The following is a 72,089-nucleotide window of genomic DNA, read 5'->3' as shown; positions in this document are numbered from 1 at the left end:
TTATGTTGTTGTTTCCATAGTATGCTGCTCATGTTAAGCATTTTTCTTTTGCGAAAAAACCGAATAGAATCAAAACCGACATCGAAGCTTCCTATTTTCGAGATTTCCTTTGGTGTTGCTCTCTTGAACTCTCCTTCGTCATGGAAACCAAATAAGCATAGAATTGTGCGGTACTAGTTTTTTAGCCAACGAAAAAGATAGAGCATGTGGACAAGGATCGTCATGGTTAGCCAGAAAGCGGCAAAAGCGACAAACGACAATGTCCGAAAATCCAAGGCCTCTCCACTGGCAAGAGCATATCAATGCGGTTTCAGAACAAAGCTATAGCATAGCATTGACGGAAACAGCCGCGTTAGAAATCCTGGATGCTGCTACTGATAAGAAGGGATAACTGTAACTCATTATGTGATACTTGGCTCTCAAGCTCCGAAGCTTGTTCAGGAGGGGAACAAATGTGGTTCCGCGGTAGACACCTCGAAAAATCTCCTAGTTTATTCACAATGATAATCAGTAACAGTGGTTGCCCGAGTACCCACGGTTGTGTGCTGCAGAATAAACATTGGGGCCGAAAAAAATGAGGTGCGGACCACGATGATATAAATGTATGCTGCCATTTCTTAGAACAAGAATGACGACGATGATGACAACCGTTATAAAAGATGATGGTGAAGGGTGATAGCAAAGAAGCCATGGTCTTATTGCTTTTTTAGGGTCGAAGTCCCTTAGGGGCTCGGGCTGTCGTCGTCTCATGTCGTCGTCGTCTCATGTCGCCGTAGTATCATGTAGTCACGGTACTAAAACACTGGGGCAGTCGTTTTCCAACGCCTCGCGCTAGAACGGTTCCTGCTTCAAAGACACGAGACTTACAACAAAGCTGTATACTTTTACCCACCAACGGTTGCATCTCCGTGGGCAAGAACGCCAAGGCGCCAAGAATACACTTATACACTGCATGCTTCGTACCGCCACAGGTTTCACGTTAGTGGAGATAGCTGGGAATTTTTACTTTTCTGAAGTGAATGGCAGCCGAAATTGCATTAAAAAACACGTGTTAATCGCTTGCAGTCATGCTTTTAATCCCTGATCTTCTCATGACTCGTTTGTTTTCGAGCAGCACAGGAGCTGCCTCGTTAGAGGAGCTCTGTGCGCAAAAATGCAGCTTTACAATGCTTGCAAAATGTTCATCTGTTGGTTTGAAATTCAGCTGCCTCTTACATATTCCAGACCAGAGCACCCTCATGACCCATACATTCCTGTGATTGAATGCGCATGCACCCCGCGACAAGGTTGTAAGGTGCAGTCCCAGTTTTGTAGGATACGGCTTTTGAAAAGAATGCAAAGGCCTCACGTCTTAGTTTTACCATGTGGTCCAATCACAGGTTCTCAAACGGTTAAGAAGGAAAAAAAATAATCTAAACTGCTAGGAAGAAAGCAAAGCGGCTTTGAACTTCCTTTCTTGCTGAGGGCTCAATGTAAATACTCATGCATACACAATAATATACATGTCTTGACTATATATGTAGCTTTGGCTTTCTCAGGAATGCTGATATTTAAAAAAAATCCTGGGCCATCTCTCCTAACGTGAAACCTGGGGAGGGGCTAAGCATGCAGTGTATACGTGTATTCTTGGCGCCTTGGCGTTTTTGCCCACGGAGATGAAAGCGTTGAGGGGGGAGGGTAGAGGTAGACAGCTTTATAGTAAAGTAAAAGTCTCGTGTCTTTGAAGCACGAAGGTCTCTAGCGCGAGGCGTAAGCGTGTGTCCCGGTGTTTTTTTAAGTACGCGTTACGAGGCGCTCCAGCGCGAGGCGTAAGCGAGTGCCCCGGTGTTTTTTTTTTTTTTTTTTCTTTTTTGTAGTACGCGTTGTGTTGTAGCGTAAGGCGTAAACGAGTTTCCCGGTGTTTTTGGTACCGTGACTACATGACGCGACGATTACTACGACGACGACGACAGGAGACGCCAACAGCTCCAGCCCCAAAGGAGCTTCTCCCCTAAAAAACAGCGCAGTTGACTCGCGGACTGACGTATATGGTAGGCACACCCGACAACAGACGCCTCAGCGCTCTTGAGTGTTTACCACACGCCTGTCCGCGCATGTCAGCTGCGCTGTTTTGTTTTGTTTTGTTTTTGTCTGTTGGTAACATCAAAGCAACACGTCCAAATGTCCTCTTCAGTCTCAAGCGGGCGACGCGACCCCCAACCACGGCCTCAAATTTCGAGGTGATGGTCCGAATTGCATTTGGGTTGCAGGCATTTTTCCGAATGATGCGAACGAATGCCGCGCATCCTGCAAGCGGGGAAAGCGAGCAACGCGGAGGGGAGGCGCTGCTGAGCTGGTGCGTGCTCTCGGGACGATCGAGTGAGTGCGCGGCGGCGTCCCAAGCGGGACCGAAGAGGCTTCTTCTTCCCGACGGCTTACAGCGCCATCCATCTTCCGGACTACCTTTCAAGGGAGCGATTCTCGCCTCCGATGGGGAGCAGCTTAAGAGCAATTCCGTAATGCATTAGCGATTAGCCCGAGAGGCGGCTGATCGATACTGAGACGCTCCCCACCCCCTTCCCCGGGGCGGTGAGCAGCGGCTCGACGTATAGGGCTGGTTGAGAAGAGCAAATAAAGTATCGCGAGAAGAAGTTCTTTCCGCCTGCTTCGCGCACTTTATATCGGTATACACATTCGAAAAAAAAAAAAACTCGGATGGCTATACCTTCCGCGGTGATAACACGGAGGGTTGATTATTGCGTTTTTACCTCACTAAGTTTTATGCAAACTGAGGCGGTAAAGATCAGATTAAATACCCCGTACATTATACCACAGATTTTACGCACCGTACTTTTTGTTCTTTTATTATACTGCTTGCGAATTGGTGTAGGTGTGTATTTCACTCACTCAAAAACTACCTGTGGCACCATTGGGGCACTTGAAATGGAAGTTCTTGAGTACTCAGCTTGGAGGGCTTGCTAAGTTATGGTCTCAAACTTTCAGGAATACTGCACTTCATTTAGGGTTGAAACATCAGTTGGCACTACAAATAGCGTTGGTGTCTTACATTGTCGTGCTTACAGCCTGCACACGCATGCAGAGTTGCAGTTAGGACGTCCTCATAATTATGTCCCCCCCATCAAGAAAAAAATGGCAGCATCTCCACTCCGTGAATGATGGCGAGGGTGCGGAGTACGGGCACTCGAAATGACATCCAAGCTGCGCCCCGAGGGAAATCCGGTTCGCGCCCCGACCGTCATTCGATTTGAGCCGTTAGTTGGTCCTTGAGTATTCCTTAAATGAAACTGCAACTCGCGGCTTAAATCGAATTTCGCTTGATTTTCGCTTGATGGTGGTGTGCGCACGGATGGACGCGGACGGACATCGGGAGGTGATAAGGCACTCCGCGCCTTTACAGGCGAGAAAGTAAGCCGTACGTCTGACTCCCGGGTACTAACTCAAGGTCGTACCTCAGTGGGTAAGACGACTGACACTAACTCTGTCTGGTCTACCAGACACAGACTCGAATCCTGCCGGTGCCTGTGTGATATTTTGTGATTGTAAATGCTATACGCGCGGACGCGGACGGACATTGTGCAATCCTAAGGTGCTCCGCTCCTTAAAATGACACTACGTAGGCACAATCACTAACGTTGGACATTCAATACATTTCTGTTGTGCCCTCGCAAATTACGCGCCGCAGCGACAGTAATAAATAGTCGAACAAACTTAGTAGCGGACACGTGCCATATATAATGGAGTATCAGCAGCTTTCAATGCTAGATCCCGTAAAAAGCTTTATTGAAGGCTTCTATAGGCATTGTGGTCGTAGCAGCATGAAAAAATTAACGTTTTGTAAACAAAAAATCTTGCCCAATGTAGACACCATTTTCGACGCCGCCAACGGCGAGAATTTCCCGATCAAAGAAAAAGGTGGCTGCGCATTTGCCATTTCTTTGCCTGCACGCCCCACGGGAAAAGATACGCCGCCAAGATACGTTCAAGCTGGCAACCCTGCAGACAACCGCCCCAGGGTTGTTTTCGGTCTCAACGTATACGTTCCACGAACAGCGTGGCCAGTCATCAGAGACTCGACAAGTCCAGTGCGTTGTGTTAGCACCGGAACCCTCGCTACCCAATTCTGCGATCCTTAAAAGTCAAGTTTTAAAATCTGAACGACAAAACTTCCAGTATGGAGAAGAGAGCGTGTGCGTTAACAAAGAGAGAGAAAAAAAAAAAGAGCACGGAAGATGTGGGCAGGCCTTGTCGAATGCATGAGGTGTCCATTCAGTCGCAGCTTGCTTCCGCCTGCATGCAACGGGCGCGATGGCTATCGCGCGCGCCTTCCCTTGCGCGCGTGACAAATGTCCGACCACTGTCCGTTAGCTGACCATGGCCAAGGGTCAGTCGCGTCGCTCGCCGCAGATCATGGAGAAAGCCCAGAGGCCGCAGATGTGGGCCATGGCTGCACGCGCGCTTGACAAAAAAGAAAGCCTTAGTCCAAAGCGAACCGGCACTGTTCCAGTCGCATTGTCTGGCACCAACAAAGCCAGATGTACGTGCACCAGCAGCGTTTGATTCAGTGGATTGTCCAGTATTTCTTACGATCGACATGCACAGTGAGATTTAATCGAACTTGAAGCAATGTTGCACTCGCTGGATTGATGTTACCTTTAAGGGTGTGTTATTGGCAGCGTGGACAACGTTCGTTGCGGATTATCCGTTATACTGTAACAAAGGTCAGGCGTCCAGTATTCCATACAGAATCGGACATTTCCAAGCTTCATTTTCTTTTCTTGCTATCCGACAAGCCTGTGAGAGACAAGTTAACAAAGTAAAGAGAGAAGTATTTAAAAAGAGAAAAGAAAAGGAGCCAGACTACACGTTAAGGCCCAACCATATGGACGCATAAAATCGACGTACGCGCGCGACGACGTAAACCGGGGTAAGCGCGCGGAAAGTCTGCGTACTCCGCCGACGCCGAATACATTGCCATACGCACCGGTTACGCTCAAGTGAGAGCCAGCCAGACATCGACGCAAACTTTCGGGCGCACAGTGTTGACGCCGACCTCCGGCGATGATGTTATCTGGCGGTCAGGTCGCATAACAAAAAAGATAATTGATAAATACGCTAACTTAACTAGTAATTATACGATAAAACTAAGTAATTTATAAAATACGGAGAGCCGACAAGGCTTTTGGTGTCGGTCTTCGGAGTAAATTTTCTGGTGTCTCTTTTTTGCATCGCTTTCTTGAAACCGGCTTGAGATCACGGGAATCAATCCACTAGACACTGCCATTCGTCCCCAACGGTCTGTAAGAAGTCAAAGCATGTATAGAAGAATACATTTCCTGAAGTACGAGCACCGGGCATGATTCGTGCATGTTCGCACAAATGCTGGTACATGTTCGTTTATTTCGTTCCTGTGTACGTATGCCAAGGAAATCCTGGTCACGTTTAGTTTAGGGCAGGCGCACATAACCGAGGTTAGCAATGTTTTTTTGAAGTATAAATGCACATTAGGTTAGTATTTACGCACACAAATGAAATTCGTGCACGGCAGCTAGGTTTCAAGAAGTGGCAAAAAGAAACGATATACTTAAAAAAACTAAAGAAGAAGCTGCAATACAATGCATGGACGCACGGGAGTTCCGCTGAGAGAATCACTAAGCTCTGGACCATGCTGCCAGTAGTTCATTCGCGAAAAAAAAAATAATGGAAAGAAAATATGCTACCACGTGCCTCTCTCACAAGCCGCACTGCTAGCATCCAATCCTGGTGCTCACTTTGGCTCCGGCAAAGTCGTCGATAACTGTAGCTCACCGCTCGGCAGTTTCGGTCATATAGCTTTATAGCTCCAGCCGAGTCCACCACGTTGGCTGTTTTCTACTTCCCTGCGCGCCCTCAGTCGCTCAGCTCCCGGATGCGTCAGCGTAAGTCGAGGCTCGTGTAAATATACTGGTACTAGTCATATCGTACAGACTCGCTTTGTCAAACGAGACAAACGATCACCCAAGGCAGGTATCTTCACGAGATGGAGTAAATACCTCCTGAACAGCCCTCGGAGGTATTTTCAATATATTTTTTTTTTATGAACGCTTGTTCTATAAGCGAAGCTGACTTAGATAACGGCAAGATTATTCTCCTGCAAAAAAAAAGTTACATTGTATAGAACGCGACCCTGAAAAAGTGAGGGAAATAAAAGGCTGACGGCGATGGAGACTTCTTGAGCGCTGCCGGCACAATGCCGGTCCAACACCACCGCGGCCGGGAGGAAAGCCCCGCAGGCTCACTTAGTCCACCAGGCGGGCGCTAATGGACCCGACGAGTCTAATGGTTCGAAATTCCGGCATTCCTCTATTCATAAAGTCTCGGCTGTGTCACGGCCAAGTGTCATCAGGCGTCCGGATGGCATTCGCGGCGCACACGCGTGTACACACAACACAAGCCACCCGCCGTCCCTGCAGACTCGCGGGGAAAACAACAAGAATCAAAAGAACCGGCGACATCGCGGCGGCGGTATAGAAGCGTTCCTCCGAAAACATTTGGCCGCTTGCTGGAAATATCCGCTGGTTTCGGCCCTGAAGAATAAGCACAGGACGAGCGCTGTACCCAAGAATACCCATAGCACGAGCGCTGTGGTTATTCTTCTCTCGTCTGTCGCGCTGTGATTAGTTACGACCACCTACCAACTCGCCGAACTTGCAACTGTCTCTTTATACTTCTGGTTACAACCTGCCAAAATTAAGTCATTGCAGCAAACATCCCATAGCAAACACCCGACAGCAAACCTCTTGTAGTTACCTCGACGTTTATTTTTACGTGATCGACGTCATCATCGTCATAATTGTTATCATCATCGTTGCCGACAAGAACAACAATGACGACAAAAGGAAAATTGATGGTACCGAGGATACGCGCGTACCCAGCTGGACGAACACAAGCAGATAGAACTAACTTGAGCAGAGAGGACTGTACACCATTTATCACGCCAGCGTTATGGTAACCCTAAAGGCGTAAAGAATGTTCCGAAGTTCAGCACACTGAAACAGAACTTCGGGGTTAAATTCCAAGCTTGAAACAACCACACCGGAACACTGACGGTCTGTTCAAAGTGCTAGGTATAAAACACAAAATGACCAGTGTGCAAGAGCAAGCCCTACTCTGCGCTGCAGATGTGCGGTGTCCATTTATAAAACAGACAAATCATGATTAACTTCGAAATTGTGAGCATGAGTGAAGGACCTGCACTAAGAACTAGGACTCCACCAAGTTTAGTTGCAATGATAGATCCGTGAAAAGCATGCCCAGATTTAAGTTCCCTTTAATTCCGGTTTTGCGAAACACTGAAGCCCAGATGTAACAAAGCGATTGAATGACATAAAACGACAAAAGAAGTCGCCTTGCGGCTAGATGGACTTCCAATTTGGCTGTATGAAAATTAAGGGGGGGGGGGGGGGTAGATTACAGATAAGCGAAAGAGGTTTCCGGCGGGAGGTGGCGCTGGTTTCTTGGTGTAGGTCCAAGGCCATAGAGGTACAGGGCCATAGAGGTGACGAAGAGGCGGCTGGAATTGTGGTGGAGGAAAAGCATGGAAAAGATGGGTACGCACGGGGGAGTAATCAAACGGATGAGAATTTTGAACACCGGGGGGTGGAAAAAACGGGGAAGGAGCGATGGGAGTCTAAAACAGGGGTGAGGGGGGGGGGGGGGTGAGATGTGGCGAGGCAAATCTACAAGGTTATAAGAGTAGGGCGAGTAAGTGGGATAAAATAGGCAAATTGGTTGCTGACAACCGACGTCCTGATTAAAAGGGAGAGAAACTCATAATCATCATCATCATCATCACCATCATCATCGTCACCATCATCAGGTAAATGCCAAAACCGTCGCTTTCGGTTTCGCAGAAGGAAGATTGCGGGAAGTACGAGCGCTTTACATGCTCGCAGTGTTCGCTGACTTTGTGTGTGAACGAAAGCACATCATAACTGTGATCTTATATGCAACCCACGTGGCAAATAAGGTAACATGATGTTCTTTCGCTAACGTTAACTTGAAGCAATGTTACATTGTAAAGACGACACACGTAAACACACAAAACGCACGCTTAGGAAGATGTTGATAGACTAAACGGTTAAGTAGAAACGGGCCGACCAAGAAGCGTTCTTACGGTCATGGGACAGAACTGTGTTTGCGAATAACCCCCTCTCCCCCTTTTTCCCTACCAGTGACTACTGATAACGAACCTTCCGCGACAAGTGGCATAAACGTATACCCATTCTCTAAACCTGACTCAGGAGTCACTGGTGCATTCAGTTCGGATGCGCAACCGGAAAACCGTTTGGGACGGTTGGCAAGGCCCTCACTTTAGCTCTCACAGATTTTTGAAAAACAGGTTAGCCCTTGTTTTCGGGTTCTTTTTCGCTGGCTTTCCGCCTGGCAAGCGACTCCATTCCCCCTGCTTTTCCCGGACAGGCTCCAGCGGGGCTTGAAAGTAAAATACAGCTGCGGAAACCACACGGGAGTCGTAACAAAGAGAGTGACGACATCTTGAAATGGTGTAGGAAAAAAGAAAAGTGGGAACTTCTTTCAAAGAGAGCCAGGGGTGGTGAGTGGCTTCACGCGACGCTGAATACACGTGGTCGCGTGAAAGATGTACCCGTGGAAACACTAAAATTTGAAAGAACACCTCGGTTTCCACATTGTATACGCGGGACGTGTACGCCACCTGTGCTAGAAGCAGCGTCTGCGTGTTCCAAAGTGGGAATAGCGACTTGGGAACCACCTCCTTTGGCGTACTCTGTTTTTAGTACTGATGAACCTTGAATGGACTTTATTATGAAGTCGGTGACAATGCTTTTCCTCACGAAATACCCGCTCCTGTTCTTCTTTCTCCTCGGACACGCATTATAAGTCGGTGCAGTGACAGTGAAACATAGCTGCTCTGAAATTTGAAAGTGCAAGCATCGCCTGGATAACACCGTTTTTGAGTACGCCGTCATGAAGTAAGTATAAAGTAAGCAGAAAAAAAAAAACTCCGTGGAATAGCTGGTGTGCGCTTCGAAAGAGTTGCTCCTACGCATTCACTGAAAGAATGCATATATAGAAAAGTATGCGCTGGTTTCACATGGTAGTTTTTTCGCACTACCCAAACACGTTTATTATTTTAGTAAGGTATGTTACGCCTTGTTGAAGCGAATTGCTTGTATCCCGCGGCTATACAAGAGCCGGAATTACACTTGGTTGTTGCCGCAGAGGTCCACAAAGTGCAAGGAAAAAAGCCTCGTCCGCTTTCCGATTAATCGCACGTACGATATCGCAGGTATCAAAACGGATATATATGTAGTGTAAGCACTTGGTCTTGTTTTGTTGCAATAGTGGCGGTTTGTGCAGCTCTTTTCCCAACATGAATGTGTATACCAACTCTCTGTTATTCAATATATCTGAATTCTGGTTAGGGAAAAGGAAATGCAAATTTGTGCCGCCGAATCAACACTATGACTTTATAAAGTGTGCTTTGATAGATGGGGCGCATATGACTAAGCACGCCCTTATTTATTTGGCGCAGTAAATGAGAAGCATCGCCCGACAGGCAAACCTGCGACTTTCAACGTTGACACAACAATTATTGTTTCTTTTTTTTTTTTTTTTTTTTTGCAAGGACATATTTTCTCACAAACTCCACACTCCATACCTAATCCCAATCCCTGTTATGACCAGTGGGTGGCACGGCTGACCAAGTGTGACCCTTCTCACCAGCGACAATCGGTGACCTGCAGGGCCCATACAGCAACCGAGGACATAGGTTTTTCTGACAGGGAGACCGCCCGCGGGGCGGGTGTCACTGCCACCAGGCTCAATTGGCTTTGTTCAATGACACATTGGCTTCTCATTGGCATTTGGCGTTGGCCTATTGCTTTTTCTGATTGGCTTTTCTTATGCACACATTGGCTTTCTCACTTCGTTTCCCCAATGAACGGTTATTCAATCAATCAATCAATCAATCAATCAATCAATCAATCAATCAATCAATCAATCAATCAATCAATCAATCAATCAATCAATCAATCAATCAATCAATCAATCAATCAATCAATCAATCAATCAATCAATCAATCAATAGCCATGACAGCTTATCAATTCCGCCGAACGGCAACTGGCGCATCTGCCACTCAACTCACGTAGCATTTGCCAGCAGTTGTGCCCCCGGACGTTTCCAGGCGAACAGACTTGTCGGAGGAAAAGAAATTTGACAGAAAATGCTTGCAATCCACTCAACAGTATGCCGGTCAGTTGCCTCCAGCCTATTCGCGCCAACGTTTATAATCGAGTTCGAAGATTAGCCTCAAGGATCTTATTGCTTTAGCGTGGTCGAATAGCAACATGGCCTAATGACTTCTGACAGAGACTGCACGTGAACCCTATCTAGTTTGCTACAGCTCCCTCGACTAAAAGTAGCAGTGCCTACATGTGCACGAATTGATACGGCGGGTAAAATACGACAGTCAGTCTTGATTCTTGTTTTGGGGGAGTTGGTACAACCCGCTAGAAAGACAGATTTTGTCAACGGTCCAGACGGAGGGGTATTAGAACGCGTAATTAAACAAAACAAGCGCGTGCATGTAAATGCTCATGCATCGTATTAAGACTTCCTCTCAATCGGCGCACAGAAGAGCCAACGCTCGAAACCACAACGAAGCAGCTACCCTGAAAGTACTACTCTACCTGCCAGGAAAGACGCGATGTGGTGCCACGTTTGAGGGAACGAGGATGCGTCGCCTCTGACAAGTACAGCGCCGCACTGAACGATGTTCTGAACCAGTGCGGTGCGGTTGTGACATCAAAATTCATACAAATATGTTTAAAGCATTAACCATGCACTAAATATTAACCACGAGACTAACGCTAACACTACAAAACACTTCTGCCACGTAGTGGCCGATGAATCAGAGCAGGGCCTAACCGAGGGGGAAAAGTAGCACCCACCTGGACTCGTAAAGGATTTAAACAGTGCGAAAGGTGCGTTCGCTCGCTCATCCCCGGGCAGGAAGCAGGCTCAGCGTGTGCGACGTTCCGGAGGCAGTGCGCGTAGTTAAACGCCCCCGTCGGCAGCCGTCGTAGCTCCGAGATGGAGACGCCAAAGTTGCGCGGGAGCGGCCAGCAGCGGCAACCGGCCGATAAGGCAGAACGCATCGTATTCGTCACGCGTCCACGCCACGTTTCCGGGGGGCCTCGCGCGCCCAGCAGAACCCGACTCCGTGAGATACCCCCAGATGCCGGGACGCATGACGCGTAGGCGGTCGCGGTCCGTGAAGACAACCCGCTCCCCCTGTCCTCTGGAATCGCGCAAAGCCGGCCGGGGCGCAAACACAGCACCTTTTCTCATGCATACACTACGCTGCCGCCCTCCCCGCGACAACACTTCCAGCACGGCTAGAACTGGGGCACGTCTCCTTCTGCCTTTTCGATCCTCTTACACTTTTCATATCTCGAAGAATGGGAGGTTGACGAAACCCCCACTACGAATGGATGCGAACACTGTCTATACCTCGCCCGCACTGCTTGCTTCCCAAGGCAGTGCGCCCCCACGGACTCCGCAAAGCCGGGCGAAAAATATGACGTGCCCGAATATGCGGCATTGTCGACTCTCGTATACACTTGCGGGTGTGGGTGGAAGGATGGAGTGAATGGTGAGCGCCCGCGCTCGGACATTTTTCACTCTTTGCTGCCTTTCGGAAAGCCCGAGCACATCGCGCTCCGGCTGGCGCGGCGGCTTGGGAGGCCTCGGCCGAGAGATTTATCTCTCCTCCTCCAGGTGGATGAAACACAATGGTTAGTCGAGGGAGGAAACCGCGCCTGTTTTGGGAGGAAAGTGTCTTTGACCCTACGCTTCGATCTGAGCGGCAGCAGCCACACGCTGCGTCCGGCGGGGATTTTCTAAAAATGTTCGCGACGAAACTTATCTGTAACTACGTACGAGCTCGGACTGAAACTAAAAGCAAACGTTTAAGAAAGGTCCTATTCAGTAATAAGAGCATCTTGCCAACCTTCCTTTCGGTCACGCTCTATTTGACATCGTTGTATTACGACTATTCTAATTTTCCTTTTTTTGTGTGTGTGTGTCAGCAATGTAAATTACCCGCTCGTGGGGAAGGGTTGGTTGTTTTTGGAGGCGTCCACACGCAACCACTGTTCTGCAGTGAAGGGTATAAATTCATTAAAATTTCATTAAATTCATTAACCTCATTAAAGGTGGACAACTAAAGAAGACTGCTACACAAGTGAATTCATCATACGAATCTCGCAAATGAGTGAAAAAGACTAAAAATCTTCCAGAAAAATTAACCGCATTAAATGGCGACAGGAGATGCATTTGTCCAGAAACGAACGTCAGAAAACAACAGCGGGCCTTCTGATCAATTTTCTCAGTGGACCACTTGGATTTCACGAAAAATGTTTAGTGGGAAGCACATGAGGACGACTACGCCACCTTGTTCTCTAGACGTGATGCGCTGGCCCCTGCACTGCCGGGAAAAATTGACATGCTGCTAATTCACGAGCGGACTGAATAATTCAGGACGCATATCGAGCAATCAAGTGCAATCCTTTACCCCATAGTTGGAAGGCCGAAAAGGGCGTTAATCTTCGTTTAGGAAGACTTACACGCGCAATTACAAGGGGTCATAAGCGGACACCAGCTCGCAGACCATCGGTACCACACGACAGGCGTCCATTCTTCAACATTGCCAGGCGCGCTCGTTCACCGGCCAGCGCTCCCGCAAGGGCGCAAACAGCCACGCGTCACCCATAACTCGCTAGACTGCCCAAACACCAAACGACGCGCAGGACAACAGCGCGCTTGCCTGTTTACCAATCACAACGCTCAGTCGCGTCACGGCGTTGCGCCTTCACGGACGGATGCAGGCAGCGCGTGCGAAGAGGGGTCGCCAACGCTGCAAAGGCAGCAGACGCTCATTTCCTGGCCGATGGCCGAAAACTTGGAGCTGAGCTTCCCCCCGCTGATGTCCATTGCAGTGTACCACCAGCGGCGGTGTCCCCGTGATCCACCCCCTCGGGCGACTCGATCACAAAGGTACAATTTATTGCCGCCGGGAAACAAACAACGGCTCGACGGGGACCGAAGGGGGGTTAGAGGTCCGGGAGAAGAGGGAAGGCGGCGGTGGCAATGAGCGCAGGCAAGGAACCACCGGCGCCCGAGCGACGCACAAAGACGGAGCCGGTCCTGCGCGCGATGCTGAAGCCACTGCCCAGTGGCCTTTATCATGCGCGCGCTCTCATCAGCCGACGCGAAGGCCGGGATCCCTCTGGTCAGCCGGGAGGTGACTCAGCAAGGTGTCCATTAATCACAACGGCCAAGGCACCGAGAGGCGTCCGAAACAAGGCGACCGCCCTGGTCGACCTTAAATACAAATAAACGTCCCTATTATAGAACGCGTCAATGAGGAAAGGGCTTGCAGTGCCCTCCTTTCCCCTGGCCTCGTGCTTGACGCGTGTCGTCCAGTTGCGGGTCACCACTTGATGGCCCCGCATGAGACGCGGCGAGGGTGTCTAACGATTGTGCACATCACTTGGGGAGGAAGCCGTGGGCACTAAAAAGTGTGTGTGCCCTCCAACAACCTCATATTTAGTATTAGGGGAGAAATAAATTAATAAAACGGCTTTTCTAGATATTGCCCCAAATTACATTCCAAAAATAACAAGACCATGATTCAACTAAATGGTATGAAATTTAAGCGAATGGCCTTTTTTTTTCTCAAAATATTAATTCACGTTATTTTTACGAATAGCTGTCTCCAAGCTCGACCGCCTCCACCTAAATATCTGTGCAGATGCACTTAGATGGACATGAAACGACTGATTGATTGAATCACTGATTGAAGTGCTAGGTTATTTCTCCCTTACGGCTTAAGCCTGTCTTGGAGGGCCTCCTACCAGTGCTCCAAGATATTTCACGCTTTGTCTAAGCGGACGGCCTTACACTGCGGTTGCCCGCCGGCTCCACTGGGCATCATCGTCACCATCATCATCATCATCAGCAGCAGCAGCAGCCTGATTGTGTCCACTGCAGGACAAAGGCCTCTCCCAAAAGTCTCCAGCGACGTCTATCGAGTGCTATAGCTTAGTCCACCCTTTGCCCCCAAATTTCCGCAGTTAATCCCTCCACTTGTCCGTGGCCGACCGCTATTGCATTGATGGTCTATTGGCAGCCACTCCGTTAAACTTAGGTTCGCGTGTTGTACTTCATGAGCAAGACGGGGATGAACAACATACACTTAAAATGGCGATTGTCTCCGCCGAACTAAATCCTCAATCAGCGGTACTGAACTGCGCCCCCTAAATGTCACACTTACTGCACTCACCAAGATATCGACCAGTGAGAACGCACAAAGAATACTAGATTCAGAGCTTTACATAAAAAAATAACTCTTTTTTTCTGAGCATTTCATGACACTCGCGCATTTCATGACGTTATCCACCTCAATTCCAATCCTCGCTTTGGATTTCACAAACCATCGAGGTATCTCCCAAACCGTTCTCGCTAGCAGGACAGCGTAAGGCACGGCATACCTGCCTTCGGACCACCAGACATACGCAAACTCAGCACCGCCATGCACCAAGCATACGAATACAACGCATGCTATGGCCTCTCCATCAGCACGACAACCAAAATACTTCGGCGGTTAGGTGTATACGCACCTGGAAACAAAAACAAGAGGCGCACCACACACCTCCCATCCAGCGACTCAAATTCACGCCAACGGGAATAGCAACACTACTCTCATTGCGCTACGGCGTCCCTTCATCGATAGACCAGAAGATTAAGATACCGCTGGACACACGACAATACATCCGCGTAGCTCCCGTATACCCTGAAATATGTATCCTATATTCAATAAACAACTTGGTACTGTACTGGATGACCTCGTACCATTTACAAGAACCTCCACCACTTCCCATGTATACTCAGTACAGAGATGCATCGTCCTGCACCCATCAGAAAGCACACGCAGCCAGCGTCGCCAACACACTAAGTTCCCATAACTGACACCATTAACCAGCCCCACCACTTTCGTTGACACGGCTGGAGAATACCTGACTGTCATAACCAGGTACGCAGCCAGTGGGGGAGGGGAGAAGTTAGAACTTTCTAATAATTTCTTCCAGGGAGTACGTAAGTGAGTACTAGTGTTGGGCCTTTTCGCAAAAGATTTCCATTCTCATATCCCATAATCCCCCCCGCCTTCCCCTCACAAAATCTACCTTATGCGGCCGCGATGATAAGTCAACATACTCTCAAATAAACGTCCCGAAGTTTGAATGACCGCATCTTGAAACCAGCATTGAACCCTCTTCGACTTCGAAAGCAAAAATATTACCGGTATACTTCACAACCTCTGCTTACAAACCTACGAGTCCTTCGAAGTGAAGTACGCGGCACACGCCTCTACCCGCGCTCTACACCACTCAGCACGTATACACTGGGATTTCAGCACACTACAAAACGACCCCCATTACTTCCACCGCGCTGTCACAACAAACGGGCGACGAAGCTGCCATTCTGCGGCGTCTACAAACAGATTCCTATCTCCATAACACCCTGCCAATCTTAACTTAATCACCTGACATGGAAGTGCCAATGAATCCCTTCTGTTTCTTTCATTACTAACCTTACTGATGAGCAGTGCATGGGTGGAGCGGCTGGCTAGCTCCGATCCCTTGGACCCGCGACGACCGAGGGAGCGGGCCCGAACAGTCAGCCAGCTCCAAGAATTCTCGGACTAAGATGCCTCTCACGTGGTGGGGCCCTGTACATCATTCGGCTCACAAATTCAATAAAATGCTTGACGCTTTCTCTCACAGCGATTCTGCGACAGTTGCCATAGTTCGCGCTTGGACGTCGGTGTAAGCGAAAATGGGGATCAGATTTTCTTGCAGCGAAGCTGTGTACGGCTAGAATCCAGCCTGCAGATCATCTGCGGCAAGGGACCGAGTGTATATGTACCAACAAATTTCAGCAAATAGAAATAATGTATACGAAAATAAAGAAAGGTTTTAGGGCCTCCATATTTTGATATAAAACGCTAAGCGGAGTGTCTTCCCATCAATGCATTTGTGTTTAGCGGTGAAGCCTACTTTAAAATCATCTGTCCAAGCTTTGTTTTTGTAAGCTAGCTTTCCCGTCATTGCGTGTCGCAAAGTGAGGCATGGTCATCCATAGCAAACATTATACTCCCCTCCATACCGCCGCCTCTTTCCCAAGTCCTGTATACTCCTCGCCAAGCGCAACGTCTTTCTCGCATTGCGCAATGCCGCACGCTCTTCGGCGGCCACGTGTACGGTGCATCAGCGCCCGCTGCATGATTGCCGTAGCCGCGCTATAATAAAACGTCATTGTCTTTACCTACCAATCGCCTGAGCCATTAATTTGTGACGTAGAGATTGCGCCCCAGTCCTTATGACTAAACACAGCAAATCCCTAATGTAACATGACCCAACATGACAGATCCCGCCAGAGCGCCATCTTCCGTGGACTTCGCTCGTCATGGGGTGTAAAGGTTCCAATTTTTTGTAACAATATCAACTACATTACGCTGTTTACGTGCAAAACACAGCAGTATTTTTTTAACCAAAACTTCAGAAAGTTTATCAATACAAAGCCTGTTAACACCCTTCCGCGAGTGTTGCCGCGCATGTGGGTTTGAAGCCCGAACATCTTTTAGTGAGGGGACTCGCCTTCAAACTCTTGTGCGCACAGAAATGTATGCACATCGACAGTACAAAAGGTACAAAACAACTTCATGTTCTAATTCTCGTTCACCTACCCCACCTCTTCACTAGATTGTCGTTTCACTTCGTAATCTGCTCGTTTGTATGCCTCCTAGCTGGTTACTCGTCACTTTGCTGCATGGTAGTCAGCAACAGTAAGCTCTTCTTGAGGAAGCAAGTAACATTCAGAAATGTTAATTCATACGTTAAAATATTAGGCATTATGGGCTGCTGTTTTATAACTGTACTGCTCAGTGATCAAATGCAATCGGAGAGTGTGGTTTTTGTTGCATAGTCTGCAAACATTAGGTAAGCTTCAAGAGGACGGTCACCACTATGCAGGTGCACCGCCGCGCCACCAAACCTCAGTTGCATTGCTGGCAATATTTCCATCCCTGAGACAGATGCACATGAAAACGTGCTAAAGCTACATGAGCCAGATCTTTCTCGCTCATATAGCTTACCAAATTTCGTCCACGTAGGCAAAAGCGAACCCTCTCTCCAGAAGCAGTAGGAAGAAAAGAGGAGCTACAACTTAGGAATCGCCGAGGAGCACGTAGCCAGGGCACAATCTACACCCTGTCCCCGCAGGGCACCGTCACACCCCATTATAAGGTCTGCACCTACAGACAGCCTCTTATTCCTCTGTCTGAAAAGTTGTCTTGTAAGGTTTGACTTCAAACAGATTCTTCCTATTTCTTTTTCGACCACATGATGATCGCCGATGACTTCAACGCGCACCACCACAACTGGGCCCACCGCAACGTGTGCCTACTTGTGGTATACGAAGCTCATGGGGACGAGAAAAACAGTGCGACGATTACATGCGCATCAATTTCCACCATCCACTCTCTGCAGGCGGAGGAAGTGGCCATCTTCCTAGCGATTGCACCAACGTCTGCAGAAATAATAAGCACAGACAGCCAACAAGCATGTAGAACCTTCTCCAGCGGTTGCATATCTAAACCTTCCAGAACAATTCTTCTCCAGCATCCTCCTAGACACCCCTTATGGATTATTTGAAATCCAGCCCACTCCGCCGTGTCTGGCAACGAAGCTGCCCACCAGCGTGACCGAGAGTTGACCCACCGGGCAAACCAGGAGATCGGCGAGCAGTGGCAGGTCTGCCCCCTCTTGTCGTTCCACGAAATCACTCAGCATTACGTCTGGAACGAACACTATATCCTCCTGCACACAAAAGTCTCACTAAAGAACAAGAGCGCCACCTCCGAGGCATCCAAACAAACACATTTTCCCACCCCACTAGAGCCCAAATTCTGACCCCGACCCTGTACTCCTCACAATGCCGCTTCTGCGAGGCTGCGGGCACCCTCTACCATATCATGTGGGGCTGTGATAAGAGCCCCCAGCTATCCCCCCCCCCTGCCCTTCCCATCCCCTGAGCAATGGGAGAGAGCACTGTCCACCTCGGACCGTGCGACCAGCTTTGGACCATGACGACCAGCTTTGGCTGGTACAGCGAGCCCAAGAAGCCGGACGGACTCAAGGGGTCCTGGAATGAAGACTTCCCCAGGGCTGACTACTTTAGAGACACGTTTATTCCTCCTCCTCCTTCTTTCACGCATAACTTCGGGTACCCAACCAGATATCGGATACACGCCGGACAGCAAGGCACAGCACTTGGCCTTAGCTGGACACATGAAGGTACTGTGAGGAAGTGGTGGTGTGGCGCGTATCCCATGGGCTTTAACCACTACCTCATCCAGGTCAGCATGGACACTCGAGAGAACGGATGGAAACACGTGGTGTGTGCTGTCGACTCGTGTTCCCTCCGAGAGGCGGCAGCCAATTGCGAGCGAAGCTATACTCATCATGGAGAAGCAGCGCTCTAAGGTCGAACCTATCACTCGATAGACCGTAGTGGCTGAGGACGCGCCAATGTAGGATTGTACCTTGTCAACCTTTGGGAGACCTCCTGGTGCATGGCGCAGCATCGCTAACGGCAAGACATGAAGAACTTAGCGCGAAATGGCACGACCCGGGAGAGACGTTATGCCAAAAACATGGGGAGGTCTCTTTGGACTGACACTGATCATCTGTTGATAAAAAACGGCAGCCACCGTATGCGGCGCACATAATGCGCCATGGTGGGTGAAATAAACATGAAACACATCACCATGATCCTCAGACTGGCCACATCCTTCGCTATCGGGGATACAGATAGAAGGTGGCCAACACCTTCTTCCTTCAACTGCCGACGTCACAGAAACCCAATGTATACGAGCCAGAGCCAGTGAACCACAAGCTAGAGAAGAATGCTTTATTCACGATACAAGAGCTGTCTGTATATGCGAAAGCCAGCAAACGTCCACCGTGACCAGGAACGGATAGTAAAGGCGTCAAAGGCTGTGGAACGTTGAATAGGGTCCAGCCCAGCTCCTGGTAGAGCTAAACATTGGCTGAAAATTGGGAGACCTACTCCAGACTGCCGCCATTCTGTCATGCGCCCAATCCGAAACCATGGAGCAGACCTTATAAGCTTCAAAACCTTCGACTCATCTCACTGACATTCGCACGGTGCAAGCTATGTGTAAGCTAAGTGTAAGCATGGTGTAAGCTAAGCACGCTGGCGGGCTAGCGCAGTTGACCTACATAGTGAGCACCACCTGAATCCTTGGGGCCCACGAAGACAGTGTTCGGACACAGGCTGCGTATCCACGTAGTTTGCGAATTCTGCGTTGCAAATGCAGCTGCGCTTTCACTGCCTGTGATCCTTGTGGCCGTGGACTTACCGGCTTTTGACACGAGCGACAAAGCCCGTATCATGGAAGCACTTCGTGACTGTGCAGAGGGCCCACATATCAGTTTCTTGAATGAATTTCTAACAGACCAGACATTGAACATTCGAGATCAGCCCCAACAACCGCACACCACAGACCTTTACTAATGCAGTCGGGGAGCTGCAGGGGGTGATACCGTCGCTGAAGATATATTCAACCTGATCACCATCCAGCGGGGCTCACAAGCATGAGCACCTCTTCAAAGTCGCAGTATATCGCTCAAGAGCGTGGTGCGGACGAGGGCGACCGTTGTCTGCGCTGTCGGTGCCCTGAGGCACCCCTTTTGCGTCCGTATCCTGGAGATACGTTGCACAAAAAAGGCGGAGCAGGCGAGTGAGTTCTACAGCTTGACGTGGCTGTAGTAGTTACATGCCGTCCGATGAATGGGCAACGAGTTCGGTGGTGCGTACGATGAACCAGTGCTGGCTTACATCGAAGACAAAGTTTGCGAAGTCATCTGCTTCGACCTCACCTCAAAACCACTAGAAACGATGCACCGCGACTGCCTGCACGCTATCACAGGGAGGCCGAGGCACGCCACAGCGCAACGAGATTTCCAGGCTTGCCTCGCTACGCGAAATCGTAACCGAGCGGGGCAAAAGGCACAGAGGGAGACGAACCACCAAATATGTCGGGGCACGGATTCCGAGTGTCATTGATGGAACGGCGAGCGACGACTCGTTGGTTTTATCACCGCCGAGTCAAATCGCACCTTGGGAGGACGAGATCGTCTGTACACCCAATTCCATTCAGTCGGCCTGCACAAGGGACTGCTAAAAAGATGAGCCCTTCGTAGCTACGGCGCGATCAGCCCTGTAAGAGGTCTGGCAGAATCTTCGTACGCGCCACCATTGACGCGACCACTACTGCGTCACAGTCTCTTTTACGGACGGGCCATCGCGGATGAGGGGGACGTTCCAGTACGATACCACGCCGTGCACACAGCGCGCTACGAATTAGATGCGGCACTGCTCCCAAAGAACCACATTGAACACTACTACCAGGAGTAGCAGCCCCGTCTATCCCCGTGGTACTTGCAAACTTTCACGGGGACATGACAGTCTCTTTTGGAAGCAGCTGCCCCTGGGGATGATGGTGCCCACACCCAAGAGGGTCTTGATGCTTGGTCGGGCTTCCTCTCTGCCAGGAGCCCGTGGCACACACACAGAATGTGTTATATTATGGGCCTCATCGGTGATTCGCATGAGAAGTAGGTCACGGCGGTGGGCTCAAGTCTCGTTCTCTGGATTCCACATGGGCCTCTTGAGCAGTGGGGAACGTGTGCGTGCCACTTAGCGAGCACGCCTTCTGCGAAAGCAGCCGGGCTCTGATGACGTGTACCGGGACTGGGGGCCTATCTGGGAAGCCCTCTTGACGAAGGTTCATCACATACCACATACCACCACATACCACAAACTTTCACCACATACTTCGACAGTAGAAAGGCTGTTGTAAGACTAGAGACACCAAAGCTGTCTGCTCCACGTGCCATTTTATTAAGGCGATTGCGAATAGACTTATCAGAAAGAAACTCATCATCGCGCGGGTGGGCAGCAATCGATGAAGCAAACATCTGTTCCGACTCATCGCACCCCGTTCTCCTAACACGACATGGCCTTTATACCGCGGACGCAAGACCACTGCCATGCAAGACAGCAGCACAAAACTCCACGCTGCCGCACGACCCAAGACCTTTGCCAAGAGGGCTTCCCGGAGGGCCCCCAGTCCCGGTACACGTGATCACAGCTGGGCTGCTTTCACAGAAGTTGTACTCCATAAGTGGCAGGCAAGCGTTCCCCATTGCTCAAGAGGCGCATGTGCAACCCAGAGAACAAAACCTGAGCCCACCACCATGACCTACTCCCCATGCGAATCACCGACGAGGCCCATGATATACCACATTCTCTGTGCGTGCCACGGGCTCCTGGCAGAGAGGAAGCCCGACCAAGCATCAAGACCCTCTATAGGGTGTGGGCATTGTAACCCCCGGGGGCAGCTGCTTCCAAAAGAGACTGTCATGTCCCTGTGGAAGCTTTAAAGTACCACGGGGATAGACAATAGAATGTTGACGCCCGTGCCTTCTTTACCGCTTTTTCCAGCAATGGCAAGACCATAAGTCTACCTACTGCTAAATATAAAATAATAACAATTTATTTTCCCTTTCAGTTTCCTTCTCCGTACTAAGATTGTAATGTGTGCGGACCCGTAATTTTTTCATTCATTTTCCTCTTACCTCGACGACTTCAACGAGCACCCAATCCACATGCAGGTTAGCCGAGGCTCATTCGAGCAGCGACAACCAATACCCTGAGCTCGCCACGTGGAGGCGTTGATGTAGATTGTTCTATGCGCTGCAATAAAAGAGAAATGTGGGATCCCGGGGAAACTACCGCACCACTTTACGCCCCCTCACGTCCCATCGGGGGGAGCAATTCAAAACTGAGTTACTCCGTTGTGTCAATTCCGGCCAATAGCACGCGAGTTGCTTTCTTGTTTCTATTTCCGCTTTTAAAGTGAAAGCAGGGCCATAGCCATCAATATTTTTCGGAGGGGGTTACGGGTTATCCAAAGGAAGGAGTTTTGCTGAAAGGAACACTAAGTTACACTTCAGCAATGCCTGGAAGAAATATGGATGGGGTTCAACCCCCCTCCTCCCACATCTCGCTACGTCTCTGGGCGAATGCAGGAATGGTCCCGTGATTGAAAAGCCGGCCGCGCCGTCTTCAGCAACAACATAGCTCCTAAACTTCTATCGGCTTTAACACATTATGGGGCTCCATAGCGCGTTACTCAAAAATAAATCCCGAGAAAGAATCGTACGCCTGAAATTGACGCTACGCCTGGGGATGCGCATGGAAAAGCAGAGAGCGTGGAGGAAGTAGCTGCCACTGTTCGGAGTTCCAACGATCGCACTTCATGTATTTGATGCATTTGTAAAACTTCATGTATTTCACGGCCACCAAAAAAAAAACACATACAGAGAAATGAAAAAAAAAAAAAAATGGTGCATTCTTCCGTCTAACGATGGCGATGGTTGAACCAGAAGCTTTTAATGCGTAGCATTCTCTCCCGTCCCGAGTCCCCCACAGCCAGGAACGTGCAACGCCTCGCATTTCCACAAAAATGCAGAAATTGAGGAGGTTCCATTTCTAATTGTTACAATAGCGAAAAAGGAGATAATTGGTCGAACAGAATTTCGAAAATTAAAAAAAGAAACCTATAAAAAATTAAGAGAAATGGCGAACCCTGTAACGCCCTGCATTTCCACAATAATGCAGATTTCGCGTTCCTCCTGCAATCGTTATAATAGCGTAAATTTACACAATTGATTGAAGAGAATTTTGAAAAACAGAGAATAAGAAAAATATACGAAAAATAAAAAAAATTATGGAACATGGCGAACCGTGTAAGTGCCTGCATATCCACATAATGCAGATTTCCTAGAAGCTACACCTGTAGTCGTTATGAAAGCGTAAATGGAGATAATCGGTCGAACGAAAATTTGAAAACTATAAAATAAGAAAACTATAAAAATACAGAAAATGGCCAACCGTGTAACGCCCTGCATTTTCACAATAATGCAGATTTAGCGTAAGTTCCACTTGCAATAGTTATAATAGCATAAATGGAGATAATTCGTGGAACAAACTTTTGAAAATACACAGAACAAGAAAAATATTACAGAAAATAAAAAAATACGGAAAATGGCGAACCATGTAAGGGCCTGCCTCTCCACTACAATGAATATTTCGTAGAAGTTACACCTGTAATCGTTACAATAGCATAAGTGGAGATAATTGGCCGAACAAGAATTTGAAAAACTAGGAAATAAGAAAAATATTCAGAAACAGAAAATGGCGAGGAGTGCAACGCCCTGCATTTCCACAATAATGCAGATTTCATGTAAGTTCTACCTGTAATCGTTACACTAGCCTGCAGGGAGATAATTGGTTGAACAGAAATTTGAAAAGACAGAAAATAAGAAGAATATTACGGAAACTAAAAAAAAATTAGGGAAAATGGAGAACCGTGTAACGGCCTGCATCTCCGCAATAATGCAGATTTCGAAGAAGTTGCACCTGTAGTCGTTATAAGCGGGTAAATGGAGAAAATTTGTCGTACGAAAATTTGAGAAACTAAAATATAAGAAAAATATAAAAAATAACGAAAAATTGAGAACCGTGTATACGCCTCGAGATTCGCGATCGCTGCGCCGCCTGCCGCCGCTTCTCCGCGGCGTTTGCGGGATTAGCGCTGCGTAACTGATAGGTGGTCATGCAGTGTTTTGGTTCTCTTTCGCTTCTCTTTGCCTTTCCGCGCACTAAACAACTTGTTATGGTGACGTCTGTAAGCAAACTGCACGTTTGGGGCACTTAAAAAAAACAGCTGCGTCTTGGTACAGCGCTCGAACGCCAACGAGAGCTACCCGGGGAGGCGGTTCTGCGCGCTTCTTGGCCGCTCTTGCGGGCATCGGCGACGGCAGCAGCATATCACCACTGTCACCTTCGAACACGTCAGCACAAGCGAATTCTATTTATTGTCGCCTCGTTTAGACCTGATATTGGCACTGTAAGAGGTTGGTGCGTTTTGCAGAGCAGGCAACAAATGCGGCTTTGCTTCGAATATGTACGTCGTAGAAAAATATGTTTCGGGCACGTGATAACCCAATAGCTGACAATAACTTGTGCCTTTTATGGGAATATAAGCCACGCGAAAACGTTAAGTACACTCAAAGGCTGTGCGTTGTCAAATATGTGCCCAATCAAGCTTTATAGCAAGCACCAATGTATAAGTTAATGAAACCACGGGAAAATGAATCGTCTGCAAGTCAGGAATAAATAGAATAGTCGTACGGGAATGAAAAAAACAAAGTGCAGCTTCTGAAATGCTAAAGACGTACATTTAAGCAAGGTATACTATTCAGACCAACAAGATGCGAAATGCACTGATATTTCGCAAGACATTAGGGGGGGGGGGGGAGGCTAGGGAGGAGGGGGCCGCTCAACTATCGTTGTTTACAAATGCGGAGCGAAATCAAGGAACAAATGTTTTAGTAATCACACACACACACACACACACACACACAAGCTGCGTGTTCACTTTTTGTTTGTTTTTCTCCTTGAAAAACGGCTGATCACTCTGCGGACGCATTTTTTGAATACAGGGTAGGCAGTTCACAGCTAAGCTATACGAGGTGTCGCTGGAAGAGTTGATTGATTTTTTGTAGGTTTTAACGCGCCGACGCAACGGAGGCGATGAGGCGCGCCGTAGTGCAGGGCTCCGGATTAATTTTGACCACCTGGAGATCCTTAACGGGCGCCGAAATCTTGTGCACACGGGCTCGTTGAAGAGTGTGGTATCTGATAAGGCTCTCTGATTTCGGTTTATGCTAGATTCTGCAGTCTCCCCGTGTCATATAACGATGTTTCGAAGAAGAGTTTAGTCGTGGAAGCGGATTACTCTATAAGCCCGTCTCCGCGCTTCTCGTGGAGGATAAGTGTTATCTTTGCGAGCGCTCACCTCGGGACAAGAGGACCTAGCATTAAAATTTGTCGTCGTGTGCTGACTCCCGAGTATAATTTTGCATTATCCATCGTACTTCTTTCGTAAAATGTTTGTGAAATTTCTGCCGCATTGGCTTGTTCAGAGTAGTGATCAACATAAGCGCAACTTGCGTGCTGTCAGGTATAAATGCTCCGCTAGATAATACAAGCGCACAAAGTCGATTTACATCACAATGTGTATGGCCGCAACAAGGCCATCGGCGGAAACACGGCTTACGGAGACACTGCCACTAAATTTCAGGGCAGCGGAATCGCAACCAGCTGCATGCATATGCCGGCTTCGGGACGCCGGCCTGTGACACACAACAGGCGCTCATACCGATCGAATTTACCACACTAAGATCGCGTCATAAACGTTTTTACTCTCGTAAACACACCACGCTTGCAAACAGAGTGCCTGCTCCACATTATTCCGTATTTCGAACGCGTAAAAACGGTAAATCGCAGTCTTTAACGAGCCGCAAAAGCAACGGCGACAGGGGGGAGCGGGCCGGAGACTCCCGCGGCTGCTTTCGAAACGGGCCGGTAGGGGGATTTCAGTGGCGCCCCTACAGGCCGCGCTCGAGGCGTATAGCCTATGTTTCCACAATAATGCAGATTTCCTATAAATTCCACCTGTAATCGTTTCAAGAGGATAAATGGAGAAAGTTGCCGTGCGAAAATTTGAAAAACTACAAAATAATAAAAATATAAAAAATAACGAAAAATGGCGAACCGTGTATAGCCTATATTTCCACAATAATGCAGATTTCCTATAAATTCCACCTGTAATCGTTACAAGAGGATAAATGGAGAAAATTGCCGTACGAAAATTTGAAAAACTAAAAAATAAGAAAAATATAAAAAATAACGAAAAATGGCGAACCGTGTATAGCCAACATTTCCACAATAATGCAGATTTCCCATAAATTCCACCTGTAATCCTTACAATAGGATAAATGGAGATAATTTGTTAAACAGAATTTTGAAACGACACGAAACAAGAACAACAATACGGAAAATTAAAAATTATGAAAAATGGCGAACCGTGTAATGGCCTGCTTCTCTACAATAGTGCAGATTACGTAGAAGTTACACCTGTAGTCGTTATAAAAGCATAAGTGGAGATAATTGTTCGAACGAAAATTTGAAAACTAAAAAATCAGAAAACTAAGAAATGCAAACGAATGGGGAACCGTGTAACGGCCTGCATTTACACAATGCAGACTTCGCGTAAGTTCCACCTGTAATTGTTACAATAACGTACACGCAGATAATTAGTTGAAAAGAACTTTGATAAAACAGAAAATAACAAAATATTACGGAAAATAAAAAAATCACGGAAAACGGCGAACCGTGTAAGGGCCTGCACCTCCACAATAATGCAGATTTCATAGTAGTTACACCCGTAGTCGTTATGAAAGCGTAAATAGAGATAATTGGTAGAACAAGAATTTGAAAAAGTAAAAAATTAAAAAAAAAATTCATAAATACGGAAAATAGGGAACCCTGTAACGCCCTGCATTTCCACAATAATGCAGATTTCGCGTAAATTCCACCTGTAATCGTTATAGTAGCGTAAATTGAGGTAATAGGTGGAACATAATTGTGAAAAACTAAAAAACAAGAAAATATAAAAATGCGGAGAATAACGAACCGTGAACGCCCTTCATTTTCAAAAAAATGCAGATTTGGCGCGAGTAACACCTGTAATTGTTATAATAGCGAAAATTAAGATAACTGGTCGGACAGGATTTTAAAAAACCAATGAAATTGGCTGTAAAGAACTTATTCTCAAGATAAACGGCATAAGAATGATATGCATTCATTGTAGACAATTCTCCGAATCTTTGTTGATTTCTTGTGAGGGATTTCATGGTTGTCTGAATTTGGACTGACTCGCAGACGGTGTGTACTGCTGATAGCTGTAGCGTTTATTTTGACCCTTAGCAATATGATTTTGCAAAAAGAAGGCTTCGCGTTCATCCATTGCCGTCGTTCCGTCGTCAGACGAGGGGGTCCATGAATTTTGCGCTTAATTTTGGAAGTCCATGCAACCCTCTCCACATCCAAACTGCTTCGACTGTGCCGTAATGGCGCAATTGTATAGACGTCGGGTGTCGTTACGAGAGGGTCTCAGGTTCGATTCCGTCAGAGGGAAGCGTTTTTGTAGCGTAAGCTACACTGGCCGAGGTTGAGCAGTTTCGCGTATGCCGTGAAGGGCAGTTCTATAGTTCTGCGCCAGCGCGGGGGACATTGGATTGGATTGGATTGGCTTCGATTGGGTTGGATTAAAGTGGATTGTGTTGGATTGTGTTGCGTCATAGCCGCGGCAGACGCACTGGCGCCGGCGCGTGCCCAGGTGTGCGCCTCAATTGCGCAGTAGCCAAGTCTGACGCTGCACCGGAGCCGCTTGATAGCCGTTTCTCGTGGCTTGTGAAGAGCCGTGCTGAGCATGCGCGAGGAGCAGTGACTGAACTGGACTGGATTAGACTGAATTGGACTGGACTGGACTGGACTGGACTGGATTGGACTGGATTTCTGAACCTTAGCTCACGCTACGTATATCCTGGCATAGCAGAGCTAAGCCACTACTAATTTTTTTCGTTCACTTGAGCCACGATCATCATCATCATCATCATCAAGAAAGAGAAAGTTGGTTTTCCTGCAGTGCGTTTCCGGTGCGACATCAACCATCAGTGGGACAGAAACGTTCGCTTTGAAGCTGAATTCGAACAGTTAGTGCTGGTTCATAATGAGCAACTGGCAGAGAAAAAAGTCGGTTATAGAAAAGCGGGAGGGACCGGAAGCGCGCGGATACCGCACGTTCTCTATCCTCTCTTTTTCTACGTTTATCGCATTTGCTATGTTTTCTCATTATAACACCCTTGTTCAAATCGGTTTAATTTCAGCACGCGCCGCGACGAACGACCAGCAGGGCAGCAATCATTAAGAGCCGAGGCCACTTCGCGCTGCGAAGAACGGCCTGCAGCGTTCAATTAGACAGTGGCGTTCAGCTGGAGATTATTGATATCGCATTCACAATTAATGAGAAGTGCTTATGTGCATTCGGCTTTTTAACCGAAGCTTATTACTCCACGTAAATTGTCAGTAAACGCCAAACGCCTCGTAGCGTCCCTCTGACCTTCAAGGTCAACCAAGTTCAAGCAAGCGCCTCCTGTGATTTCACAGAGCCGATGGAAGCGCCACCGACTACGATTCTGCCACTGACCACGCTTCGGCCGCTGCGGATCACAAAGCAAACCCTTTCAAGCGGCAAAATTACACAGCCTTTCGACAACGCGAGCCAGAGGCAAGGCGTCTTAAAAGCCCGTTCTACATGGTGCGAATTTCGCCTGCGAATTCGCAAATGCGGTGCCGCTGGTGCAGCAAAGCAATCTATTTTCCTATTTTCATTGCTGTGACAAACTGCAAAAAGTCCAGCGGCGTAGCCAGGAGAAGTAGACAGCGGCGTAGACAGCGCTTGCCACCCGGTCTGTCGCGTCGGCTTCTTGCTTCCCGTGCTTTGCTTCCTATCCTCGTTCTTTCCAGCAGGACGAACTTTAAACGGCATCAGCTTAACTTGTAAGATACTCGTTTGACGTGTACGACCCCTAACTAACATGAGACGCAAACAACCCATAGTGTATGTCGGGTTTCTCTCTCTCTCTCTCTCTCTCTACGCACCGCTTCACTGCTTGACGGTGAGGCAAAGCTCGACCCGTAGCAGGAGGCTTCCAATATCAGCGGCCCATTTTAAACCATCACAGGAAATGATACCACAAATTTTATGGGGGTGCACGGAATCAATTTTGGATCCTGCATATTTAACATTCGACTCGTGAAACTCCAACTTAAAATTTAGAAAATTTTTAGCTCATTATACACTGCAGGTGACTTTCTGTGTAAGATATCATAAAGTGCAAACAGATTCACATTGCGCTTTAAAACAACGTATTATGTTGAAGTGATCAAACACTTCCGAACTTGTGTTTAGAAATGCTTCTAGGAATTCTTCGGATTTCAGCCCGTCAGAGAGAGAGAGAGAAATAACTTTATTGGGAGTGGCTGGTGATCCTAGGCGTCGGCCAAGAGCCCTTGGGCTCTAGCAGCGTCTTTGGCCAGCTGGACGGCCCAGACTTGATCCGCTGGGTCGTGGCTGAGCAACACGGTCTCCCATTGCTCCTCCCGAGTGATTCTGCGCGCGGGTATAGCCGCCTGCGGGCAGGCCCATAGCATATGTGCTAGATCTTCCCTTTCTTTACATCTATGGCATTTGTCCGAATGTTGCCCTGGATAGCATGCAGTAGCTATACATAACCGCGTTTGGATATGAGTTCGTTTGAAGTAGCCGCCATACGACGGATTGCCTCTTGTTGAGTGACGGGTGAGCGGGGGGGGGGGGGGGGCGGAACGGGCCCGTTCCAGACGATAGTGATTTTCTATGTTCCTGTAGGACACGAGCCCATCCCTACCCGGCCATCGGAGCGAATGGGCGAATGGGGTGTTAGGGTCGATGTCAGCTCGGTCGGTGAATCCTCGAGCACCATCGTGCGCGCACTCGTTCCCGGCCAGGCCGGGGTGGGCAGGTGCCCATATCAGGTAGATTTTGCCGGTCCGCACATCACGACGGAAGCCAGATGTAAGAATTGCAGACGCTTCTGGGGAGATCCGCCCTCTCGAAAAATTTATAATGGCAGATTTAGAATCACTGATGACATATTTGATATTTGCGGAGGCCGTCATTAGCCGGAAGCTATGGAATTTCCCTGCTGATCGACTACCACGAACGCCATGGCGTCGCGGCCTTCGTAATCGGCTGCGTCCACGTATGCCACGTTCTCTGATTTTTCGTACTGTTTGTGGAGGTCTTTGGCTCGCGCGTGTTTTCGCTCCATATTGTGCACGGGATCCATGTTTTTTGGAATGGGTGATATGGATATGCCTTCTCTTATGGCTGGTTGTAGTGGGACCTTGGTTGGGGCAGTACTCGAGTAGGTGATGCCAACTGAGTCGAGGATGTGCCGTCCAGTCGCGCTGTACGTAAGTCGTTCTCGTTGCGCTAAGCGTTGAGCTTCGATGAGTTCGCTTAGCGTATTGTGTAGCCCAAGAAACCCGTAAACAAATATTTTCTTGCCAAAGAAATTTTGTTCACAGTAACGGGTATTGTGATTAACCCTGCAAGTTACCGCTTCTGTGAAGGTGTAGATATTAATTCGTAGATTAATTTCCATCCAAAGAACTAGACGCAATCTAGAAGGCGTGGTCGCATATATGTAAATCATGCGTAAGCCTGACAGTCAGGTGAGATAAACATAACGTCCTGTCTCTGCTAAGATGGCGTCATCAAGACCATGAGGCATGCTTCCATGTTTCGTATGACTAGATAATTTCGAACTGTACAACCATATATCTATCTGTGTCGAACGAAAAAAATCACTTTGTAATTTCAGTTACCGCAAGGAAAGTTTACAGGTACTCAAGACAACCTAAAAGTGTTATGGGAGATATATGTCCCTGCGGTAACTCAAGTTATAAAATAAATTTTGCGTTAAAAACGAATGAATTAGTCAAAACGCCCGTGACCGAGATTTAAGCACACTTTAAAAATTCCAAAGTGTCCCTAAATTATTCCGCATGCCTCCACTAAGGGGCGTAACCTACCCCCCTTTCCCCGCAAAAAAAAAAAAATAGTGAACTGCATACCGTAAGTTTGTAACAACAATCAATACGCAAACCATCAATTTATATACTTTACTGAATGCGATAAATCAGATGGCGGCACGTACGCACTGTGGAATATATTTTAAAAAAGCGACACGAACTAAGCTGTTTCATGGACAACGTGACTTCCCCCTCGATTGAAAGTATAAAAATTCAAGGAAATCTGGATTGCCTCGTCAAAGGACAGTTCCTGACCTCCATCTCTCAAGCCGTCCGGTTGAACCAAAAGGAATCGCGCCAGTAGCTCCAAATACCGCCCGTAGAGGACGCCAGCTTACGAGATGGCTCTTAATGACTCGGAGAGAAGGGCAGCTACATACAAGAGAGAAACGGGCTCGGCGCCAGGTAGCCAGGTATACACGGACCTGGCATACACGCGGACGCCCCGAGCTTCAGAATAGGCAGGCCCTGTCTTCCTCTCCCTCGTATTACGGGTGAGGGAAGTACATGCCCTGCCGAAATCTGGCCGCAGATCGCTTTCGTCCGCTGCACTCTTTTTTCCGCGATTTTTTTATATATCTCGATGCATGTAATGGCCGTTCCGTTCCCATGGGCGCCGGAGAAACACAAGCTCCCATTGGTCAGCGCTCGCCGTCCAATAATTTCGTCGCCGTTGTCGCCGCCAAAAGTTGGTCGCGCCCGGAAGGGTCTCAGCAGCTTATCACGTGCCCGGCACGTATTAACGAGTTTTCTCAGCCGTGTAAAATGACGCTGGAAACACCTGAGAGGGTGGATAGAAGGGAGGCAGCCGCCAGACTTCTTCAAGCGGCTGTTACCAGCGTTTAATTTAAATGCGTTTCGTATACCCCGAGTAATTCCGGAGGCCATAAACGAATTTGTTTCCCGCTGTTGTGATGACGGTGTAGTGAAGAGGTTAAATTCCAATAACGAAAAAAAAAATATTTAGATACAAATTCTCGACGGACGTTGCATATTCTAGTTAAAAGATAGACGCTAAAATGCTGAGAAGTAAGGATTCGAAAGCTCTCCGAAAGACTGCTGAAGGCTATTACTTTTTCAGAAGCTTTGCCCGTACAATTGCATCTATCGGGCCTCTCAAATCAACCTAAAAAAAAAAAAAAAACACCGCCATAAATTGCAGAAGAACCGCAAGTTCCTTGAATTAATTAATTAGAGGATCCACTCACGTTCGCGTCATCTGAATGCGATAAGAGGTGTCCCAGCACCGCTAACAAGGCGATAAAAACCGCGTCCACACCTCTTAAACACACTCGCACGGGAGAGAGCAAGTAGGCGGCTATTAGCTTAAATGCCGTGGCAATAAGGAACACGAGGGCGAAAAGGCCGGCTGCGAGCGGCGGGTTACGCACACGCCAGCGAGTAAAGCACCGCCTAAAGGAAAGAGGTCTCTCCTCGGGGGTAAAGACCAGGAGATAACGAAGGCGACCACCGCCCTCTCCTACCAGCCACCTGTCGTCGCCGAGGTCTCGGCGGGGAGTCGAATTTTACTGCAGCCCATAAATTGCGGTCCGCGAGGGGCCCCGGGCGGCGGAGCCGCCGGGCCGCCCAGATTTATTTACCCACCAACACACACCGACCGATTTGTAGCAGCAGTTTTACAAGACGCCGCTCAGTGTGTGCGTAGCCTCTATAAACCTCGCCCTTAACCTCTTTTTTTTTTTCTTTAAGGAGTACGAGCTTACGCGCGTGCCGTGAGCCCAAGGCGGCCCACAAGGCTTATCGCTACCGCCAATGCTTTTCGTTTTCGCTTAGTGGATTTTTTTTCTCGGTTACTGGCGCGGAGGTTCCGACTCCCGCGTTGAGGCGCTGCTCACTCCGATGTGCGCAGTGAGTACCCCGCGCAAGTCGTAGTAAGGCAGTGGCGTATGGCGGCCAGCACTCCCCCTCCCTCTCTCTGAAGTGCTTTCGGCGGTAGTAAAGTGAGCTTAAAGAGCCCAGGGGCGGCGGCCATATATTACGGCACCGGCGCGGACCCCTGCCAAGTGCGGGTTCGCGCACGACCAAAGCGAAGGTGTGTGCTTACTTGGGTAAGAAATCAGCCGTTCGTTTTTGTCGCTCCTCCGTTGGGGAAAGCAGTGTATATTCAGAGAGGGAGAGTGGGTGCAACCGTAAAAAAAGGAGGGGGTGTCTGAAGGTCTGAAGACCAATTGGCCTTGCCTTTGTGGCCGGAGATGCCCGAAAGCCGCACTGGTCTCCTTTATCTTCGCGCCCATAAACTCGGGTGACACACTTGTTACCCACCGTCGCGCCCCGTGCGGTAACACGGCAATAACAGTTTGGACGCCGCGGGAGGCCCACTCCTCCGCGCCTGAGTGCTGACGCGTGCCTGCGACGCTTCTGTGAACGCGAAAACGAGTGTTATGACCTGCTGCACTCGTACGGCTTCCCCGTCTGACTAGATCTAAAGGCGGCGGAAGTTCACTGGGAACCCGCGAGACATATTTTTGAAAGCACGGAAGGGTGGAATGGGACGAATAAGTATTTTTGTGTCTTCGAAGCGCATCACGTCCGGCTTATTGGGAGGAATTCGTTTGTCGAACCGCAGGCATTAATAGAACTGTTTTCTTCCTCGTATCGCGCTATTATCAAACACATCGTTTTGTTGCTGCGAATTCGCGCGTTTTGCAAAATATTTCTACGGTGGTGCAATGCTCGAACTTGATTTTAGACAACAGTGACGAAACGAACGCACAAGATATAGCTAGCGGGGTACAGCGTTCCGTACTGTCTGTATTTCTGCCCCGCCGCGCTCTTTCCCTTCGGCGCTATACCAATCGCCCAAGCACAGACTCCAAAGAGGCTCGTTTATGACATTACCGGCGTGGTAAAATTTTCGTTCGATAACGCATACGTGTTACGTTTGGTAATAATATTTTGTTATGTGCACATTCCTGGAGAGTGGTGAAGCTACCAGTTTGCGCAGTCTCCCCATTTCACCAGCGTAATCGTGAGATATGGTGTATTGTTCTTGGGACAAGGCCAGGTCTCGAGATTGCAACGAGAGAAACGCTTTCGGTGCGGAGGACCCAGTGCGTGGGCCCCGTTTCCAGGACTGAGGTTGCTTCGGCCAGCCCTGTCTTTTTTCCACGGGCTTGTCGCGTGCGGGTCGGCCGCAACGCGCACGTTGGCGACCTCGGCGAGGCGAGTGCATGGCGGGACACAGGTGGGCCGCTTCTCGGCGCCAGGAAAACAAGAGCGCCGCGTGCAAGGGGGCCAGCCGTCTGACCAATGAGCGGCCGCTGGGGGACCTTCGTGGAGGCTGCTTTCCTGTTCCACGGCGTGCACGCAGAAAGGGGGGAGGAAAGGCGCATCAAAATGAACGCGAGGCGGATCGTCCCGCCGCCGCAAGGGGGTCGGCACTGCCCTCCCCGCACGGCCGGCCGTCCCTTCCCCCGCGCGGGCCGTCCCCCACACCTCGGCGGCACGAGGTATTATACGCGCGGCCCGCAAAAGCAAAAAGCTACACTCGGCCGGTCACCTGGTGACTTACGTAAACGCGGGAACGGCTCTGTGTACGCTCGGGTCGTCAGTCAGCGCAGACGGCTCACCGGCGGACGACGAGCTCAGTCAGAGTGGAGCGGCCTGCGCCCCCGGACGGCTATCTACACCCCCTCTCTCTGGATTAGACGGCTCCATCGCGCCCTTCACGTCTCACCGCCGGGATGCTCTGACGGACTGACGGCGCGCCGGACGGCCGACGGGACGACTGCGGCGGCGTCCATCGACGTCGTGCCCCCCGGGGATTGCGGAGCGCGGACGGGCCGGAAGGGGCCCGCCGACAATCGCGCCCGGAGCCCACACCCCCTGCGGAGCGCGATGTGTGCCCACGGAGCGTGATTATTGTGCGTGCGTGTCCTCGCAGAGGAGGGGCAGAGAAGTAAAAAAAGTGACCGGTCACCTCTTCCGCCCGTTGACCGATTGTGCTCCCGCGGGTGCTCCTCCGCTCGTGGTCCCCGATCATTGGCTGGGCTCGGGGCCGTTCCTGCTGCAGCAGTGTTTGTGTGTGCGTGCACAGACGGTTCGCGCGCGTGCTAACTTTGTTGGGTAGCGGATTTGCAAACTCCGCGGGGAGAGAAGGGTCAGCGGACACCAGGTTCATACGCGCGTGCGCCGAGGCACTCGGCGCCCTTTACGACCGGCAGCAGGCGACAAAAACGCTTTGGAAATGAAGAAAAGGCGAGGGGGCAACCCACACATCTGTCGTCGTTCGACGCTAAATTTAGAGCCCGGGTCCCGGTGCCCCCCGGTGAATCCCCGGTGGCTGTGAGCCGCGCGCCACGGTAGAGGAGAACGCTTCGGAAGAGTTGGCGCTCGGGCACGCGACCGCGTGCGCCAATCCTGCCCAGGCCCTCAGGTAGGCAGTTCGGCCAACGGACTACCACGGATCGGATGCCAGTCTGCGGCAGCCTCTGAAATCGTGAGTACTTCCTCGACATCGGATTGCGTTCTTTATTTACAATGCATGAATGAATTTGCGTAAGGAGACTGAATGTGTTTAGACAAGCAGCTCCCAGGAGTTGGAATAATTTCTGAGGTATTTATGAATAATTTCCATCTTTGTGTTTGAGAGGGTGTTGAACGGCCGTGAGAGACTGGTTTGAACGTAATCGTAGTGAAGCGAAGCGCGTCAAACTGGAACTATATGTTAAAAGCCAGATATAGAAAAAAAACTGATCTCAAGTTACAGGTTGAGAAATCCCTTTACGTATACAAGGCTAAATCGTATACTCGGGCTTCCCACATAAAATACGTCCTTAAAACAGCACCCTAGTTCAAACCGCGGTTCTGTAAAGAACAATGTTTACAAATTTACCGCCAAAAGGGACATTAGCGAAGCGCAAATGTTTTCGCCAGAAGAAGTAGAATAGGAAGCCTTGGAAATTCTCTCTCCTCCCCCCCTACGCGACTGCGCGCATCTCGGTCCCCCCGTAAAAGTGCAGCGAGGCAATTTACCTGCGAATGGAAACGATTACACGAGTAACCGGACACCGCCGAGAGGTGTATCCGGTTGTGATATATCGCGGGCATAGCAGTCGTAACCGAATACGCAGAGAGGAGGGCTCCCTCTCCGCCGAAGCGGCGGGATTGCGTTAGGCTACTAGTCGCCCCCTAGGTGTGGCACCCCCGACGAGGCCAGTAAACTTTTGCCCAGTCCGAATGCTGGGCAAGGAACTTTTCACGATGGTGTAGTTCATTTATGCGCGCTGTAGGGCGTCTGCTTGCACGATCTAGAGAAGCGTTCGTAGTCCTGTAAGACACCTCCGCAAATGGAAAAGGCCATTGAACTTTTGTCGTGACGCCGCGTCCTAGAATTGCCTGCCTTGTAGAATCTCTTAAATGAAAAAAAGCATGCCATACAGGCTGTTTCAAGAGGCAGTAATGATCATCATCTCTATTTTAAATTAGCTTGCGTTAAGGACATAGATATCAGTTAAATGGTCAGGGTAACGACCTTTTATAGGTGGTCAAAGTGGAGAGTTTTAGGAAAAGCATGGTGTTATCGTCCGTGAGCCTGATCAGTAGCAGAGAAAAGTGGCCAAGGCGGTGGAAGAAATCCCAGTTCTTGCGGGAGCCTGACCCACCTTCATCAGCCACAATGAGGCCGTGCTTTGACGTGGCGGGCGCCACAAATCAGGGGACCTCTGTGTGGTTGGCATGCGCGGGGCGCCACGGACTGCCCGTTGGCCAGCGTCGCGCGCTCTGATTGGTCGGCGGGCCTGGTGCGCCCAAGGTGTATTCTTCTCTCCGTGACACGAACGTGCCCGCCGCCACAGCCGAGGAGGAAAAAAATCTGAAGGGAAGCGGCTCCCCCTCACAGCTCGTAATGGACATGTGAGGCCCTTCCGACTTCTAATCCATATCTCATCATAAGCATTTCAGCTGCCATGGTACTCGGGGGGCTGACGTGCGGGCGACCGCTCGGACGCCGCGCCCATTGGCCGCCGACGGGCGAGCGTCACGTGACGGGCTACCTATGATTACCGCCGCGCGCTAATTTGCCGCCGGCCGACTGCGGCGAGCGGCCACTTTAGCCCGCTCCCCTCCTGCTATTGTTTCCACAGGGCCCGGTCCGCGTGGGTCCCTCTTCTCCGGACAGCCGCGCGCGCGCCCGGCGCGCCCCGAACGCCAACGGTCGAGGGCGGGTGACGGCGCGATGTTGACGGCTGCAGCGTGCGGCGCGTCATGACCTCGTACTTCGGCAACCTGAGCCCGGGCGCGACGGGCTGGCCCACCGGCGCCCAGGACCCGCACCTGTACGCCGCGCCATCGAAGTACTCGGCGGCGCCGACGGGATACGTGGAGGCACCGACCGCTCACCACCACCACCAGTATGCTGCGGCCGCCGCTGGGGCGGCGTCGGCGGCCGCCGCTGCCGCCTTCGGCGCTGGCCGGTACCCGTACTCCGGCCGCTTCGACACGGCGCCTAAGGGCCTCCCGTACGAGGCCCAGCACGCGCAGTCGCACCCCCATCACCACCCGCCGCCCCACCACGCTCACCACCAGGCGCTCGGCATGTCTCCTCACCACCAGCACCATCACTCGGTGCTTCAGCAGCACGCGGCCAGCGCGTGCTACGAGCCGCCCAACGTGGGGCCCTACTACTCGGCGGCCGTGCCCGCCAGGCCCCCGCCCGAGGCGCTCGGCCACGTGGCCCCGACGGCCGCTGCGGTCGGTTCCAAGGACTACAGCAAGAGTGTGTCGCCCTTCGTCGTCGGCAACGTTAAGCCTCCGCCGCCGCAGCAGCAGCAGCAGCAGCCGACGCAGCCACAGTTCATGGGCCCGAGTTCGGCGGCCTCGAGTCCCGCTGCGGCCACTCCGGGCAGCAGCGGAGCCGGGTCCCAGGCCGAAGGCCCCGGGACGCCGGAGAGCTACGCCGGCAGCAGCAGCAGCGCGGAGCCGACTCCGACGAACGAGCGCCAGGGCTCTCCGGCGCAGTCGCCAGGCAAGGCCGACAACTTCTACCCCTGGATGAAGTCGTACTCAGGCAAGTGGTCAACGCAAGGTTGTGTGTGTTTATATTTTTTTTCTTAATGCGGACTTCAAACTTTTCGCAGCTAATTACGTGTTATTTTTTATGAGCTTCTGAAGCAATATTACTTTAATTTTTTTTCTAGTTCAATTTTTGCCGCTTATAATGGCATTGCCCCTGAGAACTAAATTTTAATTTTTATTAATTTTTTCTTCGGTGTACCTGCTTTCATTCAACCAACTGCTCAAATTTAAAAAAAAAATGCAAAATTTTTATTGCCTTTATAACATGTGTGCGCTTTTAAATCTACCGCAGACCGAGGTAAAGAGTATAATACGATGCGTATGCTGCCTTTGTACGAATTGTAGGCTTATGACGATGTTTATGCTATACCAATGCAACCAATCTATATTGTTAACGGGACTACAAAGTTTAAAGGCGCATTTTTTTATGGAAGAAAAGCTGCCGTGTAGTAAAAAAGTGCAGGCTTGCTAGCACTTATGGGTCGTCTTTACTTTTCAAATGGCCTTACCGATGCGTTATAGGTGGCGGCTGTTACTACACATTGCCTAGATAACGGTCAAACGAAATTAGACATAACGCGTGCCTCGCGATACACCCGAAATTTGTGCCTGGTATATGTCACGAGCACAAACCTGCGGCAATTTATTACGAGGCAGGACGGTAGGGAAAAGAATAAAAATTATTCTGTACATTACAATTTATAAGCTACACAACTAAGTTCATGATGTTTGAGTGGCGCTTCATGTTTTAAGGGATCACTTTTGTATTCAATGTCAGATTATTGCACGGCAATCCACACATCGGCAGTTTTTTTTTACCTATATCATGATATCAATCAATCCGCCCCAGGAAGGGTCAGCCAATTTTGTAAACCTCGTTACGGTAAGATAACATCAAGTTAGGAAGTAAATTTACCTACATGATATACAGACTTCACGGGGTTTGGTAAGATGGGAGGTCAATGGCATGAAACTGTAGGAAACATACGAAACTGAAGAAAAAATTGAGAGAGGTAATTCGACAATTTTTATGTTATTTCTCTCTCTCTTCCAATACCCTTCTGCTCAAAAAACATTTATTCCTCCTCCCTTGTATTGAAAGTACTATTTAGGAGCAACAAGCGTACATTTTATCCGTCACGCAGCAAAACCTACCCGAAACGCAGCGCCATCTATCAGTAGACAAACAAACTATCAAGTACTCACCTGGGCAGGAGATTTATCGGTGTGACCGGGAAGTAGGGAAATTATTGTGTCTGGGTGTATTTTTTATTGGTTTCAAGGTTTGTCACGTGCTTCCGCTTCACAAACTTGTGAAGCACAGCACAGAAACCAAGTGACAAATCCCTAGAGTGACCACACATCCTGTTCTTGCCGGGACAATCCCGTTTATGAAGTCCGCTGCGTCCGTCCCGTTTGTTTTTGTGCCTAAACGCAAATCATGTACCGTTTTCGCTAGAGTGCACAGTTTCAAAATTGGCGCCAAGCTACTTGACGAAAGTCGAAACTGTGCCGGCTTGCTGCAAGCACGTTTTACAACTATGTCCTTAAGTATTCTAAAATACTTACAAAGGATATACAATTTAAACCTGTTCTTGCCCCCGAGCGCTTCCTACCTCGTAGAAGAAATTTTTCTTGTCAAGAAATTTCTCGACAAGAAAATTCTCGACAAGAAAATCCTCCACAAGAATTTTTTCTTGTCGCTATGATATGGCTGAAGCCCCTTCATCGGCTGCTGAATAGACTTCATTTATAGCCCACATGCACAATCTCGGTTTGCAAGAAAAACATTAAGAAAAGTTAAAAAAAAAACATTCTTGCGTTGCAGTGAATTAGAATATTCTATTTCACTACACTTGAGTATTCAATAGGTATCTTCGCAATAAGTGCGTTTCTGAGATCAACAGAAATGCCAACATAAGTCTTTGTCGAATCTGTTCCTCTTCGAATGAAATGATTTCATAAAACAGCACGTGTGCGAATTCCATGAAGCCTGCACAGAATATCTGGACAAATATATATGGAGCTTCAAAGCAGCCTCAAAGCCTCAAATTCAAAGCAGCCTCGATTAATTCCTGTCATTTCTTCAGCTCAAAACAGCTGACACATTCGAAGAGTCATTATTTCACCAGCGGATCCCTTTAGGCAAATCGTTGAAAAAAAAAAAAAAAAAAACTAGAAGATTGAAACTCTTCCGTGCGGTATGTCCCTGTCTGAGAGATGGGCGCAAGTTTTTAAAAAGATGACAACAGAGGCGGTATGCTACGCCGAGATTGTCCACTTCGTGAAACTGGTCCTGTGTTTTGCTGGAACTACGGCACCAGTGGAGGGCGTTTTTCTTTTTTTTTTTATTATTGTGACGTCTACGGGGACATCCAAGTCTTATGCTGTCCACATGGCGTGCAGTGTTACTTGGATGGTTGAACTTTCTGTACAAGTGCCAAGATTTTTATAACCGAATCCTGTGGGATAAACTCCTGCTCAAAAAAAAAAAGAAAAAAAGAAAGAAAACTCAGTCGCCCGCAAAATACAATGCCAACGACGAACCCGAAGCGAGACCTTCAAAATGAACGCACGTAATTGAACTGTGAGTGAGTGCTTAGTAAAACTGTAGCGTTTTGAATGAGCAATTTCACTCAGTTTTTTTTTTTTCAAAATGTAAATCTCTCGTTCTTTTCACGCCCCCCCCCCTCCCCCCCCCCCCCCCTGGTATGTCCCATTTTCTACCTCCTAAGAGTATGGTCACCCTACACATCTCACAATCAATCAGGAAAAATATCCGTCGACAACCTTCCATTTCCCTATTCCCCGATAATATAGTCTTCCAGGTGTCCTGGTAAGATCCCAATTTGTAGCCAATTCCGTTCCTGTCGAACGAGAAAAAATAAAGAACGGAGTGAGCAGATTCTGGATTGAATCCTGAGCAACGAAAACGTGAGACCTTCATACGCTTAGGAGAATAGGATGGGAACAACTCTTCAAGCTTTACGCAGCTTTGACTCTGAGGCACCGAATGACCACACTAGCAGAACAACTAAGTATAGTATTGTTTTTTTTTTTCCTTTTGGGGGCCTGTCCTTGGATTAAACGATACCGATAAACGCAGTTGGCTGCTAACTATTCACGTTTGACGCAGTGATCTTCGCGCGAACTTGATCAAGTAATACGGAACAGTTGTACAGCTATGGCTAATGAAAGTGTAGGGTATAGCAAGCATGTATACCCCGAATATCCCTTGCAAAACTGAGCTGAGATTTTTATGCTCTATTTTTGTACTCATCTTCTTTCTAAATAAAGTTGTGTAAAATGCTACAAAAGCAACAGGTTTTTTTTAAGGGATACTAATGAGGTCTGTAAACTGAGGGCAGTTCAGGTGCCCCCCAAGACGATCCCAAGTCAACACGTCCGCAAGTTGAAGACGTACATGAGCCCAACAGTCCAAGTTTCTACTTCCGGACTCGTTGAATTCCTACATATTTATAGGATAAAATATTCTTCTGCGGTAAGCTAGCAAGTGCTTGCAACGATTACCGTGTGTTAAAGAATGCCCAGGAGTTACCATGCCGGATTTTGGACTTTCGAGTTGCGGTGGACTTTCATTTAAGTTCAGTTGAATTGGAACGAGCTCGCCCTAGACCCTTGATCACCTTTTCCTTTTTTTGTGCCTATACCCCACGGTTATGATAACCTTCACATTGTTCATTGTAGAGACATTTAGTACAGCTGACTGAATACCTCTTGCTTTTTTTTTCATTTTTATTCATTCACAGCCTGAAATGGCGATCAAAGGATGGCGGTTTGTTTCAGGCATAAGATCAGTAAGGAAACACCCCTAAATTGCAGGGTATATATTCCCAGGCGAAGACATATTTCGCGTGAGCGTATTTTCTCTCATTTCTGCCGTCATTGTTTCTATAATTATTCCCTTGTTGTTTATCTAATCGTTCACGCACCAGCGACGTGAATCGTCAAGGCTGAGGCATATGCTAACGCGAAAAACAAAGTCGTTTCCGCTTGCAGCACGGTGGCTGACAACGCGCTTCGAACGTTCCCGCCTGCAGCGCCCAAAAACGGCATTCCTGGGAGTTGCTTAGCAGAACATTTGGTTGCTAACGCGGCACTCTTTCCATCTATGGCCTTGACTGAGAGGCTTCACACTCCGACAGAACGACGTTGCTCAGCAACGCTCTTTTTCGGCCTTTATTGCCGAGCTTACACAACGCGAATCCTCCAATGTTAGGGTACGTATACGCTCACCTCTTAAAACAAGATACGAGAAGCACCAAAGGAGTGCTCACTTCTGGCCCGATTATCGGTAAATTTATAGCACGCTTTATCTCGCCAAGATAACTGATCGTCGTCCCAGCCGCCATCGCGTTACTGCATTTTTCTTCAACAGCGGAGTTATTGTACAAGCGGTTTTGCAGGCAAAAATACCAAAAAAATGGCGAGCGCTCGTGAGCGCGTGCCTCGCAGCGACCACCGAGTACCCAGCTCGCGCAGTGACTTTAGCAAAAAAAAAAAACACCTCCAGCGCTGTCGGCAAGCGCAACTGCGCATGTAAAACGAACTCCAGCACTAATGCTACAAAGGTCTTGGGCGAGGTCCCCGCGGCCACCGCATTCTCTAGAATCCATTATCGAAAATTGGAGACATGGCTACGAGTGTGCCAATCCTTCCCGAGACGACTCGCAGATCCGGCCACCGCTGCCTCGAGTCGCCGACGAAGAGCTGGTGGAACTCTACAGTGCTGAGGATGACCTAGCATCCACCACTCACCGCGAAGAACACGACGAGATCTTCGATGTATATGACGAGGATTACTAGTGCAGCAACTATGCAAATAAACAATGATACTGAAACTTAATTATGTGTCCGGCAATGCTCACCTACAATAGCTCCTCCGTTCAAGTTTTGCGCATGAGTGCAAGCTTCCCTGAATTTTTTTATTCCTGCTTTGTAGCAAGTGTGATAAAAAGTCCTGCATTGATTAAGTTTTGGTTGCCAATATTTTGTGTACTTCCGTTATTATTTTTAACATCTGAATCCCCCCCCCTCCCCCTGCGTGTAACCTACTCTAACTGCTGCAAGGAACATCTACCCATATTCATCGAATTTTTGCTAAACGTGCGAAGGAGGTACCTTAGCCGTGCCGTGTGCTGCAACAGAGAAAGTGTTGCCTTTTTACTAATTAACAATACGCCTGCAATCGAACCACAAAAATAAGCAGCAAGACCGAGAGAAGAGCTTACGGGGGCGATATTTCTGTACACATCAAGCCTTTCTGTCTATTCCTAGAACCTGCCGGATTCAAAACTGCGCAAGGTTTCCTAAAAAGCATAAAAAACCCAAATTGGTGCCAATCTTAAGTCACTGGGAGTCAGAGCACCACGTGGTACTCTATCATTCTTTTAGGGGCGAAACCCTTAGAGGCTGGGGTTGTTGGCGTCTCCTGTCGTCGTCATCGTAATCGTCGTCTCATGTAGTCACTCTACTAAAACGCCGGGAAACTCGTTTCCGCCTCGCGCCGGAGCACTTCGTAACGCGTACTAAAAAAAAAAAAAAAAAAAAAAAAAACACCGGGACACTCGCTTACGCTTCGCGCTAAAGAGCTTCCTGCTCCAGAGACAAGAGACTTTTACAACAAAGGTGTATACCTCTACCCCCCAACGGTTTCATCGGCGTTCGCAAAAACGCCAAGGCACCAAGAATGCATTTATATACCGCAAGCTTCGCCCCTCCCCAGGTTTGACGTTAGTGGAGATGGCCCGGGATTTTTTTTCTCTGCCTTACTTTATGAGGCTTCCTTCAATGCTCAAACCAAATTTGCCCTTGCAATCGTTACCAGGCGTAAGATCGCTTTTTTTTTTCTTCCTTCTTGTGCGCAGATTCCTCTCAGGGGCCCAAAAGGACGCGCCAGACGTACACCCGCTACCAGACCCTCGAACTGGAGAAGGAGTTCCACTTCAACCGCTACCTGACGCGGCGGCGGCGGATCGAGATAGCGCACGCCCTGGGCCTGACGGAGCGCCAGATAAAGATCTGGTTCCAGAACCGCCGCATGAAGGCCAAGAAGGAGAACAAACTGCAGGGGGGCCTGCTCGTTCCGAAGCCCGGAAACGAGCTCGTCAGCGTGCTTCAAGAGGCCAAAGGGCTGGGCGCCACAATGCTGGACAGTGTCGTCTACAGCTGAATGACGCTCGCGGTACGACGGGTTGTTGCTGGACCCGTGGGTGTGTGTGTGTGTGTCTGTGTTTCGTCAAATCAGTGTACATTTTCATCATCGTTTCATATGTCAAGCACACCTTTTGTGGAATGCACGAACGACAAGAAGTCGTCTGGTATAATGTGTGTATTTGAAACTGTGTTCGCGTTGAAGCGCCTGTGCAGCCGCTGGCGGGCCACGTACGAGTAAATGCCATGATCCATACAGTACAAACGAATGGAAATAACGGCAATCGTCTCCCGGTTTGTAAGAGTCCGTAGGCCAAAAATGTATTTTCAGCGTGATTCGATTTATGAAGTCTGTATACGGCCAAACGCAGGCATTCTTCCCTTCCGTCTTAAAGGCAGCTGTAGGCTCATGCCGCAGCACCATTGGCATAATGCTCCTTCAGGTACTCGCTCAAAGAGTACGCCTCGAAACGGCAAAGTCCCATTAGCCCGAAGTGCGCCCATTTTGAGCTGGAAGCATTTCAGATTAACAGGTGGCTAATGGAAGGAAGAAAATATAATAATGGTGGCAGAGAAAAGACCGCGTGTGCAGATGTACCAGCGCGCTAGATGCTTGCTTAGGAGCCAACACCGGGAAGCATCTGGCTGCGCCCCGAGTCACCTTGAAGACCGACCGCAGACTGACAGTCGAGGGCTTCTAATTTATTGCTCGCTCCCGAACTTCCTCCTCGGCGTGGGTCGCAAGTGCGCCTCTGGGAAGAACGGAGTGACGATCCTCGTGCAGTCGCCTAGAGCGCTTTGACAACAACTCTGTGGGGCGCGTTTTTCTGGACGTTTTCAGTGCCCTTAAACCGGCGAAATTGCCGTCGAAGAGGCGACGCGGTGTCCTTCGGGGCGGCGGGCCGTAAAAGCGCGCGGCACCCTTCGTCGAGGAAAACGATTTTTCATATCTGCTGCCCGACCACAAAGGATGCTCGCTCCAGAGAAAGACGAGGCACATGTGGCCGTCGAGGAAGAGCGCAGCCCAGCTCGCAGGAGAGTCAGGTGGTCGTCGCGATGGGTGTCTTCAGTGCGCCGACCGTTCTTTCTTTCTCCGGGCCGCTCGCGCTGATGGTCTTATGACACTCGAAGACCATTGTCTTGCGACCCAGGTTCGTCTTTCGGGACCATTACCGAGAGACTTGGGGGGTCACACACAGACGCCCGCCCGAAGCCGTCAGCGGGGAAGATGGGCGACCTTTCGCGGCATCTTGGATCTGCGCGCCAACAAAGGGGTCCGGATTCGTCTCGCCATTTAGTGACCCATTTAAGAGGCCCCCCCAAAGGGATGGCCTCAGATGGGCCCCTTGGGAGTCACCCCTTCCGCGAGATTCCCAGGACGGGGGCCGCGAGAAGAACGCCACCCTGCTCGTCTCCTCTCCCCCTCCGTGCCTAATTGCCGAAAAAGGGAAGATGCTCGAACGCACAAAGGACGAGAGGCGCGACGAGCAGAAAGCCTGGCGGGCCCCGCCGCAAACTGCCGAAGAAAAACTCTCCAGAAGCGCCCCCACGAAGGAGCCGTGCTCTTCGGCGCCCGTTCTGCCAGTGTGTAGTGCTGAGTGTGTGCGTCGTCGGCGTGCGGAGTGTTGTTCGCTGCCGGTACTGCGACTTCGAGCCCGGTTCGGACGTGATACCAGTGCCGGCGATCGTAAGCGGCTTTGAATGTTTTTGTTTCGTTAGGTGCCAGTGTGTGTTCATGGTGACATCGCGAAGTGTCGTAGATGTAGAATGCTGCTGTGCGCGCACGAAGCTTGTACACTCAGGTAAGGTTTAAAGCTGGTCTTCGCTAAGAACAAAGCACGTAGACGAAAAGGCGCGATGTGCAGGTTCCTTTTTTTTTTTTCATTGCTACCCTTTGTTCCTAAGAAACACTTAAGAAACAGGGCTTCACTGCATGAAGGTCCACCCAGTGACACTATTTACGCGGTATCATTGCCAGTTAGAACCGGCACGGATCCCGATGTACGCGTCTCTTATTTATGGTTTGCGCGTTGTGACCGAATGTACAGATTTTGTTCGCTCGATAAAATGATCTAGAGTTTCCACAAAACACCGAGAATTGTGTCTCTGAATCTGTCTCTATTCTTCTTTAGATCTACGGTAGTTTTGGGGACACTATAGAGGGCGATCAAAGTTAAGTCGACAGATTTTTTTTTTAAATTAGGCGCTTAAATGTACGGGAAGGCCACCTCTACTGTGAGGTTATGCGCCCAGGGGTACGCACAATGAGGTGGTAACTACTCATGCCGGTGGATTAATTAACTAAAATCGACTAATTAACTTTTTAGCGGCTGCAGTAAGCAGGCACGTTTTTATTGAAAAGTTAGACGCAATCATGTTTGTACACAGTTTCATTCGGCGAAATTCTTCTACCGCATCCGTACTTCGAGATATCGAACTGTGCAGTTTAATTCCTCTTCGCACGATTACGCATGCAAGACAGTGAGGACCGGCGCAAAGCTCCTCCCTTTTGTGACGTGCCTGCTGTGTACAGTGTTTTGTTTGACAACGGGGTGGAGGCATAGGCAAAAGTGATAACTGGCATCCTTTCAGTCTTCTGGCGTTATCGCAATCTACAGTAATCGGAACCGCTATCGAAACACAGAACAAAAGGGAGGAGCTTTGCGCCGGTCCTCACTGTCTTGCATGCGTAATCATGCCAACGGCAATTAAAATTCGCAGTTCGATATCTCGGAGTACGGATGCGTTAGAAGAATTTTGCCAAATGAAATTGACTAGAAGCACGATTGTGTCTAACTCTTCAGTACAAACATGCCTGCTTACTGCAGCCGCTAAAAAGTTAATTATTCAATTTTAGTTAATTAAGCCACGAACATCAATAGTTACGACCCATTATGTGTCCCCCCCCTGGCGCATAACCTCGCCGTAGAGGTGGTCTTCACGTAAATATAAGCGCCTAACTTAAAAAAAAACAAAAAACGTCGACCTAATTTTGATCACCCTGCATAACCAATCTTTTAATGGTGACGAATTGACTTCTGGACGGCGGCTATCTTACTGGCGTCCCTGACAAGTACCCCTCTAAAAGTTCTCAGCCTAAAACCAGGTTTCGGTGTCCTGGCAAGCAGCTTAATGCACTCGATACATGTTGTTGACCTGTTCGGAAGATTTAACTCGGACTGGAAGGGGCGTGAGGTTGCCGGTAAACTAAATTATGAATAACATGCAAGAAGAACATACGCTAGATGGGCATTCTCGTTCACAAGAACTACGGAAGGAGCCCCAATTACCGAAATTACGATACCGATCTGCTTTGATTTGAAGCTTCTCGTTTCATGTTGAATGCGTTTCGCGGCATGAACGCATGCACCTTGTGTAAATTTGGGAAAGTTAGGAAGTTTAGTACTTCTTTTTTCTCACTTTATACGAAGAACACCGTTTATTCGTATTTATACGTGTGGCACAGAAAGAAAGCAAAGGAAAGTAAAACTAAATTCAGTCTTTCATTACTTCAGGCAGCTCAACCTACGTTCAAATCAGTAAACAAGATTAAAAAACAAGGTAACAAGTTTATCTTGACGTATGTAGGCACAACGTACAGAATTCTGCCACAAACCACACGTATACTTATGTTCTATGTGATAAAAATACAACAGGACTCGAATATTATGATGATAACTGCATGGAGAGTGCTTGTACGAGTCTCGCCAAAAAACGAGGATACCAGACGAATTTTAACTACTTTTTCTTGTGTAAATAAAACAAAACCCACTTTTCGGTTTTCATGCACCTACAAGCGACGAACTTGCAAGCGGTTGCCTTTATAAAAGCACAAACTACCCGTTGACATGGCTTACAAGTGTTGCTACTAGTGATCCTCTCTGGGCCAAGTCTGACAACACGTCATGCAAAACACCTAACGCGGACTTTCTTTTCGATCTGGCACCTCAGTCCAACCATTAACCCTCGGTCTGTGTGTCTTTGCGCGCTTTAAAATGTTGATCCAAAAAAGCCCCTAGACTGGGGAAACCCTAGGGAGAAATTGGATTGTGTAGAGCGAAGATGGCGGGGCCCATCAAGGCCATGCGCTTAGGAACGCGACATACTTCGGAAAAATATATTGCTTAGTTCGCATCTCACCAACTCTGTACAGGAAGTCATCGCTCACAATTATAGCACTGGCTTCGGTCGTTCTAATAGATCACATTTACGGCCAGTGCAGTTACTCGTTTGTCAGAGCTTATGACAATAGAAAAATCACGTACGGAAGCAACCGAAACCCTTAAGACAAATTGTTTCAAGGCATCATTTACACTCGTTTGGAGGCAAGGTACCGAATAGCGGTTAATAAGTACGAGCAAACGGCTCCAGCCAAGGGAAGTGGTAGCCCACTACCATTCAGATAAATTCCGTTCAAGTTCCTCTTCACTTCCCCACTGTATGGAGTTGCCGCTATAATTGCTGGGCTTTAGTTTAAAGTGAATTTAACAGCCGATTCCCGCTCCACAGGCCATGACACAGCGCGCACATTTGTTCCGATCATCAAGTAAGCAAAATGGGCCTCGGCCTCACGGAACCATGTAGCCTTGCTTAATTAAGCTACAAATTAAGAAAAAGTTTAGTTAATTGAATTCAACATTAGCGATGTGACACTTCGCAGTGCACGCTTTATGACGCACATAGTGCAGCAAGTCCTGCCTTTACTCGATGAACACAGGTCGCCTCAGTCGGTCGAATGCATATATTATGTCACGAATTTTCTGGTACTTGCGCCCATAGACCAGGTAACAACGGTTTCATTGTAGAGGAAGCCACCTAACTGACTACCTGCTGAGAGCTGGTATACAGTGCTTACTATGAAAATGCAATTCGCCCGAAGCAACTCAGGGCTGTTCAGTAAACGGCACCCTCATTTTGCAGTGGTGCTAGCTTTGTACGCACGAATCGACATTTTTCCCACTCGCAGTGAGGAACAACAAGAAAGCACCCTCGGGATCATCCTGTCATGCTATGCTGGTTATTTTTTTTCGTTGCAGCATTTAATACAACAAAGAGAAATCGCCCCACAATCTTACCGTAAAAGGAAGATTAAGCATAACTACATTTGTTGAAAATGTAAACAGCACGATTTTTCTACATTCTCCGGTCAGCCAAGAAAGTAATTATTAAAGGGCGTGAACATTTTCCAGCGCTCTTGAATAATTAGTATATGGAATGTACCAAAATATATGCTACAGAATCAATCCCGATACTTAATATCTGCAACGCAATAACTCCCGTTTGCGATTTGACCGTGTCTAGAGTGCCGTCCGACGGTATTATAAACATTCCACTATATCGACGTCCACCGGCGTTTTGTAACAAAATTGTCGCGTCTGGCCCTACATCGCCCTAGTTAACGTAAAGCTAGACAATCTACCCTAAACATAACATAACATAACCTAACGCACACATAGAAATCATTTAGAAGGCATAAAAAATATAGTAAAGATGAAAAAAAAAACAACTTACGCCGAGCCGGTATCGAACCCCTGCCCCTAGGATTACGAAGCTAAGACGGATCCTCTACACTAAAACCGCAGACGCTTTGGCTGGAGCTTGGCTAGTCTTATACATTCTAATGTCATCGGACGGCACTCTTGCCATGCCTGCAGCGATCAGCTAGAGTGCCGTCGGACGGCACTCTTAGACACTGCGTTGCGATTTGGGCGTTTGAAGGTTTGACGATAGATTGGCCCCACTTTCAGCAAAGGTTGGACGCGCTTTTAGCTTTTGCGCTTCTCTCAACTTTCCTAAAAAGGAATGGCATATTTTTTGAGTGTTGGCTGAGCGCATCCCAGAGCATATCAATGCTTATCGGACTTCCTTCTCGTAATTGGGATCAGTACTGACAACTTGTTCAAGGTAGTTATATTCGTCCACTTTCGAAGGCATTTCATTACTTAAGATGAACAGGGTTTATTTTATATGTGCAACACTACTTTTGATTTATTCCTATTTTTCTTTACCCCTACAACCAGGCTTTCTCGGTGCAGGCCCGGAAGCATTTTTTTTTCAGGTGTTTTCCTGGCTCACTTAACAGGAAATATCGCCCACAAATCTTAAGTAGCTCAAATACCCTTTATCTGCCTGTAGTCCTGACTCCTCGAGTAAAGCTTCCTGAATACTCGTTCCAGACATCCTATGGACAATTTTTGTGATGTTTTGCTGCCTTCTTGTCTCACTCACTTCTTGATCGAAAACTTTTTCATACTAAGGATTATTTGCCCGTACATCCCTTGTATACTTTTATACTTTCCTCCAAATGTCTTATGCGAGTTTCCTTCATTCCCTGGTCTATCAAAGCTCCCACTACTGCGGCGATGTGTCCAGAGTCCAATTCTTTTTTCTTGCCTGTAAACGGCACTTGTACAATTTAACAACCGTCAATGTACTCAGTGCAGAAGGCAGCCCTGCTGACCACGTAAAGGCGCATATATGGGCGTTAGTTTCAGACAGGTATTATGACGGAAACGTATACGTCAGGGGATGTGCAGCTGACCGCTGGCAAGATCTCCATTTCAGCCACCAATGTGCGCTTACCTTAGAGGCGATACCTTGAAGCATAAGTACCATCAAAAGGAGTGATCGTGAGACGAACGGCTGGTTCGTGGCAGAACACTGGTTGCAAAGTGTGGAGAGTCTGCGTTCAAAACCCACCAGGAACACGCTTTTTGTTTTCTTTATTATAGTTTCATCTTACAGGTTGCAATTACTGCATGATGGTTTTCAAAGTTGCTGTCGGTAACCTAAGCATTTTTAGAGAGATATGCACAATACTTAACCTGTACCGGTTTCTGTTGCCAAAATCTTCGAAAAGAACAGTGCAAGCCGCACCCAAAGTATTTTCGAACGACACTTCAAGAATATGGAGTGCTTTTTTACACCAGGTTGTGGCTGCACTTTCAGGTTAGTTCAGGCAGGTTAGGTTTTGTGAGAACCGTAGAAAACAGCGCCGCAAAAGTACAACAGGCCCAGCCAAGAAAAATATGCACAATGTATGTTCAAAACTGCGTCTTTCCATTCTCTATTGGTGTTTGATGAAACTTTCCCACAATTTGCTGAAGCCTAGGGGATCAGTTCCATAAACAGTTCTACGCTAATACGTCGCCTGCCAACAGCTGAAAGAGAAGTGGTCAGTACCACGTCGCAATCACAATTCGATGCTCAACACGACGGAGTCCACGACACGAACGAGCGAATACAACAGGAGGTACACTTAACGCTTTGAACACCCGAAATCTTTGAAATCTGTCTGCATTTGTGTGCTTTCATGTAACATTAAAAATTCCTTTTCTCCAATATCCCTCGATGAACCGCAGTTGAATAAGCTTTCGTCTAACAGATAAGAGTGTAGCACAGTGGCGATGCAGTCACTGTTTCGAAAATGGAGACACGGCTTGCACGAAACTTTTATGTAGAGTAGTTTATATTCTTAGATCCTGAGTAGACAACTGGCTTTCTAACCGATCCATTATATCTTCACAAAATACTGCACCAGTATACAAAGCTGATGTAAACAGTCAATGCGAACCTTATGGAATCGTACGAGCTTTGCAAGGATTTTAACGTCATTCATATTTGTTATCACTGTATCAACTTTTATTTTCTTTCTTCCAATACAGATATCAAATCAAACATATTCTGAACGTCTACAGGAACACCTTCAAAGAAATCTTCAGGGCTAAATTTTGCGAATTATAAGCGAACTGTGCAACATTTTCAACTTTCCTGACAAATGTTTATAGATGGAAATCCTGCCAATCCATTTCACATGTGTTTATTCGAAATCATTTTCTGTATGTCTTATAGCGCAAAATTTATGTGCTACGAAAGTGACGTACCTGTGTTCAGCTCGATGCATGGACTTAATTATTGGACAGCATTTAATGATTAAACAGTTCGCAAGATGAAAGTCGCCAGTTCATGGGGATGACGTCAGCAGATACGTACGCCAAGATTAATCACTTAAACCCACATAAAGGAGGTAGGCGCTTGGGAGACGACCCCAGCCATTTCGTGCATTCCAAGAAGTGTGCGGCGGACGGTGTGTGGTCAATGACAGCCACAGGATGACCACAGTATGAGCGCTTTAGCAAAGCCTCCAAAGGGCTGGTCCGTACCCCAGAGGCCCACCGCCACGGCTCGGCTCGGCCAGTGTCCAATGGTATACTCGGTGACAACTTAAGAACGGCACCGGAAGTTGCCGCTGTGCCTTATCACCGTAGCCGGATGTTTCTCCGTGCGGCGCAAGTGCGGCGTTACTGGGGATATTTTGAACATGGCGTGAGCCGTTCCCGTGATTTTTTGAACTTAATATGCTTATAAACGACTCCAGTGACGACAAACAAACGGCGTGAGACAAGGCAGGCGATATCACGCATTCATAGCAAACCCCTTTCAAAACGCGCGCGCACTGACGTCACGTGTCCGGCGCTTTGGCGGAGTGATACACTACATGAGGTGGTGCCGTTCTTGAGTTCTAACCAAGTATAGACGAAAGCCGACGACAGGAGAAGCGAATAAACCCGGAGAAGCCGAATACAGTGACAAAAAAAAATGACGCAGAAGGGGAACATCAGAAAGTTTTAGCTGACCGTTTTTGACGGTTCGCTCCGGTAGCGGCGTCCCGCTCAGCGCAACCGGAGCCAATGCCGTTCGCCGCCGAGCGCACCACGCGTGCGCAGTGGCGCTCGCGCTTGCTATCGGAGCGGAGCGGAGCGTGAAAAACGGTCAGCTAAAACTCCCTATTTAAGACACGTTACCGGTTTCCCGAAAATTGACGCCGTAGCTCCTACCAAGCTTTTTTTGTTGTTCCATGCTGCTACCGAAAAGCAGCAACCCAGATTATGTGAAGAGTGAAAGGCAGCATAATTGAACACATAAAAAATGCTGAACGCAGAGCCGCCCAAGGCAGGCAGTAGGTGCCTTCGTGGTGCGGCGCTGTAAATCATATTATGTATGAATTCAATTATGCACATATATTGGTGCTACCAATGGACCACAAGTGGTGGACCACGGGCGCATAATTTCTTTTGTCGCGTTTCATGCTTAGCCCAACCCGCTTCTTTATCCTCATCTCGGCTATGATGTATTTACCCTAAGTTTGATACCTGTTGCGGGACCCTCGCTTGTTCGTGCCATGGCTCATTAAGATGATCGAACTTTTTTTTTAGGTGTTGATTGAGGCGGGAAGGTGCAGCCTTATAAGCCATCACCGGCAATGCGCATTGGTTGTGTACAATTATTTGCTAGCCGAGCGCATTCGAAGCCATACAAATTCTGCTCCGTAAGTCTATGTCGTGGTTGGGATCCCCACTGACATGTTCTGGATAGTTACATTTGTACACTTCTTCACGCATTTATTTATCTAAGCTCAAGAGGCTGCTCCCAGCATGATTATTTAAAATTACCTTTCCATTTATTCATGTATATCTATTGAAGGACACAAGGCAAGCCCTAGACTTGCCATTCATTTTTGGCCATTTTGAGGTACATTTTTCTCGGCATCTAATAAAGGTATCTACATAATCTAAATATCATTTTCTTTAAATTTTGTGCTCTTTAAAGTTACAAGAATTACTAACAGAAAGAACTTCCTTGTTTATTATTTTTTTAGCTAGTACCTAATTTTGGACCTATTTGCGTATTAAAAATTATGTAAAAAAACCGTTAAGTGCATATTTTCAATTCTCGCACAGTAAATGTAGATTACAGAAGGAAAAATCAGCTGGTTATTCTGAAAGATATGGGAAATAATGGTACCTATGTTTTTAAGGACATTGTTTTGAGATAATCGAATTTAGAGTAAGGAAAGACGACGAAAAAACAATACTTTTTTGCCACAAACACCACTCCAGTCATTTATTTAGTAAGCACCCGCTTTGTAATCACTGTCGAAGTCATTTTCTCACTTTTCAGCCTGTCACGTGTCTTGCCTTGCCTGTTTTGGGAGATGTCGTGCAGCTCTTCCCCCAAAGTATCTTCGCTTGTGGTCAACCTCCTTCAGCCACTTCAAGTGGTCTTGCGCCCAGGATTCAATCCAACTGATTTCAAAATGTTGGCTCGTGTGACGCTACCATCATTGAACGACATAACAGCATCCAGTTTTGCAATCTTGAATGTGTGAAGCCAACGGGAGACATTTTTTTTGGCTCGCAGATCTAAAGCACAAGCGTAGAAAAAAAATGTGCACAACGTTTTCGGATTGCCTTGCCTAAAAAATGAGCTATGCAATGATTGGCAGACAATAATATAGCTGATTTTAGACAAGTGTCCTGATCTGGAGCTGGAAGTTTCTTGAAGTTTCTAAAGCTGGAAGTTTCTTGATGAAATAATGGCAATAAACACGGATAACATTCTAAAAGGGGGCGCGGTCGCTTACTACTTGCTTTCGGAAAAACTGCTTTTGAGTTAGAAATACGAAATTCTAACACAAGTGTGAATATGCAAAATGTGCATAAGAAGATGAACTTCCCTAATTGTAAAAAACAGACCTTTTTTTTTAATTTTACCTTACCCTGTGCCCTTAACGCCATACCAGCAAGCCTTCTGAATGCAGGTGCTGAGGCATTTTTACAAGGTGTCCTTCAGATTCAATGCACAAGATTCTGCAAATCTCAAGCGGTTCCAATACAGTCCATTTATCCGTAGTCTGGATACTCGCGGTCAAGCTACCTGAATGTCCCTTCTAGGCAAGCTATAAACAAGGGTCAGGCTTGTCTCACAACATTCCTGATAAGAAACTTTTCCCTGTTCTTGTAAAGAATTGCTTTGTCCGTATTTTTCTTAAATGAAATCTGCAACACTTCTAATAAACGCTTTCACTCTTTCCTTCGCGTCTGAAAGCACTTCGAAAGATATAGTTGTCGCCAGCACTGAGTCGCACTGCATGATTTGCTCGTCGCAGCGAATACGTCTTCCGTTTCTGATTTGGTTCTGTGGTTTTATTTTTAATACGACTATCGCATGAGTTTATTGCTGCAATTGAAGAAAAGCCAGCCAATAACCGCTCCACAGCTGTAACGACGTAATTACAGAGGTCGAAGAACGCCCAGACCGGAAAAGAGAGAAAAATATTTTCGAAGGTATCTAAAAGGCATAGACCAGTAATTTTTGGTTGAAGTACTTTGCGACCCCCCTGATCTAAGTACTGGATGTTCAGGTTTACTATGCTTTGCAAACATTTAGGATTTCGAAAAGAGTTGAAAAAAAAAAACTGTTGCAGGGTCCTTTTAAGTGTGTCCTCCAGGAGTCTTATGGAAGCCCCTTCTATCCACTCCCTTGACGTTCAATGCTTGAACCCCTCAAAATAAATAAAAGCGATGTTCTTTCAAAGCGATATACACGTAAGTGCAAATATAGGCGCAGACTTAAAAACAAAGAGAGAAGTCCGAGTCTAGTGGTGTTGAGGATACTAGTTGGTTAGTAATACGTGACATTCATCTGAGGTGGCCTGTCACGACTGAGATGTATTAGTGAAGGCGCTTACATAGTACGTACCACGATAACATTGAGCATATCATCTAGTCGCATCAATTGTTCTTTTCGCTGCCCACATTTGATGAATTTGTTTCAGGAACATCTCCCAAGAAAACGCGAGAAATATGAGTGATGCTCGAATTTGAGAACAAACATGTGTCCGAACGGGGGAAATTATACCTTCAAATACAGTAGACTAGGGAGAATTCAAACTCGAAGGCACCGCAGGATTTTGTGTGAATCACCAGAAGTTTGGATTATCAGAAGTTCTCATAAATATGGAGAAACATGCCGATTTGTGTTATAATGGAACATTCACATATATTTGATAATACAACATTAAAAAAAAAACACGAATGACTGGCTGCGTTGTCTTTGCATGAGAGTTCAAAACACTATTCAATGCCAGCAATGGCAGCCCCTTCATTGCATTAGCTGGCACCTCAGCGCCTGTCGTCTTGTTTGTATTTTTTTTTTCTTTCTTCCTTCCTCAATCCATATGCGGTTGTTTGCGCGCGCGGTTTCTCTTTGACACGTGTATGCAGGTAATTAGTGATACAAGGATGCAAATGTGCAGCTAGAAGCACCAAATGCGTCAGATATTTTCCGGCAAGGACAAGCAAAAATACGAATTAACAAAATTTACTCAATGGAACACTTTGACATAAGCGGCTTCTAAATACATTGAAAACATAGCAGCAAAACCAAAATGTTGAAATTACTTCGAATTAACCGAAAGTTCGGATTATCCGAATTTGTATTATCGCGGGTATACTGTATACAGGGTGTCCCAGCTATCATGCACCAAGATTTTAAAAAAGTCTAATGGCGGAACTCGAAGAAAACCTAGTGGATAATGTTTGCAGTACTGTGGAGAAGCGGACAGCATTTTTTTCGTTAATGAGACTTAATTAATTAATTGTAATTAATTATCTAACTCGCGAAGTACTGCCATAATCACTAAAGTGTCAATGAGGCACTTGTAGGTACCCACGAGGGGCATCTAACTGCGGTATTTTCAGCGACGAACTAATTACGTACACATTTATTCTGACTGATAAAGAAAACCCGGGAAATATGAAAAATACCACGTGACGGCGCGTCCGCGCGCACCGTAAAGCAACGCCCTCAAACAGGCTGCCTCTGAGCTAGCCAGAATGAAATAAACAAAAGAAAGAAAGAAGAAATCGCCACCGAGTTTGTGCCTTATCTGCACACGCGCCTTATCAAGGTGATGCGCTGTCTCTTCGGATGGGTAAAACCGCAAGCAGTTGCTTTCAATCAGCTCATTTGGGGACGCTGCTTTACAATGCGCGCGGATGCGCCGTCACGTGGTATTTTTCATATTTCGCGGGTTTTCTTTATCAGTCAGAATAAATGAGTACGCAATTAGTTCATCGCTGAAAATACCGCAGTTAGATGCCCGTCGTCGATACCTACAAATGCCTCATTGACACTTCAGTGATTAGGACAGTAATTATCGAGTTAGATAATTAATTAGAAATAATTAGTTAAGTCTCATTAACGAAAAAATTAGTCACCGATTCTTCACAGTACTGCAAACATTATCCAATAGGTTTTCTTCGAGTTACGCTATTACTCTTTTTCTAAAACTTGGTGCATGATAGCTGGGACACCCTGTATATATATACCAATCAGCTGCCACATTTTTGCAAGGCATTCCTGCTGATGCATACAATGGTAGTGGGATCGTAACAGAACTTCAAACAGAAAGAACTAAAAGTGACACAAACAAAATCTCGACCACCGCAGCACTGCGTAGGCTGTAAGTGCACCGGTTCAATAAATATCGAAACTAGAGACAACATAAACTTGCCCTTGATTTGCAGAATTTTGTCACTATCCGCGTTCTAGCCAATTCGTTCTTCACAAACCGCGCAACGTCATTAGAAACTGCTGACGCGAAAAGGTAAGGAGTACACCTGGCATTTAAAAAGATCTGAAAAATAATCTAACATGCTCGAATTGTTTTTGCGCCTCATACAAACGTAGGCACACATAAAACACGACGCATAGCAACCAACTGGTTCGTTACCAAAGCATACACCATCCCATCCATCCGTTCGTTGAACGTGCACCGCAGGGAAGTTCAATTGCTATTTTTACGCTGAAAGTAACATCCCACATGTGGTTCTTAACAACAAGCAAGACTGGGTAGCGCGTGTGGAAAGCGCTGTACTGCCACGGTGTTTTGGGCCCACAACGACGAACACAAACCCGAGCGCAGCTCGCGTCCGGCGCCGAGGTGCAGAGCGCCGTGCGCGGCGCCATCTTTGTTTACATTGGCGCCGCTTAAAGGAGTCATGGCGGCGTCCATTGAACGACGCGCGGGCGGCCACCAAGAACAAACGCGAGCAAGCAGCGGATACTGAAAGCGGTTTACCTTCGTTTGGACGCCTCGAGTAGGTCTTTGCAAGTTCTCGGCAGCACACGAGACGTTACGCTCTCGTAACGGCTCTTACACCCGCCGGTCGGCGCCACGCCGGCACAGCGCGAACCGCTCGCGGCGTTGCCCCCGGCGGGCGGGCTGGACGCTTCGGGAGATTTATGGCGGCTTCGTGGCGCCGCCGCGTCGTGTTTTGGCGCCCTCTTTTGAATCGCGGAAGCCGTCGACGCGCCCACGGCGTGGCTTACCGGACGCGTGGGCTCTTTAGAATGATGGACTGAGCCCGCTAATACGTATTAGGTAGTCATCAGTGCCAACGATCGTCTTGTAAAAAAGGTCTTTTTTCTTTATTGTTTCAGACTACTCTAATTGAAGATGGTGCCGTAAAAACAAGCGTAAAAGTAACACAAGAAATTACGAGTTATGTACAAACGCGGTCGGCCATTTGCTAGTTGTCGCTATACGCATCGCAAAATAGCAGGCACATGAATAAATAGTCCACAATTTCGCGCCGGAAGCAAAAATAATTTTATTTCACGCGGTAAGCACATTATCTCGCTTTGTACAAAAATTATTATTTTTAGCAGTCCTGGCATGCGCGGCCACGTGACACCACACAGAAGGCATGAAGGCATCAACTGGTGTTTTGAAGAAGTAAACAGATACAAGCTTTCCATAAAAGTCAAATGAAAATAAACGCCTACCTCGTATTTTCAGCGCACTGATATCCGCACGGAAACAAAAGAAACTGCATAAGCTTAAAGTGAACGCCGGGTCATGTGAACTTGCCGTAGGAGCCAGGTGGAAAGGACTACACCTGAGACGCCCGGTACGTCTCCGGCTCCTATGATGCAACTCCGGTAACCGCCGAGGTGGTACTAAACTAGAGCGACTTCCGGCCTCATTCCCATCGGTTGGCGGCGCGCAAAATAAACCCTGTTCCGAGGCGCGCTCGATCCGCGAAGGTCGTGCGCATGCGTCCGCGCGTCAAGGCGGAGCATCGGCGTCACGTGCGCGTTGCGTCACAGGGTAGGGGTGGCCAAGGCGGCCGGGCTCGAGGGTGGAAAATCCTCTCGCGCGGGCGAGGAGGCCAGCCTCCTCTCGCGCCGTGACAGGCCCGGCAGGGGACGGCGGGACGCTCGCGGACAGGGGAGGAGGCGCGCCAGCGGCGTCGCGCGTAGCCGGACTACTCTCGACGGCGGGAGCGCTCGCTGGCGCTGGGAGAGGAGGTCGGGAGAGCATGCGTCCTGGCAGATATTAATTGCCGCTGGAAGAAATTATAATGCGGTCTCAGGGCTAGGAGGGAAATGTTCTTGGCGTCTCATTCGCCCAGAAGGGAATCGATCATGGGGAGCGCTGCAGCGACGTAGCAGTGAGCGACAAGCAGCAGCAGCGGCGGCGACGGCAGCGGACCGCCGGAGCTCTCTCCCTCGGGCGCGAAAGGTGCAGAGGGCGCTGTGGCCAGGGCCCCTCTTCAGCCCCCCTCGTATAACAGGCGAGCGGCCGTGGGCCGGCGGCTCAGTCGTGCCCTGAGGCTTGATCGGGTGGAGTTCGGTCGGCATCGTGTGCTCCTTGTGTGTTTCTCGTGTGCTTCTGCTGCGCCCATGGCGCCCCCAGGCGGGCCCTGAGCTGCGACCCCATGAGTTCGTACCAGTTCGTCAACTCGCTGGCCTCCTGCTACGGCCAGCAGCGAGGCCAGGAATCGGACTACTACACGCCGCAGGTGCAGCCATACGCGGCCACCGGCTGCTACAGCGGCCCGGCGTCGCCCGTGCAGCCGTACGGCGGACCCTACAGCCAGCCCGCGGCGCACCTGCAGAACGGTGGCGCCGAGCACGCGGGCTTTGCCGGCTGCGCTCAGCGGCTGCCCGGCGGCGGCGGCGGCGGCCACCCGAGTCCGCGCACGCCCACGCCGTCGGCCGCCAGCTGCAAGTACGCGGCGCCCGAGTCGACGGCCGCGTCGCCGCAGGACCTGAGCGCCTCCAGCACCCAGTCGCCGTCGAGCCCCGAGACCCGAGGCTCGTCGCCGTCGCCGGGACAGCCCGCGCAGGGCCCGCCGCACAGTCCGCCGAGGAGCTCCGCAGCGCAGGCCACGCCGCCAGCTGGGACGCAGCAGCAGCAGCAGTCGTCGTCGCCGCAGAAGCCCGCGTCGTACCCCGCCAACCCGCCGCAGATCTACCCCTGGATGCGCAAAGTCCACGTCGGCCAGAGTGAGTCCGCTGGCACGCGCTGTGTCCTCTAGTAAACACGCGGCGCGCGCGCGTGCGGCCCCCGGAACAGGCGGAGGCGTTGCCCGAGCTCCGGAGCGAAAGCTCTTCCAGCGGTCGTAAATATCGCGCGTCTCCTCCCCCACGCGTCTCCCGAGAGGTCCGCGCGCGCCTCGTAATCCTGTCAGCACCGTGGCCGCGGGGCTCGCTGAGGCTGCCAGTGGCCCCGCCGAGGAGCCCATAAAAGCCAAGCACCGGGCCAGTGGCCAGTGAGAGGCTCTCTCGCGTGCCCTTAGCGCGACAGCCGCCGAGCCATGCCGCGTTTGCGCAAACGACCGGGGCTCGACCCAATCCCCACCGCGCTCTTGGCAGTTTTAACGGCCCGCACAAATTTACGGCCTTGGGGGGCCCGCCGGCCAAAGCGGTGCTCCTTGCCGAACTCTCGCTCTCCCTCGTGGTTCCGGAGTCTCTTAGTGCCATTGGACCACCTCCCGCGGCATTATCGTTCAGCCGCGTGTTTCGTGGTCGGCCCACGTGTTTCGGCCTGCACAGGGCAGGATGCGCATTTGCACTCTGACAGCGCGCCGCTTATCTGCGCAAGTGTTCTCGCCACCTGCCGTGACAGTTTCGCTAGAGATGTGTGAAATGGCGCGCTAAACACGAGTTTGTGTGTGCGTGTACATTTCTGTCGAGCCGTGTTTCTCCGCAACTCGACACGATAGCGAGCGCACGGTGACAAGTATATAAATTTGAGTCATGTCACACTGCTCGTGGGTGTGATTTCAGCGGCCCATAAAGATGTCCACAATGACGTTCCGTGTCGCGCGCGAGGTGAGTGTGTCTCGTAAAAGATAAGCGCAGTGACACAACACGTCACCTCTGCCTGTTCGTTTTAGATGTTACTGACGTCATTATCCTGTTTCAGTAATCACGAAAGAAAATTGGGAGCTTAGTTGAAACCGTAAAAAAAGTACATGTCACGACACCACGGCCAGAAGTGTTGTTTTAGTACTTGAGGTGGTTAAATAAAACGATGGTGTCTGGATTAGTATTTATGGTGGTTAATTAATACGCTTGTGCCCGGCAGTTTGGTTTTTTAAGCCCTCAGACAGTACCAGACGATCAAATTATGGTGACAGGAATGTAGGGCATGTTGTCGTATGTTCAAGACCCCAGTTACAGTTGCGGGTGATAAACTGATGATGACAGGAATATCGAGCATATTGCTGTATGTCACGACCACGCGAATCGTGGTTACGTCTCACTAATGTTTGTAGAAATAATCCAGTAGGGCCAGTACGTGATCGCCTGAATTCACTAATTCAGTGTGGTTCAGTAATCCACTAAATAGGTGAGGAGGAGCTGACGTACAGGGAGGCACAAAATGAGTTGACGAAACACTTTATTAAATAAAAGCCAGTGCGTGAACGGCATCCGTCATAGAAGCTGAGACGGGTTTTTTCGCAATGAAGACCTGTATCGATTTGTCGAACACTCGGCAAAGATTTCTCCGCCCCGGGGGCAAGGGCGTTTTATTTCTATCTCGATTTAGTGATCGGCGCATCGTGACAAAGTTTGCGCTAGCAAATCAAGTTACGGCGATGGCAGCGTGCGAAAAACTGGCCCCTCGGGGGTTTCAGGGAATTTATTCTAGCACATCATTTTTAGTAGAGAGCGTTGTTAGTTTAGTGCACTTTCTTTAAATCTTTAGATGCCGAGATATTTACTTGAAACAGATCTGTATTGCTCTACCATTCTGTAAATTGTATGACTACTTGGTACGCCGAAAAAATGTATTACTGCTACGTTTACAGGGAGCTTTTTTAGGAGGAAATTTAAAAGAGTCCTTCATTTCGGGAGTACTCTATGTTATAATAGCTAGTCTTCATTTGAGTTTCACAACTAATTCCCTGTTACAGATTACTGAAATACGTTATGTAAACTCTCGGGTAAATGTTTAGCTTCAAGTAACGTATGACGGGCTATTCACTAGTTATTCGGTAGCTATATTTCCGTTGGAAAGGATTTAAAAATGGCGCACGGAACACTTTGCATCAAACGGGCATTTTGAACAGCAATAAATTTTTGAAGTATTTCACGACAGTTGGGTAGCACAGCGCTTATTTTACGTAAAGCTATATGAAGAAACTGAGGGTTGTTACATGGTGCCCATTATCCTGCCGAAATACCCCGATGAAATGCCTGTGAGGAGTTTTGAACGCTAACGCCGCTATTTATATTCGCATAAAGGTCAGTTCAACAAAGCATTGTTAACGCAAAACTGCGCACAAATTGGCAATACCAAAATTTTCTTCACAAGTCTTCTGTAAACACTAAGCCTGATATTATTATAGGGCCGCAATTTTTCTTAAAATATCACTACAAGTCAGAATTCTGCACGAGGGGAATGTGTCCGCAAACTCAGCTGTGATTCGCTGTTCTGAGGAACGCCCCTCGTACTTACCCACCATGGCTTGCGTTGGTTACTCCTTTGCGTGCTCCTCCAAAGCTTCAAGTCACAGGGCTTGGCGTTGGTGGCTTGAAGTGCCCCTCATTGTTGAGGAATGCCTCCAAACATACAATGGTACTTGTTTTCCCGTAAGCACACGAGCAAGCGCAGTGCGATGCATGACGAATTGCGCTTGCCATGTTTTGTTTTTGGTTCTGACACATTGTCATGCGTAATATTATGCAAGATTATGTTCATTTGGTTTGTTCGCCTTGTAGTAGACCACTATCCTGTCGAAGTAGCCATTAGGCAATGCTCAGCGTTTGGGAAAGAAAATGTCACTCTCAATGCTTCGGTCTTGTAACATTCGCGTGGGACTTTCGCCGGTGTGCTTCGCAAGATGCATACGATTGATCAATAAGGCGCGACCAGCGGAGCAAAGTGGTCCACTGATATGGTCGAGCATGTATATTCATTCAAAATTTATACCTGTGCTGCGGCAGCGCCCAATGACAGACGGTTAGTTTGCAATGCTTAGTTTCAAATGCGAGATTTTTAAAAGCATAATCGTGTCCTCAGCCTTGTGCTCTGGTGGTCACAATGGATTGGACATTAGAGTGCGTTGTGGCAATGGGAACGTTTTCAGGAGGGTGTTAAAAAGACGCATATTATTGTTTAAACGTAGCATAGTTGCGATGTGGACGTATACAGGATTGTGTTAAAAAGACACATACTATTGTTGAAACGTAGCATATGGCGACCGTAGAGGTTTCGATAAGTTGAGCGCCTACCACAAGGGTAAGATTCCGCTTTGTAGGACAGCGTGTTAATTAATAACGCATGTTTTTTTTATTATTGTCGCGTCTAGTTCCTTTTATTCCCCTCAGTTCCAAAGCTCCTGTCCAGTTTCTGCCGCAGTTTCCTCGTAATCTGTGCACTATTGCCGTAAGGCGAAATGTCAGTCCGTCCCAGGCAACCTAAAATCACACCTAACTCCTCAAAAAGTGCCTTCCATCCTTACTTTTCGTCAACAGATAATTACGGGAAATCGGACGCGCGTGGCACGCGTAAAGTGTCTGAGCCCGGGGCCACCAAGTGACGAAGACGACGGGACCAGAGAGGCTGCCGAAGGAAGCAGATATTCTGGACCCCACTCTTTTGTCGGTGCGCCCGCGGAAGCGTTCCTCGGCATACGCGAGGGGGCGCGAGAGTCATAAATTACACCGCGAAAAAACCATTACGTCCAATCGATGCTTCCGAAGAAATTGGCCGGAATCCGCCTCATAATACGCGGCCAAGCACGGACTTCTGCAGCGCGCACCCGCAGGAAGTTTCCATGAAGGCCCCGGAGGAATCTGCGGAAGGAACCTCGGGCAATGTGTATAAATACGTATATACATATACGAGCTGGGCCCGTCTCCCGGCTCGTCCGTATGTGCGGGTGTATGTGTGTGTGTGTGTGTGTGCGAGTGCGTGTGGGGTTCGGGCGGTCGTACAGCCCAGACCGGTGGCGCGGGCCGCGGCGTACATAGGTGGCGGTGGCCTCCCCTCCTTTTCCGCTGACTGATGATGCGCCGCGCCTAATGATCGATGCTGGCGGTGTGTGTGTCACTGAAGCAGCCAGAGATCGTGGCCGTGAGCCCGCTGTGGAGGAGGAACAAGGGAGCGAGAGGACGAGAATACCGGTGGAGAGGAGGGGTTGCATGCGCGGAGGGGACGTATCTTGATGGGTCCCTAATAACGAGTTCCAGGCCGGCGTCAATGGGACAGTGTTTGACTGCAGCGTGTCTTCGATAAGACCTCCCAGAAACCGTGTCTATACCCGGCCGACCCATGGGCCCGAGGCTTCGCATGCGATTCTTCTCACCGGCACGGTGTAGTTGTGTGCAGTGAGTCGGTGTACAGACTACGGGGTGGAAGTATTCGAAACACGCTCTGCTACGACGGCTTGTTTTGTGCGTCAAGGGTTGCCTCCCACACCACCGTCACATGCTAAGTACTCCCGTCATCGCGTGCCGGGAATAGGACGAAAGGAAAGTCGTGGTGCTAGCGGAGATGGGGTTTAAGGGACTATACTCAGCTTTGGTGAGACTGGGATAGATGTTGCGTAAGTGGGCTGTGCCAGCGCTGCGTTCAAGTACACCACTACGGGGCGGGTGAGCTTGACTCGCATGCAAACAGCCGTCGAGCAAGGGAGCATTGCTCCTGTCGCTGTCTCGCTGCTATCAGCCGCTGTCTGGAGGGGAGATTCCCGGAAGATCTGCGTGGCCAGTGTATAGTTCCAGCCCCGGTTTGTAGCGGGGGCACGAACTGCACACCGTTTTCTAACGGACGACACAGCGGGTAGATCTTAACGCGTAACCCGCAACGCAACCCGCTCTTCGCAGAAGGTGGTGGTTTTCATGAAAGACGAGCTGAGATAACGGGTGGGCAAAAGGTTACTACGAGGCAGTTTTTAAGCATCGGAGTTCGCTGAATAGGCTTTAGAAAAGAACACTACTGAATGACATCATAAAGTATTAGAATATGCGCAGAGCATCAACATAGGAACATGTAAGCAATGTCTTATGTTCATCATTCGTACAAATTGAAACAAGAGCCTTGCATTGCAGCGCAATATGTTGTAACATGATATGTTACTCATGCAGCCATACACTCTGTTGCTGACCTGCAAAAACTCATTGTCTTCGTTTATATAAAGTGGGTAAAAAAGACCTACACACCTCTCGTCAGTTGTAAGCATTCCGAAATCACTACCCGTGGAAAGGAAGAAGGAAATATAACTGCTGGGCAAGCTGTCTACATCAGTTTTATGTCGTTCCCTAATGACATATATACCGTGTCTACTTGCTGACCTGCGTCATTGTCGTGTGAAAGGGAGAGCATGGTATTTATGGTATTATGCAGGGTATTTATGCATGGCTCTTGTTTACTTGTGCACACTTTATCTACGTTTCTTCCCGTTATTAGCACCTGCTGTGCAGGCCAAACCATAACGTTTATTTGTATTTTCCCATGCGATATATCATGTCTTCCGGTTATTCTGAAACATCTGTGGTGCCAGGAGAGTGCATATGCCATGTAAGCTGTGCGCGTAACGAGTGTCTGTATGTTGGTCACATATGATATATCGTTTGTTGCTGTTATTCGGCCTTGTCATATTTTCTTGTTGTTTGGTGTCTTACGCGACAGCGGAGTTGTTGGCGAGTGTGCGCGTGCTGAACTTCGTTTTACTTTTTTCTATATTTGTGGTTTGTTGATTATTACTTACATCCACTCTTCTTCAGAAACACTGCTGGCTGAAACAGCTGCGTTCCACAAAGGCCAAAGAGTGCGGCACGCTGGTGATCGGCAGTCGCCGAGTAGCCTGCCAACTGGTGGCTGACGTTGTTGCGTCCCATGAACAGCGTTCGCGAATTGGTGAACGTAACGGTTTCTCACCCGAACAGGATCTGAGAATCGTGGTGTAGTAAATACCCCGCCGTAACACGCAACACCGATCGTTTGTCTTTGATGTTTGTTGCAGAGATTTAGAGAGAGTAGTGACTAGTGTTTATGAACTCGTTTTTAACCAACTTCGGTTGACGACATTCTACATTCTAGCTAAAATTTAGCCTAAGGAGTGCGGTTCGGCAAGTGAATGGCGCACAACCGGTTACCCATACGTTTAACAAAATAGCTACCAACGGATACGCCAAATAGAGGAGGGCAAGATGCCCCATAGAGGTAACCATTTTGAAAAGGAAGGTTCACGAAATGAACACAAAACACATGGGGGGCCTCGCTTGAAAATCTGTGGCAATGGACACGCATTATTGACGTTTGACGATGATGGTCATACCTGTAACGTGAGTAAAAAGTATGACACGTGTGGACATAAGAACCACGAGGTTTACTTCAGGTTTACCATTCAGACACAACTACGAAGTTTACTTGCGTAACGGCCAGGAACTGGCCTTCATGAGGGCCGGTCATTGACTCATACGCAATCTGTTCCTCGTGGTAATTACGGCCGAGGCCTAGTTATAGTAGCACGAAGGCAAAAAAATACAGGTTTTGTGTGCTCTGTGACGCTCCTATAAGCATCGTATTGGCTTTGATGCTGGCATCCCTTTTGAAACATTTTGAGACGGACACAAGAAAGAAATTTTCATTTAAAAAGTGTCGTCACTTTGGCGAACACTGCAGGGCATCGTACTTATATTTAAACGGGGGTATACCAGTATTTCAAACAAAAAAGAAACACACTCTTCAATGCACGGGGTTCACAATAACGATAATGACGGCTTGACGTTTTAAGTGTTTTTTTTTACTTGTTACAGCAAGATACAGCGATATAAAAGTACACGTATACATTGCACTTATTCTCTCCGCTCCCCCGCTTCCTGGTTTTGATGATGTATCTTGTTTTAAAAAAAGCTTCGCTGTTGCATTGCACACGGAGAGGGGAGCTATCATGGCACTGCAGACAAACAAATATTTGCACGGTAACTGGTGCCATCACTATATCTATGTTAGGTGCCAGCTTGCATCATGGTCACTAAGACTGCGGCATTTAAAAACAATCATACATAGAGCCGGTAAAGAATTTACATTTCAATTATAGTTTTTAATACTTGCTTACCCTGGATTACTTCAAAAGAGACACTTTGATGTAAGCAAGAAGAGCTGCGTCATAGACAGGATGATGAACTGAAAGAAAGGATTGATTAATTGCGTATTTGAAATAAGACAGCGGATTAGAATACGAACGTACTCAACTTTGATGTGAAACCGCTCTTTTTATGCAGAGTTTTTTTGTGTCACATACTTTGTATTAACGTTCCGCCAACCGTTCGCTAATATTTGCCTCAACTCCTTTATTTTCGTATTGCTTCATTGCATTAGTGTTGTCCCAATGTTTTGCCGTGATGCACGAAAGCAGAACAAGATGGTTAGTTTTATCCCGCGACACTTGAGCCCCGAGGTGCTGGCGAAATGCGCAAATAAATTGAAGAGCTGACCATGTTTACAGCGTGTCCTGCCCCGGAGGCCGATAGGGAGGAGCTACGCAGCTAAGCTCAACCCACCTGGAAGCAACCCATTCACTTCACCTGCCCTCCCCACCGAATCTATAACGCCTTTCTCGGCTTAGACCTTCGCGTGTGCCTGTAGGGTTTAAGTAGCAAAGGTTGTAGCTCCAGCATACGGAGTACCAGAAGCAGTTGCTCGTTTTCTTTTCGGTGTTGAACGGTGCTAAATGTTAGGGTACTCCGCCTAAAGCACATGCGTGCGACTGGTGACTATATTATGAACCAAACGCGAGTGCCGCTCTTCACCTACTTCAGCCACGCCCTGCGCGGAATAAGTATTAGAGCTAACGATTTCGACAGTTTTGGTCTGCATAGCGCAATCCCATGTTATTTCGTTTATCTGTACAAAAGTCTGAATTTTGCATAGTACAGATAGAACACACGCTTCACGCACTTTAAAGACTCCACAAGGAAAAGAGTATGTTCCGTCCTTATTACTATGTGCACATTCTAAGAATTCGCAATAGGCCGGCTTCCTTAGACCGTTCCAGCCTGCCGAAATGTGCTAGCTTGACGAATGGCTGGGCGCAGCATAAAACTTGAGTGAAAAAGGAATCTGCGCCAGGACAATGGCGCAATGCAAAACTTTGTGCATGCCTGGCGGAGCTGCCAATGTGCAGATTCTGTTTTTCACTCAATTCCTACAGTGGGCTCAGTCACGCCTGAAACTCGGCCATTCGATACAGCAGATTAATCGTTGCGAAACGGTCTACTGAAGCCGACTGACTGCGAGTTCAAGTTCGAGTGTGCAGTACATTTATACTGCTTTATTGAAATGCTCAGTGCGCTTCATTTCGGACGAGAATGTTTGGCCTTTGTCCCTTTTATCAGTATCATCGTTTTGGTCGCTATTTCCGAGCGTGCGTGCGTGCGTGTGTGTGTGTGTGTGTGTGTGTGTGTGTGTGTGTGTGTGTGTGTGTGTGTGTGTGTGTGTGTGTGTGTGTGTGTGTGTGTGTGTGTGTGTGTGTGTGTGTGTGTGTGTGTGTGTGTGTGTGTGTGTGTGTGTGTGTGTGTTTGCCGTGTAGCCGTGGACATGTTCTCACCACTCAGTAGTTTTGCTGTAATGAATTGAAACCCTTTGATCGCCCTAGTTAATTCATAATCGTTCAAACCGTCTTTGCTTTCTGTAAATGTTCGCCACAAGAAATAAAAACATCAAAACAAGTATCGAAAGCGTAATTGAAGTGCTTTACTAATACCGCGCATGAAAATGGTCCGTATTCATTTTGTTTGGGGGAGGGGGGGAAGGCGGGCCTTAGAACCACAAGCGTCACTGTGAGCTTTTACGGCAACAAGTAGCAGAAACAGCCAGAATTTTATTGTCCAACAAAGGGAAACATTTCTCGGTTCGGTTCACACGAATTTCGAGCATATTAAGCCACATCACACGCAGTTCTGTAGTTACTGCGTGCAACATTCTCACAGGGGGTGTCCCTGACAGTTTTAACTACGGGACCTCCATCTGTCTTATTATTTGTACGCACTTTTAAAGCATCTGAAATAAACTTCAACTTCAACTTCCAAGCTGCCCGTGAAACGGAAGGTCTGCGTGAAGAGAAGCAGCACCTCAGACAGCCGTTCACTTATATCGATATACTGCATACCTCAGTCAAATTGCCTTTTAACGTGTCGTTAACCGACTTATTATCGGCTTATTCTCAGAGGTAATTACACGTTCGCAGCTCTGCGCCACTATCGTTCACTTATACATTGCTGTGAATTCGCCACTTTGCTTTGTGTGAGTCGACATATTAAGATAATCAGATCTAGCGGAATTACCCATGTATGCATACGTATTCTGCGCCTTCATTCCCTAGATGCTCAGGGCTTCTCACAGGCCGTAAACACATCACTGCTTCAAAAACCAGGGCAGATCACCCAGGTGAGCGGAGGCTGACACTTCAAGTTTTGACAGGACTAGATGGGATTCAAAGCGCACACTTTAAATTGATCAAATGGTTTAGGAATAGGTCTTCAAAAGTGTCTTATAAAGCGCTTTTCTCAGAAGGCATTCGCACTGAATGTATGGAGTGAAACCAAAAGTGCAACTTGACACTCAAACTTGGCGAGGTGGCATTATCGAAAGAACCATGTAGTTCGGTGCATTCAGGTTCGATAAAACCGCCGAGCAAGGTTGCCCCACCGAACTATATACGCACGCGAAAACTCGGCTCCCCCACCAACATCGGATCAGGAGTAGCACTCAGTGCGGCGTGGGCGAGACTCTCGCATTGACAATAATAGCGCGGCAGCTATTCGTCACCGGTCCCTACACTAGACAGCGGCGGCATTGCGGCTCAGGCAGGGAGGGTCATTTTTGTTTGACTCGGAATTCGTTCCCACGTTTCCAAATCAGATTTAGGCGCGTGCACTTCTCTCCAGAGTGCATGCCCGCGTAAGCAGCGCATCCGCGGCCGAGCCTCTGTCGCATGTCGGTGATTTTTCTCTTCGTTCTGGCGTGTTACTCGTTTCCCCCTCTCCCTCTCTTCCCTGATGGCTGTCCGTGGGCTTTTGGACGAAGTTCTGCGCATCGCGGACCGACAACAGCCGCGGCGGGACGCCCGTAGGAAATAAGTATAAATCTCCAGCCACTCGAAGCTTGACGCGCAGAAACTCCCTCCCGGCGGAGTCACTCATCGTTCGCCGCATGAGGCGCTGTTCCCCCCCACAGCAACTAACCCAAACGCGCGGCCGGCAGAAAACCTCGCCCCAGGGAGAAACAAAAAAACGAAAATATAGTGGCCGTGATGGCGTCGGAAGGTGAAGCTCGGAGCGAGAACGTTATAAAAGGAGCTACGCGACGCGAAGAACTGCGAGGAAGGATGCAGGGTGCCTGGGGGAAAGGCATTCCCCGAGCTATCCCTCTCTCTCCGCTTGTCTTCCCAACCGTTCACCGACCTCGCCTCCCCCTGTTTTCTTAACCCGCTTCCCCGCGACTCCCCGCAACACAACTGGAAATGCCCCTGCCGTGTTTTGGAGCTCCGCCACTTCCCGCGGCTCCAGTTTGATTTCCAAGTCGAAATGATGCGTATTGATGGTCCCGCGTGCAGGGCTCCTCCGGCACCGACACCCTTCCCCAAACAGCCGCCGTTTTTCCCCCGCTGCTGCCACCGGCGTTTCGTACATTGGGCAACCGGCAGAACGCGGTTGATTCGGCGTGCGTTTTGAATGTGTTCTTGTTTTCCTCCTTTGTCTACAAAGGCTTCGGTATTTGGGCTGTTCCAGCCTTGGAGAACGACTGTAAAAGTGGGATGGGAGGACAATTTCGGAAACCAAGTTCCCGCGGAGATAAGCAGTGTGTTTAGAATTGGGTGGCGAGTCAGTATAGGGTGGATCCCGCTTCGGTTCCGACTAGTCTTGGTGGTGCACGGGTCGTTGCAGAAAGCACAGCGGTGCCTTGACTATACGAGCATTGAAAAAAGTGCAAAGAGCTACATTTATATAGTTAAGGCAGAAAATTCCTGGCTATAAGGATAACTGTACGATTGAGGGGTCACAGTGAAAAACATAACAATATTTAGTCTAACGTTTCGACCGGGCACCGGTCTTTTTCAAAGGTGAAAAAGACCGATCCCCGTTCGAAAGAAATGTTCCAATAAATATTGTTATTTTTTTCACTGTGACCACTCAAACATATATATATATGTATATATATATATATATATATATATATATATATATATATATATATATAGGAAATGAGGGGCTCGTTGAAAATACCACAGAAATAAGGGTTGGCAGTCGAGAAAACCTCGGAAAGCAAAGGGGAGGATGTGGTAGATCATTGAAACAGATTAAGAATTTGGAAAGAAAGAAAGAAAGTGAAGAAAAAATGCCCGCCAGGTGGGATCCGAACCCACGACCTCCAGAATACCGGTCTGGTGCGATATATATATATATATATATATATATATATATATATATATATATATATATATATATATATATATATATATATATATATATATATATATATATATAGACCGAGCCCCTCATTTCCCATTTCTGACAGTAACCTAAGACAGTAGCCCATTCGCATTGCATCATACTACACACCGCATTATTTTTTCACAATAATTTGAAATACGTAACGACGTGGGAGTAATCAATGTGGGTGAATTACCCAATGATCGAAGGCTAAGAAGCCGCCTCTACACCTTTCTAGACTTGTATCTTTTCGAAACAGCTTCATGAGTTCAGTAGTAAGCAATTATTATAAAGCAAAATGAACCACCGCTCATCTTTGTTCTTGACAAATATCAGTGGTTCCGGACAACTTGAGCTTTGTTTCTGACAAAGCTAGAGTGCTTTGTCAAGAACAGAATCTCGACCAAAAGGTCGAAATTCTGTTCCTGACAAAGCACTCCAGCCCTATACCAGTTTCAATTGGCATAATTAGCATAAGCACACTTTAGTAACGAGGGTGGGACTCAGCCGCAGAAAACTC

The 72,089-nt window shown here is 48.3% G+C and overlaps 2 protein-coding genes across 2 annotated transcripts in view; both read left to right on the top strand.

Annotated features, from left to right (window-relative positions):
- The first annotated feature begins 34,055 nt into the window (after positions 1-34,055).
- LOC144178898 (uncharacterized) lies at positions 34,056-46,101 on the top strand. The gene is made up of 3 exons (XM_077707042.1): positions 34,056-35,237; positions 36,883-37,805; positions 43,702-46,101. The coding sequence occupies exons 2-3, from the start codon at positions 37,004-37,006 to the stop codon at positions 44,004-44,006; spliced, it is 1,107 nt and encodes a 368-aa protein (XP_077563168.1). The 5' UTR covers positions 34,056-35,237; positions 36,883-37,003; the 3' UTR covers positions 44,007-46,101.
- A 13,122-nt stretch (positions 46,102-59,223) lies between these two features.
- LOC144178896 (uncharacterized) overlaps positions 59,224-72,089 on the top strand; it is a 72,222-nt gene continuing 59,356 nt past the window's right edge. Inside the window, exon 1 of the mRNA XM_077707041.1 lies at positions 59,224-60,124. Coding sequence (XP_077563167.1) covers positions 59,554-60,124 — 571 coding nt within the window. The 5' untranslated portion in view covers positions 59,224-59,553. The remainder of the gene's footprint in view (positions 60,125-72,089) is intronic.

Source organism: Haemaphysalis longicornis, unplaced genomic scaffold, assembly GCF_048455015.1.
Source record: "Haemaphysalis longicornis isolate Haplotype H1 unplaced genomic scaffold, Haemaphysalis longicornis Haplotype H1 scaffold_4, whole genome shotgun sequence".
In the NCBI taxonomy this organism is placed as follows: domain Eukaryota; kingdom Metazoa; phylum Arthropoda; class Arachnida; order Ixodida; family Ixodidae; genus Haemaphysalis; species Haemaphysalis longicornis.
Note: the sequence above shows the minus strand (reverse complement) of the source record. Positions and strands in the feature narration are given on the sequence as shown.

Excerpts from the sequence above, each read along its gene's own strand:
- LOC144178898 (XM_077707042.1), top strand. The coding sequence starts at position 37,004 with ATGACCTCGTACTTCGGCAACCTGAGCCCGGGCGCGACGGGCTGGCCC. Across the intron at positions 37,806-43,701 it reads CTGGATGAAGTCGTACTCAG|ATTCCTCTCAGGGGCCCAAA; the intron begins GCAAGTGGTCAA and ends TCTTGTGCGCAG.